This window comes from Mytilus galloprovincialis, chromosome 13, assembly GCF_965363235.1.
Source record: "Mytilus galloprovincialis chromosome 13, xbMytGall1.hap1.1, whole genome shotgun sequence".
NCBI classification, from domain to species: domain Eukaryota; kingdom Metazoa; phylum Mollusca; class Bivalvia; order Mytilida; family Mytilidae; genus Mytilus; species Mytilus galloprovincialis.
The window spans coordinates 27,895,560-27,957,993 of NC_134850.1; the positions used below are offsets into that span (position 1 = coordinate 27,895,560).

Sequence of the window (62,434 nt, forward strand, 5' to 3'; positions counted from 1 at the left end):
CGGACCCCCACTTTATCTTGTCACCCGCTGGAGATGTATAATGACCGGCATTACTATCCATAACTTGTATAAATGTATTTAGACAAATGTATTGATGGAATAACACAATATAAAAGATGCAACAAATTTATAAAAAGTAAGAATATATGCGCATAGTAGATAGAGACACATGCACTGGTGGAGTTTTAATTCCCAAAGGGTATCACCAGCCCAGTTGTCAGCACTTCCAACTATTATTGATATGGTCATATTTATAAATTAACTGTTTACAAAACTTTAAAAGTTTTGAAATACTAAGGCTTTTCTACTTCAGGAATAGATTACCGTATCTGTATTTGGCAAAACCTTTTGGAATTTTGGTCTTCAATGCTCTTCAACTTCGTACTTTATTTGGCTTTTTTTAAAACGTTTTGGATTCGAGCTGATGAGTCTTTTGTAGACGAAACGATCGTCTGGCTTAAATTCAAAAATTTAATACTGGTATCTCTGATGAGTTTATTTATAGTAAACAAGATAAAGGATTTCTGACTTGGAAAAGCCACATGAATATTTTAGGGTCTTAATTGGATTTAGAATAAATGAAGCTTATTTTAGGAAGCAGATGATCGGTTTAAACATGCACATTTGAAACTTGCTTTTAAACATGTCAAATGTTTTTTAAGTGGTGTATATGATATACTAGTAATGCTGTATTTCATTTCGTTTCAGCACAGAATGTTGACGACATGCGAGAGATTATTCATGAACGGGTGACTCTAGATTATGATTTTCCACCACGCATGAAAACTATGTTAAAAGACTCGAAACTGCTTATTCCAGAAAATATTGCAATATCAAATCTTAATGTATTAAACGGACAAATATTTACACCTATAGATAGGACATCTAAGCCTGGAATTCCTGCATCTCTTAATACTGTAATAAAAAGAAACGGAAATTCCCTTCTTAAACCATTTCCTAACCTACGCATGAATAGAGCTGGCGATTGTAACAGCATTCAATCTGCAATAAGCGTTAACATTGACCCTAATACGAATCTTATATGGATTATAGACGAAGGAGTTGTAAATAAGGTCCGATTTTGTCGTAGAAAACTAATGATTTTTGATATCAGAACGAGGCGAGAGGTATTTCGGCATATATTTCCCGACTCGGTTATTTCTGAATCATCAAAGCTCTTTGATCTAACTTTGGATAGAGATCATGATTTAACTAAATATGCCTATATTGTTGATTCTCTGGCATTTAAACTTATTGTTTTAGATACTGTAACAAACAAATCTAGGTGGTTTTCACATCCTTCAATGGAGGCCGAAGAAACCGCGGGAAATATTACTGTAAACGGTGAAACTATCTTTAGCAGAGGAGGAATAAACGGCATTTCTATTTCATCGGACTTCAAATTTGTTTATTATTTCTCCGTTGCTAGTTTCAAAACATGGCAAATACCTACAAGTATACTAAGAGATTGTTCATCCGACAATATCACATTTGCTGCAAACGTCAGAATGGTCGGTATTCGTCAAGACCATGCTGTAAGTTTGACTTCAGGAACAAGAAGCTTCTTTTTCCCTGCACAAGAAATCGATGATATCTTGAAATGGGACCGTGTACAAGACATCAATTATTACGGGAGCGAAAAAGGAGTAAACATTCGGTCATTACAGAGGCTTTTTTCAACCACTGCCTTCAATTGGGTTTCTGGGATGCATATAGATAACGGATATTTATTCTTCATCACAAATAAGTTATATAAAATCCGTCTCGGAACCATGGATTTTTCAGGCAACGATGGACCAAATTTTTCAATACAGAAGATCTTTGTTGGGGAAGATAGCTATTTGCTAGGAACACAATATGTGAAATAAAGTTTGTAATAAATAGTATTTTGCTTCTGTTAATTAATCTGATCAATAACTCCGCACAGTTTCATGATATCTGCAAAAAGCATTTTAAAGTTATTATCACTGAGAAGTACTGTAAAATCTTCCAAAGTCCAAATATGTTTAAACGTTAAATCAGAAATTGTAAAATCAAAAAGAAAAGTATGAAAATATATATAAACAATTAACCAAAGTTTCATAGTAAAGTAAAGTAAAGTAAGTAAAGTGTTCTTTATTCAAAGTCGGGTTGCATATATACATATTAAGAACAAAGAACATGAGCTCTTATGAGCTCTTTAAACCGACTGATATTAATAAACAAAACATACATGTAATAACATCAGATGCACATACAACACAAACATATATAGGCAGACAGCACATATATATATATTAATACATAGATAGCACATGCAGAATAAAAGCTAAGCACGATATATTAAAACATATTAATATGATGGTCTCATTAAAGATCATACACAGGTGTCCATCTGTATCTAGGAATATACCGTTTTAAAAGTTCATAAACATACAATTCACAAAAAAGGAAATAAGATATGATGAGGATGGAAATAACATCGAACAAACACAGGTGTAACTCTGAAAAATAGTTGGAATTTGCAAATATGTGCAGAGTCGTCAAGGAAAAAATCGACTAACAATGAACTCTCATCAACATTGACATATTAATACAAAAACTGATCCAACCATGTAACAAAGGTAAATCATATTCTGCCAAAAAGGAAGAAAGGCAAAATATGTATTCTTTTATGTGTACTTCAAATCGACAATTGAAGGTATTTTGAGTTAAAACTTCACACATTTATGTAATACATGCATGATTCAAAACAAAGATTTGAAAAAAGGCATACGATAAATGTTAAAACCAGGTAACGGTAAAAGTCTTTATGTTTTAATGCACGTTGTTTAACCAAACATAAAGTATTTATGTGCTAAAATGCTCCATCTATTTTGAACATATGTGTGAATAACTGAGCACATCAAATTGTTTACACTTCAACATTAGCCTTTACTTTCTAAAATCAATAAAACAAACACAAGTTTGGATACTGAATGGCGCAGTGACCACCTCTTAAATTTTATTTCTTATACAAAATTTATCTGATCTTCATGTTTAGTCCATCAAACTAAAATAATAAAGTCCATCAAAAACACAAGATGTCAGAATCTTGGACAATATGTTCTGCAACAAAATAATCTACAAAATAAATACAACACATTTAAATACTGTTATATATAAAACTTGAATACAAATATTTTGTATACAAAAAAATAAAAAATAAACTTCTACCTATATATATATATGACGTGCGTGTATGTGGTCACTACCCAGTCCTCGATAACTAAAAACCCGTGCAATTTACTTTTATACTGACCGCCAAACCGGTTAACGGCAATAGTATACAACTTATACAAAATCTTCTTTATAAAATTGATGCGCAATCTTTCAAATACCTTCCGCATACCGCACATAAATTCATATATTTGATGTAACCACCATGCGCAGCTTACATTGTACTGGTCTTCTTGGCATGGATCGAATCAATTTGTGTATTCGAATATGTGGTACTAGTATTATTTACCAATTATTTTACAGTGTTTAACTGAGTTATTCCATTGACTTGGTGTTGGTTGTCGCGTAGATCAAGGTTGTCCTTAAGATGTTCTATAGTATTGAAATCTAGCGACTAAATAAGGCCGTGAGTTTTCTCGTTTGAATTGTTTTACATTGTCATTTCGGGGCCTTTTATAGCTGACTATGCGGTATGGGATTTTCTCATTGTTGAAGGTCGTACGGTGACCTATAGTTGTTAGTTTCTATTTCATTTTGGTCTCTTGTGGACAGTTGTCTAATTGGCAATCATACCACATCTTCTTTTTTATATTTAGGGAAATAAACTCATCGTAGATACCAGGATATATTTTTTATTTGTGCAGTGCGCGTTTTGTCTTCAAAAGACTAATCAGTGACGCTCGAAAAAAAAAGTTAAAAAAGCTGAAGAGCATTGAGGACCAAATATTCATTAAAGCTTTGCTAAATACAATTAAGGTAATCTATACATGAGATAGTCTTCAAACCCCTTAGCATTTCAAAAAGTTCAAATTTTCTTAAACAGTTAATTAATATTTTTAACCATATCAATGATAATTTATGTCATCACAAACGTGCTTAATCTAGGGTTACTTTTGGTTTATGGAGTCGGATATTGTCTAGTCCAAATAATTATGACGTCTGGTTAGGCTATTTTAATTTTTTCTGGGACGCCTTTCTACGTAGGAAGGCGTCCCAGAAAAAAAATTAAAATAGCCTTGCCAGACGTCATAATTATTTGGACTAGATATTGTCCTGACAGAAACATTACCTCTGTCGAACTTTAATATTGACTAAGTGTGGCTAAACAAATTCGTTTCTTTAAGTTTCATCAGTTAAATATCCTTGGTAATTATCCGTTAACCTGGGACACCAACAGCAGTTGCAGAATCTTGGCGAGGGACATGCACATAACGATCGTGGTGGGTTCAAACATGTTTTTGAGCGTGCAACCATCCCTCAACCAGGGAGAGTTATGAACGCAAAACATAAGGAACTAACTGTAAAAATCTGTTGGAAACATAAAAAAGGATTTACTATAAATCAAGAGACACAAAATAGTATTTAATTCCGTTCTTCTTCAATCTTGTTAAATATTTCAAATTCATTAGGAATAAAATATATCTTGCTGTTTCACTATAACAACTCATCAAAGATATATGGCTTTCAGTTTAAAATACAAGACGCGCGTTTAAGTTACAAAAGAATTGTCTGTAGCGCTCGAGGAGATTCAATTTCGGTCAAATTAGTTAAGAAGTTGAAAAGCTTTGAAGACAGACTATTTCAAAAATTGATTATGACTTTCCACCAAAGCAATAAGGACTACTTTAAAAATATCTGAAATTGTTCATTCCACAAAATGTGGCCATTTTGAATCTTGAGTTAATAGGTTGGCCCTTTATTACTATAGAAGAGCGATTAATCTATGTCCTGTTAGTATCACCTGTTTTTTTTGTTTTTTTTTAATCTACGATTGGATAGAGACCAGCAAAGTCATTGTTTTTTATGTGGTTACAAAGAAATGCTATTTTGGCCACCTCGGTCTTCAAATTTTCAATGCTAGTTTCAAAACATGGCAAATACCAACCAGTATATTTCGAAACTCTTCCGCTAATAATATAACTATTGATGAAAATGTAGGAATGATAGACATTCGTCAACCTTTGATCAAGTTTTTCCCCTGCTCTACATATCACCTTTATAATGAAGTGGAATCGACACCAAGACATTTTTACAAATGAAAGCGAAAGAGAAGTTAAACTTCAATCACTTCAGAGACTGTCACCGTCCATTGCTTCAGCAATGTAGTAAAGTACACGACCATTTTAATTTGCATAATATTCATAAAGACCGTTTATGAAAAAAGTGCGAGGTTTGGCTAGCCTCAAAACCAGGTTCATTTTGTCTCAAATTGTCCTGTACCAAGTCAGGAAAATGGCAGTTGTTATCTTATAGTTCGTTTCTGTGTTGTTGCATTGTCGTTTGTTTTTTTTCCACTTCAGTTTTTTCTGTTGTTTTGTTGTATTCCCCTTATAGTTGATGTTTTTCCCTCGGTTTAAGTTTGTAACCCGGTTTATTTTTGTCTAAATCGATTAATTACTTTCGAACAGCGGAATACTATTGTTGCATTTATTTGATCTCGTCTTGTTTGTTAGTTTGCTGTCTGTCTCGTTTATAGTTATTTGCATGTCATCTTCTTCTTATTCTCGAAGCATTTTTGTTTCGAATTGAATAAAAGTGTTGTAAATCTGCTTTGATTTATTATTATTTCGTTTAGAAATTTTGTGTCCTGAATTAATATATATTATCTTACTTTTTGTGTGTTTAAAAGTAATGAAAATCACAACGTAAGGGCACAGTTAACGGGTGGTAGCCGTGAATAGAATAGTACACGGTAGAGTGTGAGACTAAATATTTTGGAAATAAAAGCCCATAGTAGTCAAGTCAGGTTCTCCAAAAAGTTAAGCAACCATAGGTCACCATACGACTTTATACCATACCGTATAGTAAGATATAAAAGACTACTGCATGACATCTGGTTCATATAACACACCGATTTAATTTATCTACACTGATTTAAATAGTGTATCTAAATATAATTCAGACAACAAAGATATCGACCTTTCAGGTGACAAGGAAGTTTAAAGTCTACATTTTAAAAATGGCGATTGCACAGGACAAAACAGACAATTTCGATGATTTGTTGACGTGTACCATTTGTTTAGAGACATATAAAGGGCCCAAATATTTACCTTGTCTCCATACGTTCTGTAAGACATGCATAAACACTTACATTCTGTCTACCGTGAACAAGGGAAAAACTGGAACAACTTTTAAGTGTCCGATTTGTCGACAGGATGTTTTGATGGGAGAGTCACCAGGTAATCCAGAGACATGGGCTGAAAAATTACCAGGTAACCATTTCGTTGCTTCAATGATGGATAGACAGGAAATAAGAAAAAGCGAAAAAATGTGTGATTCATGTAAGGTGAATAATAAATCTGAAAAAGCGAGGTCTTTGTGCACAGTTTGCGAAGAGGCGTTTTGCAGTTCTTGCGAAACATACCACAAATCATTTAAGATTTCTGCAAAACACCCGATAATATCCCTAGAGGACGTTGGAACAAATAAAGAAACAGTGATCGTGTCTTCGCTGATATTTTGCGAAGAACATTCAGGGGAAATAATAAAGGCTTATTGTGTTGACCATTCTAAACCAATATGTACATTATGTGCCACTTTATCGCATAGGAAATGTGATGACGTCATCACAATCGAGAAGGCAGTTTCAGGCATAAAAAAATCACAGAAAGCGATGGAAATGTCCGCAGAACTTAAAGACACAAGTAAACAACTGTCCGATTTAATACGTGACAGGAAAAAACATTTGACCGATTTTGAAAAAGAGGTTCATGCTATTCTTACAAAGGTCAGTACCATAAAAGATAACATTATTGAGCATCTGAACAAAATTGAAGGACAAATCAAGGACGAAATAATCAAATCGAAGAAAGAAACAGTTCTGAAGCTTTCTGAAGAATCAACAAAGCTCGAAAGTCTAAAGCGTACCGTTGATAACTGGATTGCAATATATAATACGTGTTTACATCATGGGTCCGAACTGCAATGTTTACTGGAAATGAATAGAATTAACGAAAATAAAGAAAAATTCGGTGATGCATTTAACAAAGGTATATGCGGAATTAAGAATATGTCCATGCATTTAGAATCTAATGATATAGTAGAAAATTTTGCAAAACGAGTCCCAATTATAGGAAAGGTTAAACTAGTTGAAACCAAAACAAGTTGTCCAAAACTATCGTTGGGAAAAAAAATAAACTTTCACACTGGAAATATCAATGTAATAAAATGTATTGACTTAAACGCAGAGTCTGTATTTCTGAGTGGTCTTTTTATGAAAGATGAATTTATCTTTACAAACAGTCAGTCAAATGAAGTATTGAAATTTAGTCACAATGGAGACATTCTCGCTAAACTTAAGCTATCAGGCAAACCATTCGATATAGATCTAATAAATGGCACGAAAGCTGCAGTTTCAAGTAGTTCGAACACAATATCTATTATCAACACGCAGGATATGACGCTGTGTCGTAGCTTTGCTACCACATATCCTGTTCATGGATTCTGTCATGTAAACGGGGAATTTATCCTTGCAAGTAGCCCAACTTTGACATGGATTAATGCAACCACTGGCGTCCAAATTGAACAGGCGACAACAATCGGGGACAACTTTCTTCTATATGCCAAAAACAGGAGTGATTACATTTGTGCTGACGGATCAAATACGGTGTCAAGAACTGTAAATAATACAAAAGTGTTTTCCTACACAAATGAGAAACTTTCAAACGCGAGAGGTATATCCGTAGACTATGACGAAAATTTTTATATTTGTGCACACACATCAGGAAACATTCATCAAATAACAAAAGATGGTAAGCTGATAAGAATTATTCCAGCTGAAAGTATTGGAATAAAACAACCATGGGTTATACGTTTCAAGAAAAATAGCAACCAGTTCTTTGTCACTTGCTATCAAACGGGGAAAATTGTCGTATGCGAAATAATTTGAAATTTTAGTATTGTATTTTTATCTATCATTATTCGAATAAAGAAGTAATGTGCAATGTTTTTTTTTTAATTTGGAAAAGTAAGTAAGTTAGTAAATAAGTGAATAGCTATTTACAAATGTAACAGTATGTAATTAAGACATTTCTGTTGTACATCCATACAAGATAGTCGGATACTCATAATATAATGCAGCAACGTTTTTTGACAGCATGTTTAATTTTCGGTACATAGATAAATAGCCATGCGAAAACATTTTTATGGGACTAATTTCATAAGAAATGATTAAATTAATAAGAAATTGTTCATTAACTCATATTGGTAAATGATAACGCTATTGGTTATACATGGACCAGAAGTATTCTAAAAACAAACCAATATAGTTTGGATTATTTTCTCGTTTGACTTATTTTATTTAAATACATTTGGTCATGTCGGGTCTTTTGTAGAGTATATGGGTTTTGCTCATTGTTGGTGATCATAAAGTGACCTATCATAATTGCTTTGGTTTTATCATTTGGTCTCTGGTACACACTGATTCTCATTGGAAATCATGCCAGATCTTTTGTTTACATATATAACAGATGCAAAAAATACTCAGAGTGAAAATATAAATCAAACTTGTACTCGCTGCGAAACAAGAGAAAGCTCGGCGAGCCTTGCTTGTCGTCTTGCTTCTAAAGCTCATACAAATAAATGTTACATTTTCTGACAATGAACATATATTGTATATGTACATCAAATACAGATCGCGATTGTATTCCTTGTAACAATACATTTAATTGCTACAAAAATACCAAGCTTATATATACTGTTTGACACTAGTGGATAAACTTGAATAAATTTTTTCACAAATATTTGAGAACTGTGAATAATTCATGCTGTACTTAAACTTTCTCGGTGTGAAAGACAAGTAAAAAATGTCTTTAACCTGATCTAATCAATATTGATTATAAACCATACATTCAACTACAAAAAGAACTTTATAGATGTACATTGTGAAGTTAATAACGACCTTGGTGGTTTTTTTTAATGTAAACAGATTCGAATACTAGTAGGCAGCCGTTGTTTTCAATGAATAGTATCAGATTATTGCATGACATTTGTCATATCGCATGTATTATCAGCCATAGGTTCAATATCAGCCCAAGAACCGCATGGCTCGAGGGCTGATATTGACAGAGGGCTGAGAATACATGCGATATGAAAAATGCCATGCGATAACGCTACGGAAAGGCATGTGATAAACTTTTCATATCAGCCCGCTTAGCACCAATACGAAAAATATGAAATTTACGTTAATTTCATACTGTTATCATACGGTAAAATCATATGTCAATTAGTCTAAGTATATAATAATAAACTCATCATAGATATCAGGACTAAATTTAGTGTATACGCCAGACGCGCGTTTCGTCTACAAAAGACTCATCAGTGACGCTCGAATCCAAAAAAGGTAGTAAGGCCAAAAAAAGTACGAAGTTGATGAGCATTGAGAACCAAAATTCCTAAAAGTTTTGCCAAATACAGCTGAGGTGATCTATGCCTGAGGTAGAAAAGCCTTAGTATTTAAAAAAATTGAAAAATTTGTAAACAGTAAATTTATAAATATAACCATATCAATGACAATTCATATCAGCAGAAAAAGTGCTGACTACTGGGCTTGTGATACCCCCGGGGAAATGAATCTCCACCATCAGTGGCATCGACCCAGTGGTTGTAAATGAACTCATCATAGATATAAGGACTAAATTTAGTATATACGCCAGACGCGCGTTTCGTCTACAAAAGACTCATCAGTGACGCTCGAATCCAAAAAAGGTACTAAGGCCAAAAAAAGTACTTAGTTGAAGAGTATTGAGAACCAAAATTCCTAAAAGTTTTGCCAAATACAGCTAAGGTGATCTATGCCTGAGGTAGAAAAGCCTTAGTATTTATTTTTTTTTATTTTAGTTTATCTTTCATTGTTTCCAATGTTTTAATGCTTATTTGTATTTTGAACTTGATTATGATATAGTTGTCGGTAAATTGACCCTCCTCACAAATGTATGTTGAACTTTAAACTTAAAAATAAACTAATAGATATCACAATACTGAATACTGACCTGATTTTTTTTTTATCTCATATTTGTTTTATACAACTACAACCACTGGCGAATTTGATTTCGTTGTTTGTAAAACTGTTTGACCAATCAAATAATCTTAGGGTAAACAAACAGAGGTATTGTGTGAGTGTCTATTAATCACAAAGCCATTTTACTTTTAATTTTTGTAGTTAGTTTACATCTTTATTTTAGGTCATCTTATTCTTACATAAAAGCAACAAATTAAAAATGCAAATGCTGTTAATTGCTAAAACATATCAAGCTTGTATATTGTTTGACACTACCGGATGAACGTGAAATATTTTTTCACAAATGTTGGAGAACTGAGAATAAACCCTGCTGTACATACACTTTCCCGGTATGAAAGACAAGTATGAAATGTATTTAACCCAAATCTAATCAATATTGATTATAACCCGTACATTAAACTACAAAAAGTATTTCATAGATTTAATATAAGTACATTGTGAAGTAGATAAGGACTTAGGTGGGGTTTTTTTATCGTTAAAAGATACGAATAGACAGCCGTTGTTTTCAATTAATTGTGTAGATATTTTTGATTTCTTCTAATGTTTCAATGCTTAATTGTATTTCAAACTTGATTATAATATACTTGTTGGGAAGTTGTTCCACCTCACAAAGGTATGTTGACCCTTTGAACTTTGAACTAAAAAAGAGCAAATAAATATCACAATACTGAATACTGACATGATTGATTTTGTCTATTATTTGTTTTATTAAAACAACTACTGGCGATTTTTTTTCAAGGTTTGTAAAAACTTTAGGCCCTACAAATAATCTCAGGAACAAAACCCAGAGGTATTGAGAGATGTCTATTAAACCAAGATCACTTATAATGTTTTGTTTAGTTGTTTTACATCTTTCATTTAGATTAAGTGCTGTTTATAAGGTCTTCTTATTCTTACATAAAAGTACCAAACTAAAAATGCATATCAGGAACATGTTTGATAGAATGCGTTTCGTTATAAACACATCTCTTCCTCATTTTGAGAAAAAAGAAACATCATTTGTTTTAGGTGTTTCTAACGATAAAAAGGGTATTGATCGTGTGTCATAACGCATAACATATAACTATGTACAAAATGATCGACCTTTCAAAAACTAAAAACAATATTAACCAACTTTATATTGAGAATTCTTACCTGATGATGACTAATGGCGTAAAAAAATATACAATATACCGAACTCCAAGGTTACTTTAACAATAAAAATATAGAAACTGACAAACGGTTAACGATGTTCAAGAAATAATCAAATCGAAGAAAGAGAGCTTGTTGGGAACTTTCCGAAAATTCGACAGGTCTTGAAAGTCTGAAATGTTCTGTTGATAATTGCATTTCTATATATATGATACGTGTTGACAACATTTAATCCGAACTACAGTGTTTACTCGAAATGATTAGAATTAACGAAAATAGGGGAAAATGGCGATACCTTAACCAAAGAATGAGACTGAAATATGGTCAAACATTTTGCAAAACAGGTCACAGTGATTTTAGAGGTGAAACTAGTTGAAACCAACGCATGTTGTCCGAAGCCATGGATAGGAATTTAAAACCAAAAACCTTTACACTGGTTATATCAATGTAATAAAGAGTATTGACGTATATTAGATGGACAATATGTCTATCTCAGTGGTATTTTTACGAATGATGAATGTATCTTCACGACTGGTGAGTTCCTATAAGTCACAAAAAACAGTCCCAACTGGGACTGTCATCGTGAACTCAAACTATCAAAAGAACATAACAATATAGATCAAATATAAGACACAAATAGTTTTAAGTAGCTCAACAACAATTATTTTTTCTTCCATTAAAACCAATGATATGACATTGTGCCATAGAGTTGCTTACAAGTTCTATAATTATGTCAAATCGTTTGGGAATTTATTCTTGCATATAGTCACTCTGATTCAAACACAAAATTCTCTGAAACCGATATTATCAAGATGCTTGATTTTTTGATTGACAACATATTTGTAACGTTCACAGGACGTGTTTTTCAACAGACTGTCGGCATCCCAATGGGAACAAACTGTGCCCCTCTACTTGCCGACTTGTTTCTTTATTATTATGAGGCTGACTTCATGCAGGAACTTCTTAGGAAGAAAGATAAGAAGTTAGCAATATCCTTTAACTCTACTTTCCGCTATATAGATGACGTTCTTTCACTAAACAATTCAAAATTTGGTGACTATGTGGAACGCATCTATCCCATCGAATTGGAGATGAAGGATACTACAGATTGTTAAGTCGGCTTCATATCTTGACTTACATCTAGAAATTGACAATGAGGGTCGGTTGAAAACAAAACTTTACGACAAAAGAGATGATTTCAGCTTTCCAATTGTGAACTTTCCATTTCTAAGTAGCAACAATCCAGCAGCACCTGCATACGGGGTATATATCTCCCAATTGATACGATATTCCCGTGCTTGCATTTCCTATCATGATTTTCTTGATAGAGGGTTACTGCTCACAAGGAAGCTATCAAACCAAGAGTTCCAAATGGTGAAGTTGAAATCATCCCTTCGTAAATTTTACGGACGCCATCACGAGTTGGTTGACCGTTATGGAATAACCGTTTCACAAATGATATCGGATATGTTCCTTACGTCGTAACTACAATCCCCTTCCCTTTCATGAATGTGACCTACCGAATTAGACTATTTACCGGATTTGTAATCACATAAGCAACACGACGGGTGCCACATGTGGAGCAAGATTTGCTTACCCTTCCGGAGCACCTGAGATCACCCCTAGTTTTTGGTGGGGTTCGTGTTGTTTATTCTTTAGTGTACTATTGTTTTTCTGTTTGTCTTTTTCATTTTTAGCCATGGCGTTGTCAGTTTGTTTTAGATTTATGAGTTTGACTGTCCCTTTGGTATCTTTCGTCCCTCTTTTAAGATAGATTATTGCACCACTGGTGTCAAAAATGAAGAGGCTAAAACAAACAGGGGTAGCTTTTATCTATATGCAGAAGACCACAGTGATAATATATGTGCCGATGGGACAAACACAGTACGAGAACTGTAAATAACACAAACGTCTTTTCTTGAATAAGAATTTTTTTACACACGAGAGGTATTTCATAAGAACGTGTGTGTTTGCACATATGGTTGACGTAAAACACATTATTTAAAAAGATGGTAACCCGTTAAGAATTCCCAGCGAAAAGAATGGGAATACAACAACCATGGGTTATACGTTTCAAGAAAAATAATAACCAATGGTTTGTAACGTGTTATGAAACAGGGAAAATGGATGTGTACGAAATTATTTGATTTTGTAGTCTAATATATTTATAAATATTCTCCCACTATTATTAAATCCTTTCTTTTTGATATTTCTGGAAATATTTTACATCAATAAGCACAAAAAAGGTATGACTTTGTACCTACGTAAAAATTGCTAACCGGGAATGAAAATTTCTTGTCAAAATTAGGTGTCAAAGTTCCCCCCAAAATTTGCTCTCAAACTCCAGACATAAAAAATGGCTTCAGCGTTATGACGTCTTAGGAAGGCGTCCCAGAATTTTTTTAAAATAGCCTTGACAGACGTCATAATTATTTGGACTAGATATTGTCCTGACAGAAACATTACTTCTGTCGACCAATAATATTGAGTAAGTGTTGTTAAACAAATTCGTTTCTCTAAGTTTCTTCAGCTAAATATCCTTGGTAATTCTCCGTAAACCAAGGTCAACAACAGCAGTTGCAGAATCTTTCTTTTATGAACGCACAACATAAGGAACTAACTGTAAAAATCTATTGAAAACATAAAAAAACCAAAAATTTACTTTAAATCAAGAGACACAAAATATAATTTATATTCTTTCTTCTTCAATCTTGTTAAATATTTCAAATTCATGAGGAATAAAATATATCTTGTTGTTTCACTATAACAACTCATCAAAGATGTATGGCTTTCAGTTTAAAATACTAGACGCGCGTTTAAGTAACATAAGAATTGTCTGTGGTGCTCGAGGAAACTTAATTTCGGTTAAATTAGTTAGGAAGTTGAAGAGCATGGAAGACGGACTATTTCAAAAATTGATTATGACTTCCGACCAAAGCAATAAGGATTACTTAAATATATCTGACATTGCTCATTTCCTAAAATGTGGCCATTTTGATTCTTGAGTTAATAGGTTGGCGTATTTATACTATAATAAGCAGAGCGATTAATATTTGGGTCCAAGCGTCTCTTAACATCGTTATAAAAAGATATTTTAAAACCATTTCCTAGTCTAAAACTGAACAAACCTGAAGATTGCAATAGCATTCGAAGTGCTTCAAACATTACGATAGATCCCAATACGAATAGTCTATGGGTTTTGGACGATTGTAGAGTTAATAAAAAAAAAAATTAGTTATTTTTATATGGGACAATAAGCGTAAAAAATTCTCCATAGGCGGTAAGGGTTTCTTATGTTTTAGACCATATCGTCAACTTGGATATGTATGATGGCTTTTTTTTTGAAGCTGAGAGACTTGCACATTTGTGGTGCGAATTTTGGGATGGCAAGTTGATTCGTTTTCCCGTCAAGTGCCCGACCCCGAAAGATAGTGAATATTGTCGCTCTTCTCGGGAAATAATCCCAAAATTCTGACCACAAAAATAATTAAAAAATCATTTTCACATCGCATCAGCTCTATAAAACACCAGTCCTACTTAATTTATGTCAATTTTAAAAAGTTACAGCCTCCACAATTGTATGGCGAACTATTTTTTCAATGAGAGTCAGAAAACTGAGTTCGTCATTTCAAGGTCCATTAGGAATATTGACCCTTATAATCCATGTCCTGATAGCATCACCTAGTTGAATGCTTTTTGATCTAACATTAAATAGAGAAAAAGATTTTATAGGTATGCCTATGGAGTTGTTTCTATTACCTGAAAACTCATTGCTGTTGTTGATGTGGTTACGAACAAATGGTATTTCGGCCACCTCGTTTTCAAATTTGTCTATTACCTATCCATTGCTAGTTTTAAAACATACCAACCAGTATATAAAAAAACCTTTTCCCTAATAATATAACATTTGTTGAAAATGTTAGAATGATAGGTATTCGTCAACACCATTCTGTTAGTCTGACCTCTTGCAGACAATGAGAAATTTTTACAAGTGGAAGCGAAAGAGAAGTTAAACTTCAGTCACTTTAGAGGCTGGTGTTCATTGCTTTGAATTTAAAAATATTTAATGCACATAGATAATGGATCTTTATATTTTGTTACAACTTACTTGAACAGATTTTTGTGTTAAAAGTAATACCTTCATTCTTTAAGTCAATGAAATGAGATTTTATTAGATAAAAACGTAATTTTGTTGTTACTAGAAGATTTATGTTCAATTTGTAATATCAAGAACAAAAATGTACAGCAATGTAGTAAAGTACAGGACCATTTTAATTAGCATAATATTCATAAAGACCGTTTATGATAAAAGTGCCAAGTTTGGCTAGCCTCAAAACCAGGTTCAACCCGCCATTTTGTCTCAAAATTTTCCTGGACTAAGTCAGGAAAATGGCAGTTGTTATCTTATAGTTCGTTTCTGTGTTGTTGCATTGTCGTTTGTTTTTTGTCCACTTCAGTTTTTCTGTTGTTTTGTTGTATTCCCCTTATAGTTGATGTGTTTCCCTCTGTTTAAGTTTGTTACCCGGTTTGTTTTTGTCTAAATCGATTAATTACTTTCGAACAGCGGAATACTATTGTTGCATTTATTGGATCTCGTCTTGTTTGTTAGTTTGCTGTCTGTCTCGTTTATAGTTATGTGCATGTCATCTTCTTCATGAATAATTCAATGCAAGCTAGCACGGATGTGTTAAAGTTAGTCATTTTACGGGTTTTCTTTTAATCCACAGTACAAATTGGGTATACTTGTTAGTTCATTACACACATTCTCGAAGCATTTTTGTTTAGAATTGAATAAAAGTGTTGTAAATCTGCTTTGATTTATTATTATTTCGTTTAGAATTTTGTGTCCAAAATTAATATATATTATCTTACTTTTTGTGTGTTTAAAGGAAAGCCAACCACAACGTAAAGGAACAGTTAACGGGCGGTAACCGTGAATAGAATAGAAGACCTTAGTGTGTGAGACTAAATATTTTAGAATTTAAAGCCCAACGTCAAGTCAGGTTCTCCGAAAAGTCAAGCAACCATAGGTCATCATACGACTTTATACCATACCGTATAGAAAGCTATAAAAGACCCTAGTTCATATAACACACCGGTTTAATTTATCTACGGTACACTTATTTATATAGTGTATCTAAATATAACTCAGACAACAAAGATATCGACCTTTCAGGTGACAAGGAAGTTTAAAGTCTACATTTTTAAAATGGCGATTGCACAGGACAAAACAGACAATTTCGATGATTTGTTGACGTGTACCATTTGTTTAGAGACCTTCAAAGGACCCAAATATTTACCTTGTCTCCATACGTTCTGTAAGACATGCATAAACACTTACATTCTGTCTACAGTGAACAAGGGAAAAGCTGGAACAACTTTTAAGTGTCCGATTTGTCGACAGGATGTTTTGATGGGAGACTCAACAGGTAATCCAGAGACATGGGCTGAAAAATTACCAGATAACAATTTCGTTGCTTCAATGATGGATAGACAGGAAATAAGAAAAAGCGAAAAAATGTGTGATTCATGTAAGGTGAATAATAAATCTAAAAAAGCGAGGTCTTTGTGCACAGTTTGCGACGAGGCGTTTTGCAGTTCTTGCGAAACATACCACAAATCATTTAAGATTTCTGCAAAACACCCGATAATATCTCTAGAGGACGTTGGAACTAATAAAGAAACACTAATCGTGTCTTCGTTGATATTTTGCGAAGAACATTTAGGGGAAATAATAAAGGCTTATTGTGTTGACCATTCTAAACCAATATGTACATTATGTGCCACTTTATCGCACAGGAAATGTGATGACGTAATCACATTCGAGAAGGCTGTTTCAGGCATAAAAAAATCACAGAAATCGATGGAATTGTCTACAGAACTTAAAGATACGAATAAACAATTGACCGATTAAATATGTGACAGGAAAAATTTTTTGACCGATTTTGAAAAAGAGGTGCAAGCTATTCTTATAAAGGTCAGAACCATTAAAGATAACATTATTGAGCATCTGAACAAAATTGAAGAACAAATCAAAGACGAAATAATCAAATCGAAGAAAGAAACAGTCCTGAAACTTTCCGAGGAGTCAACAGATCTTGAAAGTCTGAAAAGTACGGTTGATAACTGGATTGCTATATATGATACTTGTTTACAACATGGGTCCGAACTGCAATGTTTACTGGAAATGAATAGAATTAACGAAAATAAGGAAAAATTCAGTGATGCGTTTAACAAAGGTATGAGCGAAACTAGGAATATTTCTATGCATTTAGAAGCTAATGATATAGCAGAAAATTTTGCAAAACGAGTCGCAAATATAGGAGAAGTTAAACTAGTTGAAACCAACACTAGTCCGATACTATCGCTGGGCAAACAAATAAACTTTCACACTGGAAATATCAATGTAATAAAATGTATTGACTTAAATGCACAGTGTGTATATCTAAGTGGTCTTTTTATGAAAGATGAGTTTATCTTTACAAACGGTCAGTCATATAAAGTATTGAAATTTAGTCACAATGGAGACATTCTCGCCGAACTTAAGGCCAACCATGCGATATAGATATAATAAATGGCACAAGAGCTGCAGTTTCAAGCAGTTCAAAATCATTTTTTATCATCAACACACATGATATGACACTGTGTCATACGGTTGCTAACATATATCCAGTTCATGGATTCTGCCATGTCAATGGGGAATTTATTCTTGCATATTGCAGTTATTTGACATAGATTAACGCCACTACTGGCGTCAAAACCAAAGAGGCTTCAACAAACGGGAACAGTGTTTATCTATATGCTAAAGACAGGAGTGATTATATTTGTGCGGATGGGTTAAACACGGTATCAAGAACTGTAAATAATACAAAAGTATTTTCTTACACGAATGATAGACAAACATACGCAAGAGGTATCGACGTAGACGATGACGGGAATTATTATATTTGCGCATACAATTCACGAAACATTCATCAAATTACCAAAGATGGTAAGCTTGTAAGAATTATTCCAGCTGAAAGTATAGGAATAAAACAACCGTGGGTATTACGTTTCAAGAAAAATAGCAACCAGTTCTTTGTCACTTGCTATCAAACGGGGAAAGTTGTCGTGTGCAAAATAATTTGAGATTTTAGTCTCATAGTTTTATCTTTCATTATTTGAATAAAGCAGTAATGTGTAATGTTTTTATTTTATTTTTCGAAACGTTTTTTATTGTGCAAAACTTGATTTAAAAGTAAGTATGTAAGTAAGGAAGGAAGGAAGGAAGGAAGGAAGGAAGGAAGGAAGGAAGGAAGAAAGGAAGGAAGAAAGAAAGAAAGCAAGTCAGCAAGCAAGCAGGTACAAATGTAAATAACAATGAATAAGTTAATATGTAATTTAGTCAGTTATTTTGTACAGCCTTAACGACATAGATGTATAGAAAGGCAACAGTACAGCAATGTGTTTTGACAGTATATTGAAGATTCAGTCAATAGATAAATAGCAATCCGAAAACATTTTTTTTTTTATCTAATAAGACATTGAACAAGAACTCATTTCGGTAAATGATAACACTATGAGTATGCAAGGAACGGAAGTGTTCTTAAAACAACCCACCAAAAACAATAACATTTTGAATATTTTCTAGTTTGACTTATTTTATTTAACTATATTTGGTCATGTTGGGTCTTTTCTAGCTTAATATAATACTATATGAGTTTTGCTCATTGTTGGTTGCCGTTAGTTGACATATTATAGTTGCCTACGTGTTCATCCTTTGGTCTCTGGAAGATACTTATTTCATTGCAATTCATGTCAGATCTTTTGTTTACATATATGATAGATGCAAAAAAAGAATCACCGTGATAAAAGATGGAGACACGCCTTATTCTACTTCCGTGTTCCAGTTGCAACAAGGAGTAAAAGGTAATGCTACCCGAAGAAAGCATTAATCGAATAATAACAACATAATTATTTTCCATTTACCTTATTATTTTTAACCCTCAATCAGCCAACTATTGCAAAAATAACAGGTACACACTTATTTTTTTAGATTTATTGGTAAATAGAGTGTCCTGTTACCCCGCTTCTATATTAAGTAAGTGGTTCTGTGGATATTTCTTTTTGCGGAACAGTTCATTTTGGGTCCTCTTCGCAGTCCACGATTAAAATACTCTTCTCAGTCCACGATTAAACTACGTGGCTTTAAACTAAGAGAAATAATTTAGATTTTAACACCTAAAGTTTCAAGTATCTGATGTAAACTTCAAGACAAAAACAAAAGATGTACATTATCAGAAAAAAACGTTTTGTACTCGCTACGTCCTGTATTTCTGAAGCTCATACACATAAATTTAACATTTTCTGACAATGAACATATATTGTATATGTACATCATATACAGATCGCGATTATCATCCTTATAACAATATTTTTTTAAATTGCTAAACAAACCCACCAAGCTTATATATTTTTTGACACTTTTCGATGAACATGAAACCGTTTTTTTTTTTTACAAATGTTGGAGAACTGTCAATAAACCCTGCTGTACATAAGATTTCCCGGTGTGAAAGACATGTATAAAATGTATTTAACCTAATCTAATCAATATTGATTATAAACCGTACATTCAACTACACAAACTACTTCATAGATGTCGAAAAGTACATTGTGAAGTTGATAAGGACCTTGGTGTTTTTGCTGTTGTTAAAAGATACGAATACGCAGCCCTTGTTTTCAAACAATAGTTAAGTTTTTCTTACATTGCTTTCTAATGTTTTAATGCTTATTTGTATTTCGAACTTGTTTTTGAAATAGTTGTTAGGAAGTTGTCCCATCTCACAATTGTAAATTGACACTCTGCAGTTAACCTAAAAAGAGCAAATAAATATCACAATACTGAATACCGACCTGATTGATTTTGTCTCGTATTTGTTTTATTAAAACAACCACTGGCGATTTTTTTTCAATGTTTGTAAAAATTTTAGGCCCTACAAATAATCTCAGGATAAACAAGAATGTGTCCCCAGTACACGAATGCCCCACTCGCACTATCATTTTCCATGTTCAGTGGACCATGACATTGGGGTAAAAACTCTAATTTGGCATTAAAATTAGAAAGATCATATCATAGGGAACATGTGTACCAAGTTTGAAGTCGATTGGACTTCAACTTCATCAAAAACTACCTTGACCAAAAACTTTATCCTGAAGCGGGACAGACGGACGGACGGACGAACGGACGAACAGACGAACGGACGCACAGACCAGAAAACATAATGCCCCCTACTACCGTAGGTGGGGCATAAAAAAACAGAGGTATTGAGAGGGTGTTTATTAAACCAAAATCACTCATAATGTTTTGTTTAGTTGATTTACATCTTGCTTTTAGATTAAGTGCTGTTAAAAGGTCTTCATATTCTTACATAAAAGTACCAAACTAAAAATGCATATCAGGAACATGTTTGATAGAATGCATTTCGTTATAAACACATCTCTTCCTCCTTTTGAGGAAAAAAAAGCAATATTTGTTTTAAGCGTTTCTAACGATAAAAAAGTTTATTCCATATTGGTATTATTTTAGTAGGTTTCTCTATATGAATTGGATTTTGAATAAAAAAGCATATTCACCTGAGAAAGTGTTATTCACCGCGCTAAACGTCACGCGCTTTTACATGCAACGTTATGGTAAAATGTGTCATGTAAAAAAAATTGGTAGATATATGTTTGTCATTAAATACATTTTCTTCTCTCGCAATGTGGAATAAAACAATTACTGTCTTTTGTTTCGGTAAATATGGGGTTTTATTGACTTTTGAAAAACTGATATTCACTTCGGCCGTCGGCCTCATTGAATATCATTTTTCAAAAGTCAATAAAACCGCATATTTACCTCATCAAAAGACAGTAATTGTATAGTATTGATCGTGTGTCATAACGCATAACATATAACTATGTACAAAATGATCGCCCTTTCAAAACCTAAAAACAATATTACCGACTTTATATTGAGAATTCTTACCTGATGATGACTAATGACGTAAAAAAATATACAAAAATACCGAACTCCAAGGTTACTTTAACAAGAAGAAGTATAGAAACTGACAAACGGTTAACGACGTTCACGAAATAATCAAATCGAAGAAAGAGAGCTTGTTGGGAACTTTCCGAAAATTTAACAGGTCTTGAAAGTCTGAAATGTTCTGTTGATAATTGGATTACTATATATATGATACGTGTTGACAACATATGAATCCGAACTACAGTGTTTACTCGAAATGATTAGAATTAACGAAAATAGAGGAAAACGGCGATGCCTTAACCAAAGAATGAGACTGAAATATGGTCAAACATTTTGCAAAACAGGTCACAGTGATTTTAGAGGTGAAACTAGTTGAAACCAACGCATGTTGTCAGAAGCCATGGATAGGAATTTAAAACCAAAAACCTTTACACTGGTTATATCAATGTAATAAAGAGTATTGACGTATATTAGATGGACAATATGTCTATCTCAGTGGTATTTTTACGAATGATGAATGTATCTTCACGACCGGCGAGTTCCTATAAGTCATGAAAAACAGTCCCAACTGGGTCTGTCATCGTGAACTCAAGCTATCAATAGAACATAACAATATAGATCAAATATAGGACACAAGTAGTTTAAGAAGCTCAAGAACAATTATTTTTTCTTTCATTAAAACCAATGATATGACATTGTGCCATAGAGTTGCTAACACTTATCAAGTTCTAGAATTATGTCAAATCGTTTGGGAATTTATTCTTGCATATAGTCAAACTTTAAGATAGATTATTGCACCACTGGTGTCAAAAATGAAAAGGCTAAAATAAACAGGGGTAGCTTTTATCTATATGCAGAAGACCGGAGTGATAATATGTGTGCCGATGGGACAAACACAGTGCCAGAACTGTAAATAACACAAACGTCTTTTCTAGAAAAATAAGATTTTTTTTACACACGAAAGGTACTTCATAAGAACGTGAGTGTTTGCACATATGGTTGACGTAATAAACATTAATTAAAAAGATGGTTACCCGTTACGAATTCCCAGCGGAAAGAATGGGAATAAAACAACCATGGGTTATACGTTTCAAGAAAAATAACAACCAATGGTTTGTAACGTGTTATGAAACGGGGAAAATGGATGTGTACGAAATTATTTGATTTTGTAGTTTTTTTTTATAAATTTAGATTTTGTAGTTTAATATATTAATTATTTAAGGTAGCACAATACAATACAGATTTAATACCTCCAATTCCCCAGTTTTAAAATGCTGTAACTTTTTTTATAATGCTTGAAAATTTATAAAAGTGGTATTTATGGATAGCTAACAGATTACTCTTTCAAATAAATACAATGTTAGTATTATACAACAATTATGTAATCAAATATAATGTTAATTGTGTCTACAAAATTTTTCAAGAAATTTCCATTTTCAATTGAAATTAGCTTCTTCATGGATACCATGAGAGGATTGATTTTATTATATGTTGTTCCTAGAGCCATTATCTACAAAAGGGTGTTTCAGATTTCAGATAGAATGTATAGAACAAGTTTTACACCTAATTAAACATTATCTACTTTTATGTGATGAGGATGTTTACACTAATTACAGATTTATGAGAGAAAGGAATACGATAGCGATAATTTGAGACAACCTTTTGTAGCTCCTGCTGTGTAGATTAAGATTTCGGTGAAATTTAGTTATAAAGATGATAGAGCTTAATTCATTCAAGTGAACTGACCAAGATTTTGCCATAAATTACATAATAATTGATTACATAATGATTGCATCCCAAAATATTGCATTCATTTAAAAGATTAATCTTTTATCTATCTATATATACCTCTTTTATTAATTTATATGCAGTCTAAAGAAAGTAACAGCATTTTAAAGGTTGGAGATTGGAAGTAAAACAATCTTTGTATTGTGCTACCTTAAATGAAATAGAAATGTACAAGTTTCTAATTTGAATTTTGCATATATGAGACTTTACAAGTTTTATGAACTGGGTCATATTCATAGTGTTCCTTTATACATATTGTTAACTGGGTCTCGTCCCTTTTACATATTTTAACAAATACAATATTTTACAATTAAACCACTGTCATAGAAGGAACATGTACACAAAGAATGGATTTGAGCAATGTTTTAAACAAATACGTATGCCGTAAGTAATCCGAAATCTTTTATAGCAGTAATAAGCTCTGTAGTGTTTGAAAAATGTTCTATTGGCTTTTTATAATTTATATAAGTAGCTTATAAAGGTGAGAGGATTAAAATAAAAAGGGATTTATTTTTTGTTTAACCGTTTAGGAAGAATTGTTTTTTTTTTCATTCAATGAAATGTTATGTACAAAAGATAATTGTTTACGAAGACAGTGTTTTTTTTCTAGGCAAAAGTTTATCATATTTACAAATATAGTATCTTGTTATTTTGTTTCAATCAGATCAATCAGATCAACTGTTTATTGTTTATTTATAAAGTTTGTTTTCATTGGGATGCTATTCCATATCAGCAATAAGACATTTTCAATTGATTCTTTCAGATATACTATATAATGTACATGTATTTATTCATTTGGATTTTAATGACCTAAGTGCCAATTATTTTATAAACAATTGATAGTGCTACTTTCCCCAGATTATTATCTCTATTTAGGACTTGACCATTATAAAAAGGTTTACACACATACAATTCACAAAAAAGAAAAGAGAACTAGCGCTGATAAAGATGAACAGCATTAAACACAAATGAATGTAAATCTGAAAAAAAATCTGAATAAAAATCTGAATTCGCCAGTGTCTGCAGTAATAAAGGCAACAGTAGTACACAGTATACCGCTGTTCAAAGTAAAAAAATCGATTGAGAGAAAACCAATCCGGGTTACGAACTAAAACATATCGAAACACATCTACTATAAGAAAAAAACAACGAAACAGCAGAATCGACAAAGTAAAAATCTCTTATAATTGGGTAACATGGAGAAATAAATCGACGCGCAACGAACACGCTACCAACTTACACATGATAAACAAAATTCTTCCAGTGATACAAAATATTTGAAGCATTCGTTGCCGCCAAAAAAGTTTTTCGGATCGAGTCAAATTGTGTATATATATATTCGAAGCTGTGGTTTCTTTGCCAATCATATAACAACACTTGAATGAGTTGACCCATTGACTGAGGTTAGGGTTTGATGTGTATGACGCGTGAATCAGATTCGTCTGAAAGATGTCCTAGGGGGTACAAATCTGGCGACTTTAGGGAAATGGCAACACATGAATGTTGTTTAGAGTTAGGAGATCCATGGTTACTTTTGCATTTAGAGGCGGACATTGTCTTGCAGAAAAATTTTCCTCTGTCCACCAATTACATCGAGCAAATATGGCTAAAAAATCGTTTCTTTACTTTACTGTTTGTCTGATAAATTTCCTTGTTAATTCTCAGTAAACCTGGGACATCAACAGAATAACCAGGCTTCAGGCGTTGGATAGGTACATAAAGAATGTTGTGAGCGTTCAACCATATCCCAACCCGGGACTGTGGCAATCGCACAAAATAAGAACAAACTGTAAAAATCGGTTGGAAATGAAATCAATCAAAAGATTGGTACGAAGCATATGAGAATTCAATATAAAAAAGGGACAAAGTAATATGCCATCTATCTTTGTCACCTTTTGACGTTTCTCTGTTAAACGCCTACATCTTATTCTAATATGACGTCCTTATTTCTCTTTGTAAACAAACCCGTGTGCTGGTTAGCGCAAAATATATATGCGCACAAATTTACCGTTTACATTCTTGTTATTTTCATTTTTATCCTAATATTATATATAAATTTTAACTGCTTACATAAAATTTATTATTTATTGTTATTCAAACAACACATATTTACCTTGCAATTAGTTTTTTAACTTATTAAATATGAAATGTAATGTACATATTTCATGGGGAGGAAGCGGGAACAGCAAAACATGTGTAAGGTATTTTTGTACGCTTCGACCTATACAAATACCGTTTTTGTCCTATAAGTCCTATTTCATGCTCTATGCTCATTATTACATAGGTAGGTATTATATCTGGCCATATTTTACACCTCGCTTACGCTTAGTATAAAATATCGACAATATAATACCTACCCATTTTGTAATTAATATTAAACATGAAGGAATTATTCCTTAATTTCTGAACTCTTGAAATAAGTTAAAAAAAAACATTATAAGAGGTGAAATGTATCTTGTTTTTTTTATCACTTATAAAAAATTATCAACACATAAGACTTTCAGTTTTATTTGCTAGACACGCCTTTTAGTTAGGCCATCTATGCCTACGGTTATAAATAGTAAGTTAACAAGAAGTGACCTATGAATTATATTCTATGTAGGTACAGGATTGCTAACTGCTGGGCAAGTGAAAACACTCAGGAAAAAAATGTTCACCAGATGTTTCATCTATACAGTGATAAAATCCAAAGATGAATCTTTCGTCTACCTAATGTACATCAAGCATCATATACTAATTCTTTAATTTATTATATGCAGATCAAAAGCATATTTATACGATAAAAAATACTTTACAATCTTTTACAGTTGCATGCGGACATTATTTTCAGTTTCTTTCATCAAATTAGAAAAAAACTAATTTTACCGATTGTTATATAATTTTAGAATGAAAGAAACAAGTCATATCAAAATTTAATTATATTCTCCCCTTTTTTAAAGTCTGAAATAGAAATAAACACATGTTATCTTCATATTCAATTAAAAAAATATGCATTTAAAAAGATGAAAGAAAAAAGGATGCTTGTTTTGCAGCTGTCATTTACGAGGGTCCGTATTAAGTTTCATAATAGAGAATAGTGTACAAAAAGTGCAGAATAATGGGCAGAAAATAATAAATGATAGACAAAAAAATTGCAAGAAAAATAAAAATAACACAATAATAGGGCGTTAAATAATGAAGAAAAGAGAACAACAACAGGGGAAATAAAAAGAATAGAGAATGGTTTAAACATTAAAAAATAAAGAAATATAAGAATCTCCAATGAAGACCCTCATGTACTTTAATTTGATGTTTATCCTGTTCAGTGTTCGTCACGTCCACAAACACTGTCACATCTGTGAACAAGTTTTTTTTTTTATAGTTTTAGTGAAATTCATCATTAATTCTATTTGTTTTACAATAACAAGAAGTGATGTTCTACAGGACTACGATGATGACAAGACGCAATGTACTGTCCGTCTTTGGCATCTATGTTATAATAGCCATAGCTCACGCGAACGGAAATTGTAAGTATGAAAAAAATAAATATAATGGCATTTTTCATGTTCAATTTAATTAAGATAACTTATTATTCGGCAAAAAGTGCAGAAAAAAGGACCAAAAACAAGGTATTAAATAAAACTGGAAATCAACATCAATTCTAGAAAACCTCCATTTCTTCTTACCTCTTAATTTCATGGTGTTAGTTCAATTATTTTTTGATTTGATGTAATTACCTTTTTTTTCTGTTTAGTTGGTTTTTTTCATATTCAACCTATTAATTATGTTTTACATACATATTGTGCATTATAACTTACCTTAGGAAATAAATTGCAAAACTTGAAAGTATGGCTTAACCTTTTCATGATTTGTAAACATGAAAACTTAGAAACTAAGCTTACTCCATGCATGCATGGACGAAGGTAACTAACGTTAACTTAGTCCATGCATGCATGGACTAACACAACAGACTTAGTCCATGCATGCATGCACTAAGGCAACTAACCCTAACTTAGTCCATGCTTGCATGGACTAACACACCAGACTTAGTCCATGCATGCATGGACGAAGGCAACCAAGGCTAACTTAGTCCATGCTTGCATGGACGAAGGCAACTAAAATTAACTTTTTTAAAGTTTAAAAAATTTATAAATGCAAAATATTTCAAAAAAATCAAATTTTTCAAAATTAAAAAAAAACAAAAAATATTTTAAAAATTTTTCTTTTAAAATTTAATTCTTATAAAAATAAATGAAAAAAACATGAAAAATTTACAAAATTATTTTTTTCTCCAAAATGCTGAAAAAAGTTAAAATTCCATTTTTTTTTTCAAAATTAAACAAAAAGAAGAAAAAAATGGTTAATTATCACCACCAGATATAGGTACCCTTGGATATAGGTATAAATGCCACATGAGAATATTCACGTCTGCCAAAAGATTGGAATGTGTTCACATTTCATTTCAATGGTAAAAACTCTTCACTGAACAGATCAGTTGGAGACGGTCAGTTGGAGGTGATTTGTTTAACATAACCTGGACAGTAGCTGCAATTAGTTCCTGAAAGTTCCTAATCATTTAGTAGTGGTAAGTGTTATTTTAGTTTGTTGTTATTATATCTGTAATAAACATGTTTTGTTGCACTATTATTTTTGCCTTTGTCTCAATAGAAGCTAACTTTTTGTATATATTGTACATGTATACATGCATTTAGTCGTCAAATCATCAACCCAAAAATGTAAGATCTGTAAATTTGCTTTCACAAATTTTTTGTTCTTCCCATGCCGGGATTCTAATCCATGCTACTGAGATATTGTGACACCAAATCTGTACAATTTTTTAAACACCAGAGAAGAGCAGATGATTTAAACACTTTTGTGTAATCCAGCATTATATAAGATGTTTTTGTGTCTAATGTTATTATTGCAGTTTGAGCATTCAAAAACATGTTCATTATGTCCACTGGTTGTGTTTGGTTGCTGTCTGCCATATTAAATGGATTTCCTTTTTTTGTTATTTGCTTAAATTTGTCTCTTAGCTTTCCCTTTTGAAATTAAATAAAAACAGTTCACAAATTAAGTGTGCTGGGCTTATTTTAATTAACCTTCATCAGAAACATACTAACAAAAATTTGAAAGCAAAGGATGTAGATACCATTATCTTGGGACTTAATAAGCCCATGTATAACGATCTTTAAATTCAGGCTTTTGCTCATTGTTGAAGACTTCAGGTGACCTGTACTTGTTTACATCAGTGCCCTACTATGCAGGGCTAGTAGTTGTCTCAATTGCAATCATTCAATGTATCCTTGCTTTTGTATCATTTAAAGACTTCAATTCTTTAATCATTTCAGTTAACACATTTTAATTTCAAAACATTCAACAGATATTTCCAAATAACAAATTTTGTAAACAACAGATATAATTGGTAACTGGTAATTATTTTACAGTCAATATGTTTTTATATTTATCAAGAGGCATCATAATCATGTTCATTAAATTCTTTCCTTGTCAGACTGTTACTGAACCTAAAACCAGTGAAAATTGCAAGTAGCTTTTATTTCTAGTAGTACTATTTTGATAAGATGTGTAATTTTTCGTCATTTCTTTTGATGTTCTGTCATATCCAGTCAGACTATTTCACATGTTGAACTTTACTCACAATTATATTTCATCTGTAAATGCTAAATTATGCAACTTCTAATGCAGGGAGACATGAGGGTTACTAATTTTTTAAATGTATAACTAGTTTTTATCTAATACAGTATATTTTTTAATATCAAAATAAAAATAACTAAAACTGAGTATTTAATAACAATATTTATTTGCAATTTTTTTCGTTTTCCGTTATCTAACTTTAGTTTGCCTCAACTAAATGTTATGAAACTTATAAATCTAAGAAATTTGTAGAACATATTGTTGTTAATTGACCATGTTGATTTGCCATAATTTATCACATTCACACATATTCATTGCAAAAACATCTTCTTTTTCATAAGTGTCTACAGGAGCTTGTGTTTCTGTATCTTTTCTTTAAAGAATCATCATGATAGCTTCTGTTCCCTTCACATTCGAGACATAAATGATCGAGATCTTCAGGAAAATATCTACTCCTTATATCTTTATCTGAAAAAACAAAACAAAAAATATGCTTTGACATAGTTTGACATATTTTTACAAGATTTTACATACTGAAATGTCTTGCCTGCTTTATGGTCATGATTGAACTTTCTGTTGCATGTTTCAATCTGAAGAATATACCACAATTAGTTCCTAAAACATATACACATGACTAAATTTTTCTTCCAACATGATTTTTATTTATTTACCAATCAAGGTGAGAGTAGACAATGAAAAGTAGATAAACATATATAGATTACAGTAGCTTCTCAACTTTAATTTGATATCAACAAAATGTATTGTGGCAATTTCTCAAATATCAGTGGTGGATCCAAGGGGAGGGTTCCGGTGGTTGGAACCCCCCTTTTTTTGAGACGATCAATGCACTTGAATGGAGACATTTAGTTTGAACCCCCCCCCCCTTTAGAAATGTCTGAATTCACCCCTGAATATAATACAGGTTACCCAATCATCACAGTTGGTTGACCATTATGGATAAACCATTTCACAGATGATATCGGATGTTTCTTACTTCGTACCTGCAATCCCCTTTCCTTTTCATGAATGTGACCTACCGAAATAAACTATATATGCCAAGTTTGTAATAACATGTGCAACACGAAGGGTGCCACATGTGGAGCAGGATCTGCTTACCCTTCTGGAGACCCTGAGATCACCCCCAGTTTTTGGTGGGGTTTGTGTGGCTCAGTTTTTAGTTTTTAATGTTGTTTCTAGTGTACTATTAATTGTCTGTTTGTCTTTTTCATTTTTAGCCATGGCATTGTCAGTTTATTTTCGATTTATGAGTTTGAATGTTGCTATGGTATATTTCACCCCTCTTTTTTTTAACAGGAGGTTAATAAGCTGTAATTAGCAATGGATGTTAGTAGCCATTTAATTCTTTTAAATTAAAACTAGTCTGAAGTACTGAACCATGTTTGATTGAAATATTTGTCGATGCTATAATGACACACTTCTTCAAACATCAGTAACAGTTATAATCATACCTTTGCTGACTTCAGCATTTCATTATGTCTTCAGTTTCTTTTCTCATCTGTCATAGTATCAATATTATATATGTAGCATACCACCATCTTGATGCATTCTGTATTACAAATAGTTACTCAACAGTTTTATCGTAGCAATCTTTTGGTGTTTTTTTTTTTTATCAGGAACTACATGTTCTATATTCTGGAAATCTTACAATGCATGGAAAAGCTGAAATTATAAATTAGGTAAATAAATTTTAATCAATATGAAACGACACAATCAGCTTTTTTAATGATAAATGTGTACTAAGTTTCAAATTGATTGGACTTTAACTTCATCAAAAACTACCTTGACTAAAAAAAATTTAACCTGAAACTGAGGGAACACTTTTAATTTCTATGTTCAGTGAACCATAAAAATGGGGTCAAAAGTCTTTAATTTGGTTTTAAAATAAGAAAGATCATATCATAAGGAACATTTGTACTAAGTTTCAAGTTGATTGGACTTCAGCTTCATCAAAAACTATCTTGACCAAAAACATTAACCTGAAGTGGGAAGAATGGATGGACAGACAAACAAACAGACGAAAGGACGCACAGACTAGAAAACATAATGCTTCTCTACTATTGTAGGTAGAGCATAAAAATTCATAAAAGAACTAGCAAAAAAAGGCACCAACAAAAAGAAACAAATCTAAAGTAATTGTCCATTAACCAGGAAACCCTTGTTTTTCCCCTTTTGTTGCTTCTAATTCATAAACAGATTGAGTCATAACTCCAATATTCCAACCCTTACTATCCTTTTGAGTTTTGTGGTGTGGAAACTTCAGGCAATTCTATAAACTGTTCTACAAATTATTGTCTGGACAATAGAAAATTGATTATTTGGGCCCCTTTTATACCCCTTTTTCCTACACCAAAGGGACCATAAATTAACCCCCAAATCAATCCAAACCTTCCTTTTTGTGGTTTCAAACTTCAAAGATTTATATTTACTTATGCTAAAACTATTGGCATTTTTTTTAATTAAACTTAAGTTATTGGCAAATTTCCAAAGGATTTTATTAATACTGAAGTTATATATCGATATAGGAAGATGTGGTGTGAGTGCCAATGAGACAACTCTCCATCCAAATAACAATTTAAAAATTAAACCATTATAGGTTAAAGTACGGCCTTCAACAAGGAGCCTTGGCTCACACCGAACAACAAGCTATAAAGGGCCCCAAAATTACTAGTGTAAAACCATTCAAACGGGAAAACCAACGGTCTAATCTATATAAACAAAATGTTGGTAAATTTCAAAATCACATCTTTAAGGTGGTACCCAACACTTAAACTAAAATTAATTTGGCTCGTTTAATTTTCTTAAAATTTTGACAAAGTATTTACTTTGACTCTTTGACAAAAATATAAAAATTTAAATTTTTTTGAACCAACCGTTTTATCAGAAAAATTACACTGGTTATATAGCAGTTTGACAAACACTCATTTTGATCATTGAAAAGCTTAATATCCCTTTAACAACACAACGTAATTAAAACTTTTAGCTGACTTTACAGAGTTATCTCCCTGTAGTGTTAGGTACCACCTTAAAAGTTGTGTGAAATAATTCAAATATAACTTTTGGATTACCTCCCTTACACAGCTTTCAAATTGTCTTGACTATCCTTTAAACCAGAAAAATAATTGTTTTTCATCTTTTTTGCCCTTTATTCATAAATGGTTTTATCTATATCCTTAGCCAATCCTAACCATCCCATAGTAGTATAGAGCATTGGGGTATAATTTTAGAAAGATCATACACTTTTACACAAGTCATTTACTTAAAACTACAAAAATGCTTGTGTTTGGCCCATCATTCTTGACTGTTTGCCCCATAACCCTAAAAATAAATTCCAACCTTCTTCTTATAATATTTAACATTGTGGTACTATTTCAGAGGAATTGAAATACTTATACACAACTTATTGTCCTGAAACTAGATAAATGCTTGTTTTGGTCCCCTTATCCTAAACCTTAGGGACCATAACCCCCAATATCAATCCCAAGCTTCCTTTTGTTGTTTTAAACATTGTGTTAAAATTCTATTCATTTCTATTAACATGATTAACTTATACTAAAGTTATTATCTGGAAACCATCCGTCTTCGAACGATGCTCAGCTGACCACAAAGCAATGTGATACCAATATAATTATATGATTGCAAAAATTTTATGGTTGTATAAAAAGGTATTCTAGACTTTAAACTAGAGGCTCTAAAGAACCTGTGTCGCTCACCTTGGTCTACATGTATGTGAATATTAAACAAAGGAAGCAGATGGATTCATGACAAAATTGTGTTTTGGTGATGGTGATGTGTTTGTACATCTTACTTTACTGAACATTCTTGCTGCTTAAAATTATCTCTATATATAATGAACTTGACCCAGTAGTTTTAGTGGAAAATGTTAGTAAACATTTACAAATTTTATGAAAATTGTTAAAAAATGACTATAAAGGACAATAACTCCATAGGGGATTAATTGACCTTGTTGACCATTTCGGTCATGTTGACTTATTTGTAAATCTTTCTTTGCTAAACATTATTGCTGTTTACAGTTTATCTCTATCTATAATAATATTAAAGATAAAAACCAAAAACAGCAAAATTTCCTTAAAATTACTAAATCAGGGGCAGCAACCCAACAATGGGTTGTCTGATTCATCTGAAAATTTCAGGTCAGATAGATCTTCACCTGTTAAACAATTATACCAATTATACCCTTGTCAGATATATGCGCTAAATGCTTTGGTTTTTGAGTTATAAGCCAAAAACTGTATTTTACCCCTATGTTCTATTTTTAGCCATGGCGGCCATCTTGGCTGGTTGGCCGGGTCATCTGACATATTTTTTTTAACAAGATACCACAATGATGATTGTGGCCAAGTTTGGTTTAATTTGGCCCAGTAGTTTCAGAGTTCTAGAAGATTTTTGTAAAGGTAACAACGCCGGAAGCAAAGTGATGGGAAAAGCTCAGTAGGCCTTTTGGGCTAGGTGAGCTAAACATTACTTTTTTCTAGTTTATAACTGAGTGAAGGCAATATCATATATACCCAATAAATCATCATATTTCTATGTTGATTAAAATGAAGCTTTTTTATTATTTGATGCAAATTTTATGTTCGGAGAGCATCCCAAACAAAAAAAATTGAGGAACAAATCATGGTAACAAATGATAAACAAATCGTATGATTTATTTGTGATTTGAAAGTGATAAAATTTCACATGCAAATGAGCTAACAAATCACAATAACAAATCACGAACAAATTGCTTACAAATCATAAGCAAATCAGGGTAACAAATGATAAACAAATCTTATGATTTCTTTGTGATTTGAAAGTGATAAAATTTCACATGCAAATGAGCTAACAAATCACAATAACAAATCATGAACAAATTGCTTACAAATCATAAGCAAATCATAAACAAATTGCCAAGAAATTGTTTTGAAATCATTTACAAATCAGAAGCAAATTGTTTTCAAATCGTTAAGAAATTGTTATCAAATCTTTAACAAATCAGAAGTAAATCATATTCCTACGTCAAGCAAATCAGAAGTAAATCATATTCCTACCTCAAGCAAATCACAATCAAATCGTAAATAAATTGGCATCAATCATCAATTCACAGATTATAGCATTAACATCCAGATCAAAAATAAGTTCTGCCCCTGAAACCCCCAAATTTTGAAGCGCAAGTGTCTTCATTTTACCTTTAATAGCTACTCCACTAGTTGTAAAAAGGAGTACTATCTTTGGTTACGATTAGGGACAAATTGTTCTTTGTGAAGTTTCTCTTACTTTTTACCCGAATTTGACTAAAACGAAATTTGAAAAAAACATAGGCAACCACGTGTACTTAGTAGATTAATGTTGAATAGGTGATGGGTCTTAGTCTTGGTCCAAATCTGCTACATTGTAATATATATATATATATTATATATATATAGCTTTGTCCATTTTGCCCGGGACATGGTCAGTAAACAACAATTAAAACATTAAACTTGCCAGTGAATTTTATCTGCTGGCTCGGGAAGCTATTCTTGAAATGTTTTGATCTGCTTACACATCTTTTACACATTTTTATTTTTAAAATTAATCCTAACAGCACTAAACTATCATGATTATAACGAGATACTGAAATGCAAAGTTTCTGAATTTTAAAGGTTAACATTTGAATAGTATTAGTTAAATATGTGAAATTATAAATATAAAGATTCCTTACCATTCGTCATCTTTCATAGACTGAATAAAACTCCTCATCTTGCAACCTTCTTTGTTCAGTTCATATAGAACAGTATTTGAAATTTGAATTTGACCTCAACCGGAAGTCAGAGAGATAGATAAACAAAGAAAACTGGAATGCATTAACATTTTATTCATTGTAGCAAATCATCAATGAATCACATCAAGATAGCTAAGAAAGTTAACAAATCGTTTTCAAATCATTTCATAGAATATTCAAAGTTAACAAATCATAACGAAATCACACCGTTCTAGCTAACAAAGTTAACAAATCTCTTTCAAATCATTTCATACGATATTCTAAGTAAACAAATCATAAAGAAATCACACAAAAACAGAAACAAATGGCTTACAAATCATACAATAGAAAGAAATCACATAGAAATCAGATTTAGGGAATTTAAAAAATTCTGATTTGTCTATGATTTGTTTAATGAATCGCAAGCAAATGGTACTAACAAATCGCAGAATCACGATTTGAAAGAGATTTGAATACGATTTGAAAGCAATTTGTTCATTTATTTTTCTGTTTGGGATTCTACAGCTATTTTCCAGTATTCATTTTAATAGGAATTACTTGATCATCAAAAAAGCGGTGTTTAAAATATAATACAGGGGACTCATATTCATTTTAACTTTATTTCGTGCTGCTACTTTTGATTTTACACAGTTAAGATGGCTCAGACTTATTCAAAGTCTCTATCAGAATGCCGTATTATTTTAATCTTTACAAAGAGTACCTCAAATTTGTCGAAAAAAAATAGGGGTTCCAGACCATTTAAGCTCAAAATTTTACTTTAAATAGGTACAAGCATGTTAAAGGGACCATTTTCAATGAAATGATAGGGAAAATAGAGGTGCTGACATATTTTTATGGGATATCAAATAAAAACTGTCTGTGACACCTCAGGTGTGACCTGGTCCAAATCTGTAATGTACAAAGCTGAAATACAGCTTCAAATATTAAGCAAATAAAAGGACTTATATATACATGTATGCGTCCCTGGCAAATACAAGGGTCACCAATAAGGAAAAATAAAATTTTTGCCTTAAAACCCAAATTTTGGAGGGAAAATGGTGAAATTGGGTGAAATGTCAATTTGAGCCTTTAGCAGACCTGTACAGAAATTGCTAACAAAACCACATAGAAGCACATTTCAGAGATGCAAGTAAGAATTGTATAGCTTAAAATTTATAAAAAAAACATAAATATCTAAAAGTTTTTAGGAAAGTTAATTGTTCAATAACATGTAAATTATTCCTTGTTTTCAAAATTCCAATAGGGAACATACTTTATATAATTGTTTAAATAAACCAATTTTTCAAGACGTTTCGGTCTGATTTTCCTAGAAACATTTGTCCTGGGACTTTAATTCCTAGTAAAATCATGGACATGGACTTAATTAACTAGGAAAAAAAGTCTGGAGAACAAATTTTACAACCGGACCAAATTTACTGTTACACTATTCCAACTAATTATGAAGCCTTGGCCTTGCCAGACGTCATAATTATTTGGACTACTGTTACACTAGGACCACAGGCACTAGACGTTCCCCCTTTTATTAATTTCTTGATTAGCTACTGTCACGGTGTATTTGTATATATACAGAAGAATTCTAGAGTTTTGTATCACTTTGACAGTCAAATCCTGACACAGCAGCCCAACTGAGACCAGATATCATTTTTATTCATGAGTTATGATCAGTATCAGATATAAATGAGGGGGAGGACAGGGATAAGGGAGACAGGGAGAAAGGAGGTAGGAGAAAGGGGTGGGAGAAAGGGGGTAGGTGAAAGGAGAGGAAAGTTGGGAAAAAGGAGAAGTTGGAGAAAAAAATAAAATATGAAGAAATAAAATATCTTTTTTTTCCCGGTAAATTAAAAAAAAATAAAATAAGGAGAAGAGGGGTAGGAGAAAGGAGAAAATAGGTGAGAGAAGGAAAAGGAGTACCCCCCTGTCTAGTCCAAATAATTATGACGTCTTGAAAGGCTATTATAATTTTTTTCTTTGACCAAATAATTATGACGTCTTGAAAGGCTATTATAATTTTTTTCTTTGACGCCTTACATCGACGACGATATAAGGCGTCAAAGAAAAAAAATTATAATAGCCTTTCAAGACGTCATAATTATTTGTACCCCCTGTCCTCCCCCTCATAAATGCTTTTTCAGATCCTTTTTTCGTTTGTTCTATTAAAATCTTACCACGTAAATTCCTTAACTCTCTTTTTTATTTAATTGAATGTTGATTTTGTTTGCCTCAAAACAAACTGTTTTTCCTGTGAATAATTTTCAATCTCCTTGCTTCTAGTATGAAAAATTTATCTTTGACAGACGACGCGAGCTTCTTCTTCTTCTTTCGTAATTCCCTCCTGTTTAGGAGCACTCGGATGAGACCGATAAATGTTAACAGTATATGTACATTAAAACTCAATAAATCCTCTGTAAAATATGAATGAACAGCATCCTCCACCATAAAAACCAGTGTATTTACAACAAGTCGTGAATTTATATATAAGCATTAATATAGGGACTTTTAAAGTAATGAAGTAATTAAATTGGCAAGAGATATACTAGATAAATTACATGTTCGCAGACTCATAAATTTAAACAGGTGCTTTTCAATGCAATATAAAACATAAGCATGACTAATTTGGATGTTGAGTTACATTATTTAATTAGGCTTAACGTTAATTTAAACTGCAAAGATATAGTATAATTATCATGTAATTTTAATGTAAGAATAAACTATCTAAGTTTTCTTATAAGATGAAAATTTATATAATCTGAAATCATGAATTTGATGTTATAGTAGTATTATTTTGATTAGTTTAATAATGTTCGTATGGCGTACTACTTTTAAGTTTTTTGAAATGACACTGGCTTGACCTTACACAGAGATATACCCCTAACTCCACACACTAGCTAGGCATTAGTAATGTTCATTCTTTTCATGTGGATTAGGTGGCAGTAGTCCCTTGATTTCATTTCTATTGTTCTTAGTATCAGTTTGTCATTCGGGAGAATATTCCTTTCAACGAAGCTTTGACAGTCTATCAATAATTGCGTGATAGCCAATTTGTTATTGAAATTGATTGTCCATGCACTACTTCCAATTTTGCTAACAATATATTCTTTTATCTGTTGAAAGTGCGATTTTCGAATGTGTCCATACGCTGGGCAGCTTGTTAGAAGGTGTTGAAGATCTTCAGCTTCAATCTTACATATTGGGCAGGTAGGATCTATCTCTGCTTGATTGAATTTTGCTTTTAAGGTTTGAAGCATGTATGTTCCAGTTAACATGCGTACTTTTGTCGCTGCTTTTCTAACATCTTTGACGGAGCTCGATATTGTATCCCATACGTTGTGAGTTTGTCCAATATTCAGGTTTCTTTTTGATAGCAAGTTGAGTGTTGATTTTTCTTCACAGTCTGCTTTTAGTTTGACTGTCCAGTGAGATGAAATAGCTGTTCGTACAATGTTTTTCCAGTCAAGCTTGTTGTAATGTTGATTCATTATTTCGTTGAATGATGGGAGTTGATACATGTCCAGTATGTCATTTATTCTTTTGAAGAAGCTATTTGGTCGACCTGCTGTATGTTGCCTCCATGCAATTTCACGTATTGAGTTATTATGACTCATTGCTATTGAGTGTAACAGACTCAACTGTCTTTTGTGGAGCTCAGCAGCTATTGGCAGCGCTCCAATGAGCAAGTAGACTGCTGATGTAGCTGTTCTATTTGGAAGTGATTGGATATGCTTCAGAGTGCTAAGATGAAAACTGCATAGTGCTACTGTGTCCTTGTTTTGGAGATTTAAAGTTTCTAAGCCATATAGAAGACGTGGAATGACGTATACTTGGTAAATCTTGCATGAAGTTCTTGGGTTGAGTCCATTTGTACCATGAACGCCAGTCTTGATCAGAGAGTACAGAGTTCTTCGTGCTAGTGATATCCTGTCATTGATATTAATTTTAGTTTCCTCAGATGTTGTTCTTTTAAGACCTAGATGTGTTGTTTCTGATTTAAATTCCATAATGTTATCGCCTAAAGTAAAATTTTCTGTTGATTGTTGTATTCTTTCACTAGTTCTTTTGTTGACACTTTTAACTATTGTATTGCTTTTTACTGGATGGATTAAGAATCTATGGTCGCTTGAGTAATCATACACCGTGTTGAGCATTTCTTGCATTTCATTTTGGTCGTTTGAGAGAAGTACAATATCATCTGCACAGCTAGGACAGCCTGCATAAGTATTCCCTATGGATATGCCCATGTTATGAGTTTCTAATTCAGAGAGTAATTCATTGATGTATTGTTTGTATAGATGTGAAGATAGGATTCCACCCTGTCTTACTCCCTGATCAATACTAAACGAGAGACTTGTGTCTCCTTGCCATTTTACAGTTGATGTGACACCATTGTACATATCCTCAATAACATCCCAATATTCAATATCTACTCCTAGATAGTAGAGTTTGTCTAGCAAGATTTGATGATTGACTACATCAAATGCTTTTTGACTGTCTAATGTTGTTATGAATAATAAATCTTTTCCATTGATTTCTGAGTATACTTCTGATAATATCAGTGCCGCCATAGTAGGTGAGAGTCTTTCAGTAAAGCCGAATTGTAGGTTTGATTGGTTGATATTCTTTAAACCTGCCTTTTCGATCAGCACGTACTCGTATACTTTCCCATGAGCAGATGTAACTGTTATGCCTCTGTAATTAGTAGCTTGAGTTAAATCTTTCCCCTTTTTAGGGGGCGCGAGCACGAATCGCAATCTGTCAACAAAGTTCTAAATGCACATAAAAATAGTCCGCTGTCGAGTTTTAATTTGATTTAGAATGACAAGACATTTCATCGTTCTTTGTAGAACAAACCATGATATCAATACACATTTGTATTTTATTGATCTTTCTAGGGATGTTGCGACTTTAATAATAAATATTCGTGTAGTAATATGCCCTAACTTTTCTGTACGAAAGGAGACCGTAAAGACAGAGCAAACGAAACTTGAGGATGAAGATGAAGATGTGTTGATAAGATTTGATACGTAAAATGCATAATACTTAAATTTTCTCGGTGAAAAGTCACTTACTATTATGTCTCTTTCAAAACTGCCATTAAGGAAACACGCATTAAAATACCCGTTTGGAAAAAAAAGGGGGGGGGGGTCTCAACGGAAGATTCCGTGGAACGTTCGGTCTGATATATATATATATTTAGCCGTCATGTTAAGAATGTAAGTTATTTGAATTAATATGGGGAAGTTTGTTGAAATGTTCGCGATTATGGCCAGATAATTGTTTTCCATTGATTTGTGACTAATAAACTTTTGAGCTGCAAAAAAACCCAGTTTCCTTTAACGAAGCTATCCATTTGATTTTTATGGGGGGGGGGCCTTTTTTTCAAATTTCATCCTAGCCCCCCCCCCCCCCCCCTAAAAATCAAATGGTAGCTCCCTAAAGCAATTTTTAAAAATCCATATTGCAAAGACACACAAAAAAAAGAAAAACCTAAAAAAAGTATGGATGTCAAATGATTGCTTACTCCTTAGAAAAGTGCGTTCCCTTGGAAATAAATTAGGTAAAGCCCCTACCGGTAATTATGATTGACTTATTGCAACTGTAAAAGAGAGTACAATAAATTGAAAAATAAATTAAAAAAGTATTTTTTTCATTCCTTAATAAAACAAATAAATGAGATAAACCCAAAGAACACCAAAAAATTTTGGGGAAGCATTAATAATTACAAAAAAAAGAATAATAATTGTGAGCCTGCTATTTCTGCCAAAGAATGGGAGATTCACTATAGAAATTTGCTTGCTTCAAGTAATAATGATACAACTGATACAAATCAAAATATAGAGAACAAAAATCACAACTTTTCTAATACATCCCTTAATGTCCCTATTACACGTAAAGAAATCAGACTGTATTAAGAAGTTAAAAAAGGGAAAATCTGGAGGTCCTGATTTGATAATTAATGAATTTCTAAAGGTGTGGTCAAACACTCTAGTTTTACTTTTGACCAAACTTTTTAATAAGATAGTTAACTCAGAAAAATTCCCCAAAATTTGGAACATTTCTCTATTGACATCAATTTATAAATCTGGTGACCCATCTGATTGTGGGAACTATAGAGGTATAAGCATAACAAGCTGTCTTGGTAAAGTCTTTACATCCATTTTACAAAAACGACTTGGTGATTTTTCTTGAAACACATAATTTATTATTTTCAAATCAAGGTGGTTTTAGAAAAAAATTACAGAACTGTAGATCATGTCTTTATTTTAAAAACAATAATAAACAAATATTTGTTTAAATGTAAAAAGAAACTATATGTGTGTTTTGTAGATTTTAAAAAGTCTTTTGACAGTGTCTGGAGATCAGCTATGTTCTTAAAATTACAAAATAAAGAAATACAAGGCAAATTTTATAATATACTGCATGACATGTACTCTAATACCTTATATTCATGTAAATATCAAAATATGTTTACCAAGCCTTTTCTTGATAATCAGGGTGTCAAACAAGGTGACAGTTTAAGTCCAACTTTATTTACTGTAAATTCAGAAATTATTGCGAGGTTTTGATTATTGCGAAAAATGCGACAGACTTGTAAACGCAATAATTTTAACTCGCATTTTAAAATCATTGATATGAATTAAACAGGATTTTTCTCAAAATCATTATAATTAAAATCGCATTTAAGTCTAAAATGACAAAATCGCAATAATAAATGCACGCAATAATTTCTGAATTTACAGTAATTTATTTGTTGATGACATAGAAAAATACTTAGATACAAACTTAACTAGTGCAGTAAATTTAAATGGTTAAAAAGTGAACCATTTATTGTATGCTGATGATTTATAATTGATATCGGAATATGCAGATGGTCTCCAGAACTCTCTTGATTCTTTACAAAAACATAGTACTGAATGGAAACTGGACTTGAACCTTAAGAAAACAAAAATTATAATTTTCTCTAAAACTAAAAGTAAATTAAAAAAACGTTTACTTTTATTACAGTTCTAATGCAATTGAAATTGTTGATTGTTATAAATACTTAGGAGTTGATTTTCATAGCTCTGGAAAATTTATACAAGCAGTGTCAAGCCTCTTAGATAAAGCTAAAACAGCATATTTTGCATTGAAGTCAAAACTACCATATAGTGAAAATTTGTCTGTTAAGACTTGGCTCCAGCTTTTTAATTCAATGATAACTCTTATTTTAACTTATGAATCAGAAGTATGGTTATCAGAATTCAAACCAAATTTTGAAGCATTTATAGACAAAAGTAAATTAGACAAAACACAAAACTCCATATTTAAAAAACATTCTTGTGGTTCATGGAAAGTCTTCCAATCTAGCAGTGCGGTGTGAATTAGGCACTTTACCTATTCGCATTAAATGTTATCAACTTATGTATAAATATTATGAGCGTCTCAGTGATATTGGTGAATGGTCTGGTGGTCCGCATGAAATTTTCAAGGCTGCTTTTGAAGTGGACAAAACTCTCACAAATAGAGAAAATTCATGGTCTTATAAACTATCTGAATTAATGAAATATATTGCAAAAAATAGCATTGTAATAGTAATTTCAAACAGAAACTAGAAGATTTCTACAAAAATAAAATTATATTTGAACTTTCTAAAATAAAAGATGGACACTGTGGTAAACTTTTATTTTTTAGTAAAATTTAAACAACAAGAATATTTAAATTTTAATATTCCTAAATACATTTTGTACCTTTAACCCTTTCCTCCATTATGACGCCTTTTGACGCCACCCCCTTACTCAATAATGACGCCTTTTGACGCCTTTGTAGTACCTCAGTTGAAACACTTTGAATACAAAGTGTCTGCAGTTGACTTAATAAAATTGGTATCCATTATGAAAAGGAATATCATAGGAATATATATATATCCGACTCAAATTTATTTGATGAAATAGTTGTTTTTCGCAATGCCTTAATACTTTAAAGCATATGTTCAGCATTTTATCAAAAAAATCCTATGCGAATCAAGTATGCAAAAAAAAAAAATTCAATGGAGGAAAGGGTATATATATAAATTGAAAAAAACTCACTAAATTAAGAATAATGCACACTCATTAGCGATAGAAACTGGGAGGTATGCAAGACCAAAAATACCATCTAATGAGAGATTTTGTAAATTTTGCACAGGAAAAATTGAAAATGAGATTCATTTCTTGACTGAATGTCTGCAATATAACAAAATTAGATCTAAATATAAAATTAATGATATAAATTTAAATAATTTGGATGAAAATTTTACCAAAATGTTAAATCCTATGTCTGAAAAGGAATTAAAATCTATTTGTATGTATAATGAAGAAGCTCTTGATTTGAGAGACCACCATACCGTTTCATCAGATAATAATCCTTGACAGTAGTTTGTCCATATACATATATATATATAAATATCTTATATTGTGTGTTTTAAGTAAATATATGAAAATCTAGAATAATACTGAAATATAAGTCTATGGTATCAATATCAGTTTATGATGTATTTGTATACATAGAATTGGCTTGACTTGTTCCATGAATCGTTATTTCATTTGTGTGTTGTTTTAATATTATTTATTATCTGTATTTGGATCACGCCTCTATTGAGCTCTTTCCAATAAAATATTGAATTGAATTGAATAAACAGGAATCTCGGGAGGGGGCACTTCCTATATATATAAGGTGTCAGCTGGGAACAGTATATTTAATACAATGTACATGTACACATGTTCCCAATGCATAGTCAGATCCTTGGCCACACCCCCCTCCTTTCGTGGGAAAAAATTGGTTTATCAGAGGCGGATTTATCATTTAGGAGGGGGCCTCCCCCCCCCCCCCCCCTTTTTTGGGAAAAATTTGGTTGCTTATATAGGAAATCACTGAAGCGTGGTCAGTCAGTGGGCCCCACTTATGAAAATTTTTGGATCCGCCACTGTTTATATATAGGGAATCATTGAAGCATGACTGTAGCTTAAATTTCACATTATTATACAGTTTTCTATCAGAAGCTTTATTTTGCATACCAATTGCTAATATATATTTAGTGTGAATTAATTTGCTAGATATGTTCAAAAATTTATATTGTCCGAAATGTTTTAGTTCTTGTTTAATTTCAAAAACTTTTTCTACTAGCAAATGAGAACTGGCAGAAGAAGTTATGTTAGATTTGTGAAGCTCTTGGCTGCATTTATAAGCATCTTTCAATAGACTGATAAAATTGAGAATGGAAATGGGGAATGTGTCAAAGAGACAACAACCCGACCAAATAAAAAACAACAGCAGAAGGTCACCAACAGGTCTTCAATGTAGCGAGAAATTCCCGCACCCGGAGGCGTCCTTCAGCTTGCCCCTAAACAAATATATACTAGGTCAGTGATAATGAACGCCATACTAATTTCCAAATTGTACACAAGAAACTAATATAAAAATAATACAAGACTAACAAAGGCCAGAGGCTCCTGACTTGGGACAGGCGCAAAAATGCGGCGGGGTTAAACATGTTTGTGAGATCTCAACCCTCCCCCTATACCTCTAACCAATGTAGAAAAATAAACGCATAACAATACGCACATTAAAATTCAGTTCAAGAGAAGTCCGAGTCTGATGTCAGAAGATGTAACCAAAGAAAATAAACAAAATGACAATAATACATAAATAACAACAGACTACTAGCAGTTAACTGACATGCCAGCTCCAGACTTCAATTAAACTGACTGAAAGATTATGATTTCAACATATGAATTCAGTTGTAAGATTTTCAAATCTATACCAGTATTTTACAATTGACTTTACAATATCATAATGTAAGGGGAAAAGACTGAAGTGGGGACCCCCTCTTGGGCAGTCTATGGGCCCCCTCTTATGAAAATTTCTAGATCCGCCATTGTTTTCTAGTTTAAAAATATGTGAATAGGTGTTGAAAATATTAAGAAATATATTAAGTCAACAAATTAAAAAGAAAATGTGGTACACTGTATGATTGCCAATGAGACAACTCACTATTATGTTTCTAGATAGGCAGAATCAGGTGGCCCGGTCTGACAACACCTTTTGTTAGAAAAATTTAGTTGATTGTATAGGGAATGACTCAAGTAGGGACCCCCTCTTAGGCAGTAAAAGGGCCCCCTCTTATGAAAATTTCTAGATCCACCATTGATTTCTAGTTTAAAAATATGTGAATAGGTGTTGAAATATTCAGAATATTAAGTCAACAAATTAAAAAGAAAATATGGTATACTGTATGATTGCCAATGAGACAAATCTTGTCTCTAGACAATAGACACAATTACATTAGAAATTAACAACTTTAGGTCACTGTATGGCCTGCAACAATGATAAAACCAGAAACTACTATAAGTTACAATAAGGCCAAAAAAAAAATAGGTGTGTTTCCGGTCGCCCGACCGACCCTAATTTTTTGGCGCCGACCCTAACTTTTTTCCCGGAAAAAAAAAAAAAAAATCCGGATTTTTTTCGTTTTTTTCCGGAAACGGTTTTTGTTTAGTATAGCCTTTGAATGGCATCTTTTAAACGTTTGATTTCAAATAAAATTTTAATACAGTAAGCATTTGTGTGATACAGATTGAAGTCAAACAACGGCATGGCTTCTGCTATGGCCATCAGTCAAAGTGTGTTATCAATAACAATCGATTGATTTGTAATTGATTTTCTTTTAAACAGCTAGTATATAATCAAAATTTCAAAGATTTTCACCCATCCCTCTATCATGTTATTAATATTTGGTATTTGTAGAAAAGCTGGCATCAGTTCTGTGAACTAAATTGTCTGAAAGAAACTGATTATAAAACAGGTCTTTGCTGAGACAGACTTTGATGGGCTTTCTGTGTAAGACTATAGCCTGACCCGTACAGATGGCATATATCAGTTCTGAAAAGTTTGAAAATTTTATAAGCTGGAAGTCCTGGCCAAGTCTTCTGCAACTTTTGAACATGGACTATTCATATCTTGTATACTTTATACAATGAACTGATGAAAATAACCTGAAAGAATAACAAACTGATTATAAAAATACACAAAAAACAACCGAAGCAGGCCAGTAAAAAAAAAAAAAAAAAAAAAAAAAAATACCTACCTACCGACCCTAATTTTTTGGGGCGTGCAACAGGAAACACACCTATTTTTTTTTTGGCCTAAGGAGGCTCGAGGGTACATGTATAAAAATTTAAGAGAAAAATAAACATTTATTTTTTCATTACAAAGGAGTAGATTCAGTAAGACCCCTTTTTGGCCACAAAATATAGCAGTTTTACAAAATTGTGAAAATGTAATCCTTAAGCTATTTATTGGAAAGTAGCATGCTTCTGCTAAATAAATATAGGATGTTTTTGACAATACAATGCATATATCAGGTACTACATATGTAGCATCATTAAGTTATGCTAAATTACTGAAATCTTCAAAATTTTAGATTTTTTGGTAAATTTTAGACGGTTTCTGTCTTAAATGAAAGTGTAAATTTTCCCCTTACATTATGATATTGTAATTATTCGTGTTCATTTATAATATTGAAATGTTAATTATACCCCATGCAACGAGTTGCGGAGGGTATAATGTTTTTGACCTGTTCGTCTGTCCGTCAGTCCTGTTTTTTGTCATCACAACTCCTTTCAAACCATGCATCAGAATTTCATGAAACCTTTTCAGATAATAAGGACATACTATGTAGTTGTGCATATTGACGGGAAATTGCGATTCAATTTTTTTTCTAGGAGTTACGCCCCTTTGAACTTATTTACTTTAATGTACTACTGCAACAGTTTGTCATCGCAACTCCTCTCAAACCACACAACAGAATTTCATGAAACCTTTTCAGATAATAAGGACATACTATGTAGTTGTGCATATTTGACGGGAAATTGCGATTCAATTTATTTTCTAGGAGTTACGCCCCTTTGAACTTATTTACTTTAATGTACTACTGCAACAGTTTGTCATCTCATCTACTCTCAAACCACACAACAAAATTTCATGAAACCTTTTCAGAAATAAGGACATACTATGTAGTTGTGCATATCAACGGGAAATTGCGATTCAATTTTTTTCCTAGGAGTTACGCCCCTTTGAACTTATTTACTTCAATGTTTTACTGCAACAGTTTGTTATGGCAACTCCTCTCAAACCACACAACAGAATTTCACGAAACCTTTTCAGATATTAAGGACATACAATGTAGTTCTGCATATCGACGGGAAATTGTGATTCAATTTTTTTTCTAGGAGTTACGCCCCTTTGAACTTATTTGCTTCAATGTACTTCTGCAACAGTTTGTCATCTCAACTCCTCTGAAACCACACAACAGAATTTCATGAAATTTTGTAGATAATAAGGACATACTATTTAGATGTGCATATTGGCAGGAAATTAATTTTTCTTATACAATTTTTTTTTCTTACACTAATTTAATTTCTCCAATGACAATGTGGGGACGTGGGGTATGTGAGTGTGCTCACTAAGGTTCTTTAATTGTATTTAATGATAATACATAATATATATATACATGTAAAGGTTGATGAACACAGATGCGGCCACTTTCATTTTTTGACAAAAACCATCAGAAAAGTGACATTTTTTGGCAAATTCAATAGATTTTTCATACGAAAGCTTGAATCTGAGCGTTTTTAATGACTAAGTCAGTCAAAATCTTTCACATTAACTAATTGAATCAATTGAAATAGACAGTTAAGAGTTTAAAAAGTGTCCAAAATCTTTCGTTAGATGAATTTGAAATTTGAGGCCAAAATCGGAACCTTACCTACTTCTTTTATTTGTTACATTAAGTAGTTGTTACTTTAGTTTAAACATATTTATTTATAGTGGATTGGGAAACAAGTTTTACAACTTATATCAATCCCTTTCCACTTTGCGGGTGCGAGTGCTGCCTTGTAGCGGCATTAGCCTACTCTTTTTCGAAATCTACAAGGGTGTCTTTAACGTGCAAGAGTTGTTACTTTATCATATGGTACAAAAATAATTTAAAAAAATCAATTTTTGATGGCCTCAGATGAATTGTAAAATGTAGATATCATTAAAATTGCTCAAAATTATCTCCCTTTGGTATAAAAATGCCATTTTTGGAACTCATCCGTGACCTTTTTTTTTATTATTATTTTCAATTAAGCTGTTCCTAAACTAAACTATTGTAAAATTTGAGCGATTTCTGTAATTAAGTTCTCTTATTTCGGTATTACATGTACCTCTATTTCTGCTATTAGTTCAACAGAAAAAAGGTACCTTTACAAAAATGTATGCTTCTTTCGAAGGCAGGTTGTGAACGGTGACCCCATTTTTTTTTATTAAGTATAAGATTGAAGTACGTTTATCATTTTTACAGAAACAATTTTTCCTTGTAGATGTTGCAGATACATTCATACAAATGATGTTGAAGAAACAAAGAGAAAAGGAACTTGGACTGTACCAGTTTGTTTGCAGCTTCTAAGGCGAAGTATACTTATTTAAATGTTTTGTAAAAATAAGAAGATGTGGTATGATTGTAAATGAAACAACTCTCCATGAGAGGCCAGTGAGACAAAAATTAACAACCATAGGTAACTGTACATCCTTCAACAATGAGCTATACAACATCAAGGACTTGAAATTACCAATGAACAACTTAGGGCCTGATTTATTAACAAAACATTGAACGATAAACTGTTATGATATACAGCAACAAACTACTGAATTACAAGCTCCTGAATTGAGACAGACACATGGAGTTTGTAAAACATTAAAAATGGTTGCTGGCACGAAACCCTCCTTCTAACCTATGACAGTGGTGCAACATTCCAACTAGCAAACTATATAAACCATTTGAAAAGGGCTTAATTCTAAGATCAATACAAAGTCAAAGCACAATAAAAAATCCTAAAACAAAAACACATGAAATACAAATCTGAGATTTATAGCAGTTACTGAAAGCATGTTCTAATAATCAATATTTTATCCTTGTCCTTACACAATGGGCTGAATTTCTCTTAAGGGCATACCGTACAGTTTTGATCCTGTATTTACAAGTTCGTGAAAATTTGCATAGGCTATTTTTTACCTGATTAAATCAAATATGTAATAAAAAATATACCTTCATGTGCTACTTTTTGAGAAAAATGAGGTCGAAATTTTGTATATTTGCTCAAAATTCAGATATGTGGCCGTATTTTCTTTTTTCGAAGAAAAGACATAATTTTTTTGTTATAAAAGATAAACACAAATTGTTTTTAGCTCACCTGGCCTAAAAGGCCAAGTGAGCTTTTCTCATCACTTGGCGTCCGTCGTCAGTCGTCGTTAACTTTTACAAAAATCTTCTCCTCTGAAACTACTGGGCCAAATTAAACCAAACTTGGCCACAATCATCATTGATGTATCTAGTTTAAAATTTGTGTTTTTTTACCCGGCCAACCAACCAAGATGGCCGCCATGGCTAAAAATAGAACATAGGGGTAAAATGCAGTTTTTGGCTTATAACTCAAAAACCAAAGCATTTAGAGCAAATCTGACATGGGGGTAAAATTGTTAATCAGGTCAAGATCTATCTGCCCTGAAATTTTCAGATGAATCAGACAACCCATTGTTGGGTTGCTGCCCCTAAATTGGTAATTTTAAGGAAATTTTACTGTTTTTGGTTATTATCTTGAATATTATTATAGATGGAGATATACTGTAAACAACAATAATGTTCAACAAAATAAGATTTACAAATAAGTCAACACGACCAAGATGGTCAGTTGACCCCTTTAGGAGTTATTGCCCTTTATAGTCAATTTTTAACCATTTTTCGTAAATCTCCATGATCTTTTACAAAAATCTTCTTCTCTGAAACTACTGGGCCAAATTAAACCAAACTTGGCCACAATCATCATTTAAGTATCTAGTTTAAAATTTGTGTTTTTTTACCCGGCCAACCAACCAAGATGGCCGCCATGGCTAAAAATAGAACATAGGGGTAAAATGCAGTTTTTGGCTTATAACTCAAAAACCAAAGCATTTAGAGCAAATCTGACAAGTTGTAAAATTATTTATCAGGTCAAGATGTATCTGCCCTGAAATTTAAAGATGAATGGGACAACCTGTTGTTGGGTTGCTGCCCCTGAATTGGTAATTTTAAGGAAATTTTGCTGTTTTTGGATATTATCTTGAATATTATTATGGATAGAGATAAACTGTAAACAGCAAAAATGTTCAGCAAAATAAGATTTACAAATAAGTCAACAGGACCAAAATGGTCAGTTGACCCCTTTAGGAGTTATTGCCCTTTATAGTCAATTTTTAACCATTTTTCGTAAATCTTAGTTAACTTTTACAAAAATCTTCTCCTCTGAAACTACTGGGCCAAATTTTACCAAACACAGCCAGAATCATTATTAGGCTATCTAGTTTAAAAATTGTGTTTTGTGACCGGGCAAACCAATTAAGATGGCTGCTACGGCAAAAAATAGAACATAGGGGTAAAATGCAGTTTTTGGCTTATAACTCAAAAACCAAAGCATTTAGAGCAAATCTGACATGGGGTTTAATTATTATTCAGGTCAAGATCTATCTGCCCAGAATTTTTTAAGATGAATCGGACAACCAGTTGTTAGGTTGCTGCCCTTGAATTGGTAATTTTAAGGAAATTTTGCTGTTTTTGGTTATTATCTTGAATATTATTATAGAGATAAACTGTAAACAGCAATATTGTTCAGCTGAGTAAGATTTACAATTAAGTCAATATGACCAAAATGGTCAATTGACCTCCTAAGGAGTTATTGCCCTTTATAGTCAATTTGTAACCATTTTTCTTAAAATTTGTAAATTTTCACTATAATTTTCCACTGAAACTAACTGGACGTAGTTCATTACAGATACAGATAATTGTAAGCAGCAAGAATGTTTAGTAAAGTAAGATCTACAAACACATCACTATCACCAAAACACAATTTTGTCATGAATCCATCTGTGTCCTTTGTTTAATATTCACATAGACCAAGGTGAGCGACACTAGTTTGTTAAAGTCATATGAAACGAGTGAGTGGTGAAAAATAATGTTTGTCCAATTCTTGAACCAATGGATGTATACATTCATAAACTTAGACCTATGTGCAGGATTTTATCGTTATTTTCGCAAATATATCATATATTAATCGCCATTTTTTTTCTCTCTCTGTTTGTTATGATTGAACAAATATGGCTGCTCATTAAATGCCGTGATTTGAAGCCGAGTTTAACCAATTGTCACCTTATAGTAAACAAATGACAAAAAGCATGGGTATTGAGCACGTGTTTAACATGTATAATCAGATATTTGTTCATTTCAATGACAGATCCATGCGTATTGTGGTCACCAGATTTTTACGAGGAGGGTTACGCTCGGGTCACTATGCATACTGAAAATATGTCGGCAAATTGCTTGCTGGCAGCAAGCAATTAAAAATAAGTACTCTTCTTCTAAATGTGGACAAATTAAAGAATTTTCATCAGAAAAAAGTATATGTACATAAGTTGTTTAATGAAAACTAACCATTTAGTTATAAAAAACATATGCATATTTTTTTTTAATTTGAGGTTTCTTATGATTTTAAATAATCGGTAATTTCTGTATTTTATAAGTATCCTAAAAAATTATGCATTTTTTATTCCGAAATAACTCGTATTTATCAAATGTTCATGAATTGAGGAAAAATATGTCATTTTTGGCTTTATGTTTATCAAAATTAAAAAAAATCCTTTATTTAAAGTTTTATCAAATTTGGGTCACATAATCTCCCTGCAAATTGAAAGTCAAACAAATTGCTGTTTTGAAAAATGGGGTTCCATGAACTCGTTTTCAAATAAATTCAGTTTGAATGATAAAAATCAGTCGAAAAATGCATTTTTCTCTGGTATGTTAAAGTTTGATGTCGCGAAAATAACATTTTGCATTAGCAACGTCATTACCTCCTCTGTAACTGTATCGTATGCCCTTAAAAGCTAACCTAGACCTATAAATGAATGATTATAGCCATCACTTGATGTCATCTAAACAAATAACATATAGATGGAGAGAAATTTTAGTTTAAGTCGCAAAAATGATCAACAAGAAAAGATCATCAAATAAGTATCATGAATGGTTGAAATTGTCAGTCAACTCCTAATTATTTAATAAATTAGCCACAGAGTTTTTTGTAAGGTCTAGTTTTAATTAGAATTTTATTGTAGATAAAGGAGGTAAATTTCCTCTGTTGACAAAAAAATGGTTGAGGAGTCGGAAAGTTTGACTGAAGATTAAGGATATCAAATGAAGGTAAACATAAATTTAAAGTAATGTTTATATTTGTATTAATACATGTACCTCGAGTATGCATCAAATGTATTGGGTAAGATGGTAATAACTGTATGTGAAACAATAAAATTTGTTTAAAGTGGGCAGTACATGTATATTAAAACATACCATCGACATTAGCACAACTAAAAATGCAATCATAAAAGCATCTGCAAAGTTTCATAGAAATCTGTGAAAGTATGACACAGTATCCATGGTATCAGTTATTTGATGTCCATGTCATTCAAGGTGGATATTGTGTCATTGGCAATAGACAAATTTCCTATTTACATGTACCCACTTTAATCGGAACAAATTTGAGGGAAGTTAACTGTTTAATGCATATGCCATTATGTTTTCTATACATGACTAAATCATCAGAAAACAGTAAACCTTCCCCCAAAATTGCACCATTTATATTTTTGAATTTACTTCTTTCGGGTGTTTGTAGTGACAGAGTACCAAGATATCTTACCACAGAGAAGGTATTAAAACCTGTTGAAAAAACATAGAATCCGAGTCAAAAGTTGATAATGTGAAAATAGACTATTATACCACATCATCTTATTGTCCAGTCTGCAACTTTTGTTGCAGAAAGCTCGACATATATATAATGTTCTGGGGGCCAGCAGCGGAGTTAGCTGAATTCTTAAAAGCTTTATATTTTAGAAGGATGAAGACCTGGATGCTTCATACTTTGAATATATACCAAAATGCCTCAGGTTACCAAGTTTCTCTCAGTCACATGTCTAATGTCCTTGACCTAATTTTCATGGTTGAGTGTCTACTTATAAAAAAAGTTAAGTTTTTTATACGACTGCAAAAATTCAAAATTTTGGTCGTATATTGGTATGAGGTTGGCGTCGTCGTTGTCATCCGAAGACATTTGGTTTTCACACTATAACTAGTATAAGTAAATAGAAACCTATTAAATTTAAACACAAGGTTAAAGACTAGAAAAGGAAGTTTCAAATTGATTTTGGGAGTTTTGGTCCCAACAGATTAGGAGTTAGGGGCCAAAAAGGGCCCAAATAAGCATTTTTCTTGGTTTTTGCACAATAACTTTAATAGTATAAGTGAATAGAAATCTATGAAATTTTAACACAAAGTTTATGACCACAAAAGGAAGGTTGTTATTGATTTTGGGAGTTTTGGTCCCAAACAGTTAAGGAATGAGGGTCCAAAGGGTCCAAAATTAAACTTTGTTTGATTTCATCAAAAAATGAATTATTTGGGTTCTTGTATATATGTCAAATCTAACCATGTATTTAGGGTGCAATCAACAGTTTTTTTCTATGACGTCATATTTTGAGGGACCATCTATAATTGACCCTTAGTGGTGTTAATGTTAATGAAGATACTTGTATAAAACTATATCATTAGAATCAGAATTTTCTCTAGTTTATAATGAAATAAAAATAAATTGTACTTTTAATAGTACCAAAAAGTTTTATCCAGAGACAATGGGAAAAACATTGCCTAATCTATGCATAAAAAACATGAAATCAGGCCATGTGCACACCCATGCAGACATGATACATGCACATTTTTCATATTCAAAACAGTATGAATTTCATAGGTTTTTACCTGGTCTTTCTAAAAATTTATGCTTCAGGCTACGTTCGCCTGCTTCGAAAAGAGATACAGTGGGTGCAAATAAGTTTTGCACTTTTCACTGCCAAAAAAACAGGATGTTTACAGTTTGTCTCCCCTTAAAACATGTGTATTTAATCTAATTTTTAAAAATTATTTTAATCATTCAACCTGTTTTAATTGAAGCTAATTAACTTAATTTTACAATTAAATATAAAAAACATGATACTTTTTTACCAATTATGTTGATAAAAAGGGACTTCCCTCCAAGTCTATTTTTAGTCGGGGGAATTACCCCTAGTTTTTTATACGAAACTGTTTATAGCACCCTTAGATTTTTAATTTTTGGTCCTGTTTTCAAATTGGTCTACATTAAGGTACAAAGGGTCCAAAATTAAACTTTGTTTGATTTTAACAAAAGTTGAATTCTTGGACTTCTTTGAAGCTGAATCTAAACATGCATTTACTTAGATTTTTATACCCCCGCTTTAAAAAAGGGGGGGTATACTGTTTTACCTCTGTCTGTCAGTCCGTCCGTCCGTCAGTCCGTCCGTCAGTCCGTCCCATGAAACTTTCGTCACATTTTTCTCAGGAACTACACATCCACCCTTTCTGTAATTTGGTATAAACATTTATATATGTCAGCCATACCGTGTGATGCGTTTTCAGATTCATCACTTGACAACTTCCTGTTTACCGAACACTTGTCTGATTTTACACATGATAGCCAAGTTGAAAATTTTCGTCACATTTTTCTCAGGAACTACAATACAAGGATTTCTGAAATTTGGTTTCAGGATTTATATAAGTCGGCTATACCGTGTGATGCGTTTTCAGATTCATCACTCGACAACTTCCTGTTTACTGAACACTTGTATGATTTTACACATGATAACCAAGTTGAAAATTTTCGTCACATTTTTCTCAGGAACTACAATACAAGGATTTCTGAAATTTGGTATCAGGATTTATATAAGTCAGCTATACCGTGTGATGCGTTTTCAGATTCATCACTTGACAACTTCCTGTTTACCGAACACTTGTATGATTTTACACATGATAACCAAGTTAAACATTTTCGTCACATTTTTCTCAGGAACTACAATACAAGGGTTTCTGAAATTTGGTTTCAGGATTTTTATAAGTCAGCTATACCGTGTGATGCGTTTTCAGATTCATCACTCGACAACTTCCTGTTTACCGAACACTTGCATATTTTTACACTGTTAATATTATCCACTTGCGGCGGGGGTATCATCAGTGAGCAGTAGCTCGCAGTTTCACTTGTTGATTATGGACTTGGTCCAAATCGGGGTTCAAATTAAACTTTGTTTGATTTCAACAAAAATGGGGTTCTTTAATATGCTGAATCTAACCGTGTATTTAGAATTTTAATATTAGGGCCTGGTTATCAAATTGATCCACATTGACATTCTTGAGGTCTAAAGGGACTAAAATTGCACATTATTTGATTTCATCAAAAATTGAATTCTTGGGGTTCTATGATCATGATGATATGCTGAATCTAACCATGTATTTATATTTTGGATATTTGACCATAATAGGTAAATGTCCAATTTAAAATTTATAAGTTTTTTTCTCGCCTTGACGGAGTAAAAAAATGAGACATAGGTATGGTGTTCCCCGCGGCGGCAGCATCAACAATGTATTAGTTTGTGATTAGGTCAATTTATGGTGAACCACTAGTGGTAGGTCAATGATATTTGGTATGCAGTTGTATAAGCATTGGCATATCTCATTTTCATGGAGATTTTTTGACTCCGCCTCCTTAGTCATGGTCTATAGACTTTGATAATTTTGCTAAGTTAATATGTATTAGTTTGTGATAAGGTCAGTTCAAGGGGAACCATTAGTGGTAGGCCAATGTTAATTGGTGTTCAGTTTTATAAACATTAGCACATCTCATTTCCATGGAAAATATTTGGCCCTGCCCCCTCAGTCATGGTCTATTGACTTTGAAACTTTTGCTTAGTTTACATGTATTAGTTTGTGATAATATCAGTTTAAGATGAACTGCTAATGTTAAGTCAATGATATTTGGTATGCAAATTTATTGTCATTTGAAAGTGTTGTTTTCATGGAGATTATATAGCCCCACCCCTGATCATGGTTCATTGACTTTGAAACTTTTACATAGTTTAAAAGTTAATGTTTGTGTTTAGGTTCGTTTAAAGGGAACTACTTATTATGAGTCAATGGTAATTGGTATGCAGTTGTATTATATTTATCATTGGCACATCTCATTCCATGGAGATTGTTTAGCCATGTACCTTCAGTCATTGTTCATAGACTTTGAATATTTGCATAACTTACATGTTAAAATATTGCTATTTAATTTCAACATTGCATTATCAAAATTACATGAATATTTGCATAACTTACATGTTAAAATATTGCTATTTAATTTCAACATTGCATAATCAAAATTACAAAAAGGGGATACATATCTCTGTGATAACAGCTTATTAAGTGTAAGTTCTTAGACCACATTCATTCTGTGTCAGAAACCTATCTTGTGTCAACTATTTAATCACAATCCAAATTCAGAGCTGTATCAAGCTTAAATGTTGTGTCCATACTTGCCCCAACTGTTCAGGGTTCGACCTCTGTGGTCCTATAAAGCTGAGCCCTGCGGAGCATCTGGTTTGTAAAGTGAAATTCTCTCTTATTATAAGTAATAGGATAACTATATTTGGTATGTGAGTACCTTGCAAGGTCCTCATGGCTGTCATACAGTTTTCACTTGACCTCGACCTCCTTTCATGGATCAGTGAACGGTGACCGTCAAGTCCATATCTCAGATACTAAAAGCAATATGTCTAGTATATTTGGTGTATGGAGGACTATAAGGTGTACATGTCCAACTGGCAGGTGTCATCTGACCTTGACCTCATTTCCATGGTTCAGTGATTATAGTTGAGTTTTTGTGTTTTTTTTCTGCTTTTCATATACTATTTGCAATAGGTCTAATATATTTGGTGTATGGAAATAATAACAGAATGATTGTTAGGTGTACATTTCTAGCTGGTATGTGTCATCTGCCCTTGATCTCATTTTCATGGTCAGTGGTCAAAGTTAAGTTTTTGAGTTTTTGTCTTTTTATCTAATAATATATGCAATAAGTCTACTGCTATAATAACTATATTAGGTGTATGGAAATATATTAGTTGTATGGAAGAATTATTAGCTGTATAGATGTGTGCCTTGTATCGTTCATCTCACCTTGCCTGTCCTTGGCCTCATTTTCATGGTTTAGTGGTCAATTTTTAGGTTAATGTTAAGGTTATGTTTCAATTGTAATAAAGCTTTATTTTAAGGACTACAAAAGAAGGCGAGACATTTCAGCGTGTGCACTCTTTGTTTTATATTAAACCCTAGAAAGAAGCTACAGATTAATGTTAACTGCAAAAATACTAAAATCCTTTATTAATTAGATCATGTAGATACAGGAAATGAAAATATTTTGAATTTTTTTATCATAAAAATGGTAATGCTTATATATTCAAGTTTCACTAAATTCCAAGAAGGGTTTCCACAAATAACAATGACTGATTTTCAAAATGATCATCATGTAAAAATGAAGAGATGTGCTAAGATTGCCCATGAAAACTATCTTTATGAACAATGACAGTTCAGTGGTTTGCTTTCAGCCTTTAGCAAAAATAATTACCATATATATTGTAATTAGCTATAAATAAAAGCCCCCCATTGTAAAATGTTAAACAATTAAAAAGTAAAAAACAGCGTCCTGATCTTTATAAGTTCGAAGAATAAAATTGAGTCATATTATGGTATGATGTTGTTGTTAGCGATGTATGTCGACACATATGGTTTCCGGATAATCATATAGTTTAAGAGAATGGATATCCATGAAATTTTACGCAAGGTTTAATACCAAAAAGGGTTGTTGGGTTGATTTTTGGGGTGATGGTACCAACAGTTTAGAAATTAGGGGCAAAAAAGAAGCATTTTTGTAGGTTCCAGACATTAACTTGTGTGCCAGTGTACTAATCTCTCTGAAATTGTTCTTCAAGGTTCCATATCACAAAGGGTAGACTGGAGTTGTTTAAAGGGGTAATTGCCTCAAACGTTCAGGAAATAGGGGGTCAAAAACAAGCATTTTTCTAATTTCCAGACAATATTTTGTGTTTAAGTGTATGGATTTCTTTAAAATTGTACTTCAAAGTACCATACCACAAAGGAAAAGGATGGGATTAAGTTTTGGGGTAATTACTGAAAGGGGGTTGAAAAAAATTGGGGGAGGGGGGATTTTTTTTCTCATAATTTTGATCAAAATCCAAATACAGACAGTCTATCAAGCTTGAATATTGTGTCCAAACATGCACCAACTGGTCAGTCAAATAACAAGGCTGCGCTGCACATCATTTTCTTAATCATATTAATCTGACATGTTAAAGTTTGTACATTATGAAGTTACTAACCTGTTGATTTTGTGTATTTCAGATTATTATTGAAAAAAGAGCACTTTGAAGTACTAGGAGAATTTGAAAACATCTTGGTGAAATAGTCTGACTGATTATGACAGAACATCAAAAGAAATGACGAAAAATTACACATCTTATCAAAATAGTACTGCTAGAAACTAAAAGCTACTTGCAATTTTCACTGGTTTTGAGATCAGTAACAGTCTGACAAGGAAAGAATTTAATGAACATGATTATGATGCCTCTTGATAAATATAAAAACATATTGACTGTAAAATAATTACCAGTTACCAATTATATCTGTTGTTTACAAAATTTGTTATTTGGAAATATCTGTTGAATGTTTTGAAATTAAAATGTGTTACCTTAAATGATTTAAGAATTGAAGTCTTTAAATGATACAAAAGCAAGGATACATGGAATGATTGCAATTGAGACAACTACTAGCCCATTATAATATGGCACTGATGTAAACAAGTACAGGTCACCTGAAGTCTTCAACAATAAGCAAAAGCCTTAATTTAAAGATTGTTATACATGGGCTTATTAAGTCCCAAGATAATGGTATCTACATCATTTGCTGTCAAATTTTTGTTTGTATGTTTCTGATGAAGGTTAATTAGAATAAGCCCAGCACACCTAATTTGTGAACTGTTTTCTTTTAATTTCAAAAGAGAAAGCTAATAGACAAATTTAAGCAAAAAAACAAAAAAAAAAGGAAATCCATTTAATATGGCAGACAGCAACCAAACACAACCAGTTGACATAATGAACATGTTTTTGAATGCTCAAACTGCACTATAACATTAGACACAAAAACATCTTATATAATGCTGGATTACACAAAAGTGTTTAAATCATCTGCTCTTCTCTGGTGTTTAAAAATTGTACAGATTTGGTGTCACAATATCTCAGTAACATGGGTTAGAATTCCGGCATGGGAAGAACAAAAAAATTGCGAAAGCAAACTTACAGATCTTACATTTTTGGGTTGATGTTTTGACGACTTGCATGTACATGTACAATATATACAAAAAGTTAGCTGCTATTGAGACAAAGGCAAAAATCATAGTGCAACAAATAAAATTGAGAAAGGAAATGGTGAATATGTCAAAGCGACAACCACCCGACCATAGAGAAAACAACAGCCGAAGGCAACCAATGGGTCTTCAATGTAGCGAGAATTCCCGCACCCGTAGGTGTCCTTCAGCTGGCCCCTAAAATATGCATAATAGTACAGTGATAATGGATGTCATACTAAACTCTGAATTATACACAAGAAACTAAAATTTAAAATCATACAAGACTAACAAAGGCCAGAGGCTCCTGACTTGGGACAGGCGCAAAATTGCGGCGGGGTTAAACATGTTTATGAGATCTCAACCCTCTCCCTATACCTCTAGCCAATGTAGAAAAGTAAAAGAATAACAATACGCACATTAAAATTCAGTTCAAGAGAAGTCCGAGTCCGATGTCAAAAGATGTAACAAAAGAAATTAATAAAATGACAATAATACATAAATAACAACAGACTACTAGCAGTTAACTGACATGCCAGCTCCAGACCTCAATTAAACTGATTAAACATGTTTATTACAGATATAATAACAATAAACTAAAATAACACTTACCACTACTAAATGATTAGGAACTTTCAGGAACTAATTGCAGCTACTGTCCAGGTTATGTTAAACAAATCACCTCCAACTGACCGTCTCCAACTGATCTGTTCAGTGAAGAGTTTTTACCATTGAAATGAAATGTGAACACATTCCAATCTTTTGGCAGACGTGAATATTCTCATGTGGCATTTATACCTATATCCAAGGGTACCTATATCTGGTGGTGATAATTAACCATTTTTTTCTTCTTTTTGTTTAATTTTGAAAAAAAAAATGGAATTTTAACTTTTTTCAGCATTTTGGAGAAAAAAATAATTTTGTAAATTTTTCATGTTTTTTTCATTTATTTTTATAAGAATTAAATTTTAAAAGAAAAATTTTTAAAATATTTTTTGTTTTTTTTTAATTTTGAAAAATTTGATTTTTTTGAAATATTTTGCATTTATAAATTTTTTAAACTTTAAAAAAGTTAATTTTAGTTGCCTTCGTCCATGCAAGCATGGACTAAGTTAGCCTTGGTTGCCTTCGTCCATGCATGCATGGACTAAGTCTGTTGTGTTAGTCCATGCATGCATGGACTAAGTTAACGTTAGTTACCTTCGTCCATGCATGCATGGAGTAAGCTTAGTTTCTAAGTTTTCATGTTTACAAATCATGAAAAGGTTAAGCCATACTATCAAGTTTTGCAATTTATTTCCTAAGGTAAGTTATAATGCACAATATGTATGTAAAACATAATTAATAGGTTGAATATGAAAAAAACCAACTAAACAGAAAAAAAAGGTAATTACATCAAATTAAAAAATAATTGAACTAACACCATGAAATTAAGAGGTAAGAAGAAATGGAGGTTTTCTAGAATTGATGTTGATTTCCAGTTTTATTTAATACCTTGTTCAAAGAAGAATAGAAAAAAGTAAAGAATAGAGTACATCCACTTATTTTGAACTTTGGTAGATAGTAGTCTCATTGGCAATCATACCACATCTCCCTATTTTTATGATAGAGAATAATAGTGTGCTAAAATATAATAAATAGTATAATAACGGGAAAAAATAAATTAAGAATATAGAAAAATGGCTTAAAATTATAAAAAAATACTTACCCTCTAATATTGGAAAGACACACACAAAGTTTTTTACTCCACTTTACTTATAGGATGCTGATTTTGTGTTTTTTAAATCCTTTTAAGATATGGCATAATTTCTTTTAAGGAGCGCGAAAAAGAAAATACTAATTTTTCTATTTCAAGGTAGTATGACGTCACTATAAACAAAAAGAATTTTCATAGTACTATTTCTGAAACTTGTAATTAATAGTAAATGTCATACGTAGTAAGGTACATGTTATGCAAAATTAGCGCTTTGATTATTAATTATACCAGAAAAATAGAAGTGTATGTAAACAGAAAGAATTTGATTATAGAATTTTGATACATAACATGAAACGAAAATATAGTGTACACACCTCAAGAAAATAAAAGAGGAGCAAAACGCTGTTAGTCAAATCAGTTTACATGTGCATGAATTTAAATTGATTATTATTGTTGAAAGAAAATGCATGCGATCAGCCCAATTACATGCAGTTAATGAATTTACAATGACTATTTTGGTTTCGATCTTTAATGAAAATGCATTTTTTTTTCAGCACAGAATATTGAAGGCAAAACAGAAATTATACACGAATGGGTGACACTTGATTATGATCTTCCTCCACCAATGAAAAGATCGCTTATAGACCAGAAGTTGCTTATTCCTGAAAATCTTGCACTTACTGAAATGGATGTGATAAGAGGACGCATCTTTACAACTATAGGTAGGACATCTAAGCCCGGAATTCCAGCAAGTCTGAACACAGTAATAAAAAGAAATGGAAAATCCTTTTCAAAACCATTTCCTAGCCTAAGACTGAATAGAGCTGGAGATTGCAATAGCATTCAAAGTGCCTCAGGCATTAAGATAGATCCAAATACGAATTATCTATGGGTACTGGACGAAGGCCAAGTGAATAACATAAGATTTTGTCGTAGAAAACTTGTAATATTTTGCATAAGAACGAGAAAAGAAGTGTTTCGGCATATATTTCCAGACTCGGTTTTATCTGAATCTTCCATGCTGTTTGATCTGACTTTGGATAGGGATCAAGAATTAACTAGGTATGCCTATGTTGTCGATTCTATTGCAAGTAAGCTTATTGTTGTTGATGTGGTTACGAATACATCTTGGTTGTTTTCACATCCGTCAATGAAAGGTGAAGTTAGTGCAGGTAATATAACTGTAAATAGAGAAACGATCTTTAGTAGGGGAGGAATAAATGGTATTTCAACAACGTCAGATTTCAAATTTGTTTATTATTTTTCCGTTGCTAGTTTCAAAACATGGCAAATACCTACAAGTATACTGAGAAACCCTTCCGCTGACAGTATCACATTTGATAAAAATGTTAGAATGATAGGTATTCGTCAACACCATGCTGTAAGTCTGACCTCCGGAACAAGGAGCTTCTTTTTTCCTGCTTTAGAAATAAATGATATATTGAAATGGGATCGCAAACAAGACATACATATAGACGGCAGCGAAGAGGAAGTTAACCTGCGGTCATTACAAATGCTGTCACCAACGACTGCCTTGAATTTCGCAGATGGAATGCACATAGACAATGGATTTTTATATTTTGTTACAAATAAGTTCCACAAAGTCCGCTTAGGAACGCTGGATTTTTCTGGCGACGATGGGCCAAATTTTACCATAGGAAAAATATTTGTTGGAGAAGAAAGCTACTTGCTTGGTACTCATCCCAAATCATGCCAGTAATAACGTTACTTAGATAGAATTACAAAGTTATTGTTTTACTTCCTTCAATATGTCTAGCTGTAAATCGTTTTAAGTCAATTTAAACTTAACACAGCT

At 32.4% G+C, this 62,434-nt stretch overlaps 1 protein-coding gene and 2 long non-coding RNA genes across 5 annotated transcripts; 2 read left to right on the forward strand and 1 right to left on the reverse strand.

Moving 5' to 3' along the window:
* Positions 1 to 6,154: 6,154 nt before the first annotated feature.
* LOC143056209 (putative E3 ubiquitin-protein ligase MID2) lies at positions 6,155 to 8,141 on the forward strand. The gene has a single exon (XM_076229293.1). It carries the CDS (start codon positions 6,158 to 6,160, stop codon positions 8,084 to 8,086), a length of 1,929 nt encoding a protein of 642 aa, XP_076085408.1. The 5' UTR covers positions 6,155 to 6,157; the 3' UTR covers positions 8,087 to 8,141.
* An 18,835-nt stretch (positions 8,142 to 26,976) lies between these two features.
* On the forward strand, positions 26,977 to 58,266 carry LOC143057640 (uncharacterized). 3 transcript variants are annotated; one of them, XR_012972765.1, is made up of 4 exons: positions 26,977 to 27,702; positions 47,925 to 50,534; positions 51,742 to 51,826; positions 57,923 to 58,266. It is a non-coding gene; the product is annotated as an uncharacterized LOC143057640 (long non-coding RNA). The 3 variants fall into 3 exon arrangements; XR_012972764.1 differs by lacking the exon at positions 26,977 to 27,702 and adding an exon at positions 39,303 to 39,598; XR_012972763.1 differs by lacking the exon at positions 26,977 to 27,702 and adding an exon at positions 39,303 to 39,569.
* Positions 28,916 to 36,847, reverse strand: LOC143057641 (uncharacterized). Its single transcript, XR_012972767.1, has 3 exons — positions 36,717 to 36,847; positions 30,242 to 30,452; positions 28,916 to 29,240 (listed from the first exon to the last, which is right to left on the reverse strand). It is a non-coding gene; the product is annotated as an uncharacterized LOC143057641 (long non-coding RNA).
* Positions 58,267 to 62,434: the final 4,168 nt, after the last annotated feature.

Coding starts and splice junctions, on each gene's coding strand:
- LOC143056209 (XM_076229293.1), top strand. CDS start 6,158: ATGGCGATTGCACAGGACAAAACAGACAATTTCGATGATTTGTTGACG.